The following is a 62,471-nucleotide window of genomic DNA, read 5'->3' on the forward strand; positions in this document are numbered from 1 at the left end:
TGAAGAGCCAGCTGCGAATTAATCTTTGCATAAGGCCATACGTGGCACCTCCTCCAAGTACACAACATTTAGCACATGATGCACTTTTGTACTGACATTTACTGTGCGTGTTGTGATCTTGCATAAAGAGCACAGCAGTGAGCCCAATGCTTGGAACAAAGGAGCTTTTTTTAGTTTTGCTATACTCAAGGCCCTGACTTCCTGGACTGACTGTTCAGTGGACAGCCAGTTGTGGTTTTCTGTGCCTATATACTTATGTTCCATCTGTGAAGGGAAATGACTGCTGTACTGATTATAGACCTGTTACGATCCACTCAGCAATGGATGAACTTCTCTTGGCTCCACTTTGCAACTAAGCTTTCCACTTTCTTTAAAAAGTATGAAAAGAGCTCCCACTTGTGGTGGAAACCTTGAGATGCAATCACTGGGGGTGCATTCCAGTATCTGTATTTCCATACTATATAGTATGTCAGAAAAAAAAAATGTTTCTCTTAATAGATAGTATGGCAAATCTATCCATCCATCCATCCATCCATTATCTATACGCCGCTTAATCCTCACTAGGGTCACAGGGGGCTGGAGTCTATCCCAGCTGACTCAGGGTGAAGGCAGGGGACACCCTGGACAGGTCACCAGTCTATCACAGGGCTACACTTAGAGACAGACAACCAAGCACACTCACATTCACACCTACGGACAATTTAGAATCACCAATTAATCTAAATTTTTTTTTTTTTTGGACTGTGGGAGGAAGCTGGAGAGAACCCACACTGCACGGGCAGAATATGCAAACTCTACGCGAACTGGCGACCTTCTAGCTGCGAGGCAACGGTGCACCAAGCCACCTTGCAGCCCATGGCAAATCTAGTATGCCAAAAATACCAGAATGTCCCACTACATCTGGTGCTATTTTGCAGTGTACAAGCCAGCATGCTTTTCTTGCTATTTTCACCCACAATCCTCTGTGCAATTAGGTCACAGTAAACAAGCTTAAGCTGCAAAGAGTGCACAGACAGATGGCCTGTCATTTCACACTATATGCTGCAGCAAATATATGAGGAAGGTGCAATATTATGGCAAAGTAGTATGTCCTGATTGTATGCATACTGCACGAAACAGTATGTACTTTGTAAAGGCAGTTGTAGTATATGCCTGAAGTAAAAAGACAAGTAGCGTATAATTTTCAACTAAAGGCTGTCATGCATTTCATAAACTTCTTACTTCAGGGTTGATTGCAGGTTAACTGGGCACCCTGCATGTGACTCGCACATACCCTACTGAATCCTGTCTTCACTTTAGCAACAGCCCGCCCAAGATAAGGATCTGTCTTCAATCTACATTTAGTCCACAATAAGCCCAGCCCAGAAGAATAACAAAGAGACCAGAATGAGAAAACATTCATAGTGTTCTGCTGACCACAACCATAAGCTAAAAACAATCTGTTGTGTATAATGTACCTTTGGCCTCCTGCAGTTTCTTCCTCTCTGCCTCACGCTGCTCCTTTGTCAGGTTGCTCTTTACACCGAGGGCACCGATCACTAGTTTCCGAGCCAGTGCTGCACTTGTCTGAGGTCGCTCTTTAGCAGGCAGGAGGTAGTCTGGGGATGAAAAGAAAAAAAGAACCAAGTGGAATTGATCATATTATTGTTTATACTTGAGAGAGACAGCAGTGTAGCTATTTAGGCGCTCTGAATATTAGGAATATAATGCTGTCATTTAATGCTATCAGAGTATTAAACTACCCCAAACCTACAACATGGGACACAAAAAAATAAAGTGAAAAGAAGATGAAGGATTCCTGTAACAAATAGTAGAGCGTCCACAGAGCCCTGATCTCAACATGACGGGATGGTGTGAGATTACATGAGAAGGCAAATGAGACAGCCTAAATGCTGAGAAAAGGTCAGGTGTTTCATCGTTTCCTGTTTACAGCACTTTTAATAAAGGCAACTGACCTAAAAAAATAGTCAAGGCATCCTTTTTGATACAGTACTGTGCAAAACACTGGAAACACAGGCAGGTGCATTGTACCTGAGCAGCTACGGGCTTTGGCCTTTGTGGCAGATGAAGATTTGGAGAGTGGTCGCAACTTCATCAGTGGATTTTTGGATCTTAGAGCTTCACGGGCTTAAAAGAGAAAATAAAAAGTCAATATTCTGTTTAATACCTGAATACAACTGCAAGATTTTATTTATTTTTTTAAAGAATTTCACATTTGTTTACTCATACAACTGACAAAATATCAGACACAAACCCTCCAAAAATGTCCTGGAGCAAACTTTTGGTAAAAGCAAACAGTGTCAGAGTTTATGCGTCAGGGTCTACTTATGTCCACAGATTTTCTTTATTACAACCGTGATATTTCCTGCAGAGGATAATGTACTGTAATTAACTTAAATAGGAAGTAGAGCTTCACTAACCTGCTATGGGGCTTGAGAAGAGGCCCAGGACGTGTGTGTCGTCAATCCACTTAATGTCAAAGCCCCTCTGTCTGGAAACACAGTCAAAAGTCACACATAGACAGTAAAGAGTAGATTATATAACATGACACCTGTGATTCACCATAACATGATTTCTACCAAAGATCCCACACTCACTAAGATATCAAAATAATTGACTCATTGTTTTAATTGCATTACAGGACTTCTTCACAGTTCTTAAAGTTTGTCCTGAAAAAAAAAGTGTATGGTGGCCAATATGAATGCTAAAATTTATTTTCTATCCACCCATTATCTATACACTGCTTAATCCTCACTAGGGTCACAGGGGGGCTGAAGCCTATCCCAGCTGACTCAGGGTGAAGGCAGGGGACACCCTGGACAGGTCACCAGTCTATCACAGGGCTACACTTAGAGACAGACAACCAAGCACACTCACATTCACACCTACGGACAATTTAGAATCACCAATTAACCTCAACATGTTTTTGGACTGTGTGGGAGGAAGCCGGAGAACCTGGAGAGAACCCACGCTGCACGGGGAGAACATACAAACTCCACTCAGAAAGATCCCGGGTGTCCTCACCGGGACGCAAACCGGCGATCTTCTTGCTGCGAGGCAACAATGCTAACCACCGTTCCAACTTGCAGCTAAAATAAATTTTGCTCACTTTAATTATTCGTCCTATTTGTGCTGGCTATTAAACCATCTCTTCTAAATGTGCTTTCAACTGAATCGATGAGGGGACAAGGAGTATCTCCTGCTTTTATGCAGAAATGTATGGCAAAGTTTACATGAAACAAGGAATTAGAAAAAATGCGTTTAAAACAATAATGCTGTTTTCGCAGGATTCATCATGATCTCACAATGAAGAGAAGACATTCAGTCTAAAGCATGTTGATAAATAGGACAGAAATGTGTTAAGGGTAGCAATGATTGTACCAGAGTATACATACTGGTAGCACTGAAATAACTTGAGGAGGTCTTCTGTCTTGAACTCTGCAGGGAAGTCGTAGATTTCTATGATGTGGGAAAGTTCATCATCTGTGAGGTCAATGTCATCATCATCGTCTCCGTCCATGTTGTAATAATCGAATCTGGCCCCCTGGATTGACTCCTTCTTTCTGCCTTCCTTGATAGCCAGCTGGAAGGATGAATAAGGGGTGCAAGGAGAAAGAAAGATGGGAAAAGAAGAAAACAGAAAGACAAGAGAAGGACAAGAGGCATTAGACATGGATTATACACTCACCGGCCACTTTATTAGGTACACCTGTCCAACTGCTCGTTAACGCAAATTTCTAATCAGCCAATCACATGGCAGCACCAAGCCTACCTGAGTATTGTTGCTGACCATGTCCATCTCTTTATGACCACAGTGTACCCATCTTCTGATGGCTACGTCCAGGAGGATAACGTGCCATGTCATAAAACGCAAATAATCTCAGACTGGTTTCTTGAACATGACAATGAGTTCACTGTACTCCAATGGCCTCCACAGTCACCAGATCTCAATCCAATAGAGCACCTTTGGGATGTGGTGGAACGGGAGATTCACATCATGGATGTGCAGCCGAGAAATCTGCAGCAACTGCATGTTGCTATAATGTCAATATGGAGCAAAATCACTGAGGAATGTTTCCAGTACCTTGTTGAATCTATGCCACGAAGGATTAAGGCAGTTCTGAAGGCAAAAGGGGGTCCAACCCGGTACTAGCAAGGTGTACCTAATAAAGTGGCCGGTGAGTGTAACTCTGCATTGTGTTTGTGCAATGTTGTAATAGGATGCATTTTTTTTTTAGCTACGCCTACAAATAAATTGGTAACAAACCGAATGTTCATATTGAGGAAGGTTTTCCGGTTATTGTGACTTTTTGTTTCTATGTCAACAAATTCCCTACCAAACACTCACCTCTTCAAGCAGATGTGGATCCAAACAGTCTCCATCGTCATTGAACAAGGTGTCCCAGCTCTCCTCTTCTCCCTTTTCTTCCTGAGGAGAAGCTGCTTCCAGCTGTGAGGTCTCCACACCGGTTGAGTCGGGATTCCCATTAATCACCACTTCTGCACCTTGCAAACGCTGCTCCTCCTCCACATCGGGCTTGTTGCTCTGCGTCTCACCTCCATCTCCATCTCCTCCTTCAGCAAGTGCTGCCCTCTGTGCTCCTCCAGCCTTGTCCTTCTTGTTCTTAGCGTTCTTTCGTGCCTTGTCTGTGTAGCGAGGTCTGGGTCTCGGCTTAACTTCTCCCTGAGTCTGAGCTTTGTCTTTGGAGGCGTGAAGTCGTTGTTTGGGGACGTACAGAGCCTGGCTGGGCTTCTTTGACTGAGAAGAAGGTGTAGAGGCTGGCTGGGTTGGAGCGCAGTCTTCTTTAGGCTGTTCCGCCTCCATGGTTAAATTATGTTACCAAAACATCTGGATGAATGAGAAACGGAAAGACTCAATTTCACAACAATTTGACACTGATTTATCAAACAGTTAAGTGATTATTACTTCTAATTAACCAAAGTTTAAATATATTTCTTTCAGCGATTTGATCTAGATAAGTCCACCGGGAGCACAGTTTCCAAATTAAACCGCACACTAGCTACATTAAGCTAACCGATTAAGCTAGTCGCTGCTAAACTTCCTCTCGTTGTGGCGGAAGTAATTGTTTATTTAGAACACAAATATAAAATTAATAAATACTCCCATTTACTGTAACTGCATTCATTTACGTTTATTCGCGCTTTTTAAACAGACTATTATAAGATAAATTATCGGCTTACCCGTGTTTGGTTTGTTTAACAACAGATTTTCGTCGCACGACTGTGAAGTCAGCGCAGGTCAACGAAAGGCATTGTGGGAGATGATGTTCTTGTTCGGCGCAGCGCTTCAATTAATGTAATCACTAATCACGTTTATTTCGAGATTAATTTGCTTTTCAGCACAAGGTGTATTGTTTTCTACGTAGAGATGTTTCTCTCAGTAGTAGAAATGACTATACTGTCGCTTTAATGTGTATTTTTTGTTCTGTTGATGGAAAGAGCTCATGTAAAAAGCAACTACAAACAGACCAAACCATGACGTCTCAGAGACACGCGCAAAGAAACACAGGCCAGCTATTGGTCAATCTCCTCATTATTCAGAAAGCTCTTGTCCGATTGGTCAGTTTTTCCTACATTACACAAGCTGTTTCATAAATTTTAAATACACGAGTTGTGTAAGGTGAAAAATCTGTATGTAATAACAGTGCAGACTGTCTCACTTCACTTCAGCGAAATCACATCATCCGCAGCTTTACGCACTGATACGGTAAGACGGTATTAAGATAATGACTAAATGAAATTCCTGCAGGCGACTCTGCTTAGTACAGGGCAGCTATGAGCAGTCATGCATGCTTTCATTAAAATAGATCTCATCACTTTGTGCAAAAGTGACTTACAGCAATTCAAATACTGTGTTGTGCATTATTTTAAATGTTTTATAAGGTAGTAATACACAATGCCATTAGGAATCCACTGTGTGCATTTGCTGCAGTTGCAAAAAATGCTGATTTCACAGGTGGTATGTAAAAGAAATACTCCAAACTTGAAATGTAATCTATGGAATGCTGCTCTTAAATTTGAATATTTGTGTTTTTGCACACTTTGGTAGTTCTAGTATCTCGCTATGGATTATAACTTGAACAATGAAGGAGTCAAATCACATAAAATTAATAATATAGCATGTTTTTTAAAAAAACCTGAGTAGACTGAAGTGTTGTGCATGTTATCAGATAGGTAGAAAAATGAAGAAAATATATAGACAACATTTTGTTTGTAAAACTCAATTAATGAAATGTAACAAAGTAGAACAGGCAACAAAAAAAAGCAGGATAGCAACTTGTAAGATCAAGTTCTGAAAAAAAAATATATGTATAAAAAGACCATAAAGAGCAGCCAAACGCTATTGAAAGGCAGTTCCAAAGCTTTGGAGCAACAACTGCAAAGCCTTGATCTCCCTAAACCACCAGTTTTCATCAGGGAACAGGTATTAAAAAAAAAATTTTTTTTTAAACTGTTGGTCTGGTGATCTAACAGGCCTTGAGGTAGAATCAGGACAAAGAAGTTCAGAAATGCATCCAGGTGCCAACTCATACATGGATTTATACAGAAAAAACAACTTTAAGGTCAATTCTGTATTTAACCAGTAACCAGTGTGAGTATGAAAGAGTATCCTAGCATTTTAGCTCAAGCACAAATAATCTTTCATATTAAATCTTTCATATAATGATCATCATTTCTTTAACAGAGATGCATTAACCAGGTTTAATATGTCATGCTGCAGCAATGTGGGGTTCACGTCTGCTGCTCCTCCTGGTCACACTGTGGCATCAGTCCCACGGCCAGGACTCTCAGCCAATGCTCCAGGTCGTCACACAGACGATGCTTCCTCCTGACAGTGTGCACAATCCCACACAGCTCAACTATGGGATGGCTGTGACAGATGTGGATGGGGACGGTGATCTGGAAGTGGTGGTGGCTGGGTGAGTGTGGAAATCATTAAAAACAGGCGAGCAGATGGGATGGTAACCCTATGTAAGATTTATTTACGTGAAACTGGGATATATGTGACGTTCCCTCTCAGGTACAATGGGCCCAACTTGGTGCTGAAGTACGACCGCGCTCAAAACAGGCTGGTTAATATTGCTATTGATGACAGTAGCTCTCCGTACCATGCACTGAGGGACCGGGCAGGGAATGCTATTGGAGTTACTGCCTGTGATGTGGACGGAGATGGACGTGAGGAGATCTATTTCCTCAATACCAACAATGCCTACTCTGGTAAATAGTGCATTCCCATGACCAGTCCTTACATTTCAAGCAAGTAATTCTAAATAGTGTAATGATATTTCCTCACATTATATGACTTTTCATGCAGGACGGGCAACATACACAGACAAGCTCTTCAAGTTTCGTAATGGTCGCTTTGAGGATCTGCTCAGTGACGAGCTCAACGTGCGTCGTGGCGTCGCTAATCGCATGGCGGGACGTTCAGTTGCATGTGTCGACAGAAAGGTCAGTAAACCTGTTTTACTGATATGAGGGTTGATCAAAAAGTTAACCCCCGTAAAAATCAAATGCCTCCTTGTACACTGATCCAACCCCCACTGCACATCTGTAATGCTTGTAATGCTCCCTGGAAATCCCATTATGTAAACGTTTCAAACACCATCTGCAACGACCGCTGAGTCTTTTAAACTGTGTCAAAACCCTTCAATTTGAATTTCATTTTTGCAGAGCAAGAAGTCATAGGTAGCCACATCTGGTGAGTAGAGCATTTCTGGAGCGGTGATTGTGTTGCTGTGGCCAAAAAACTTGTGCATAATCATCTTGCACATTGGAGCACTACTGCTGTTTCTTCTGTTGGTGGTAGCTGCAGACCCACCTCTCGACACCAGTGATGATCTTTGACACGAAGGCTGGCTGATACAGAATTTTAAGTTTTCTTCTAGGCTCCAGTTTGAGGTGCATGGAGAAAATGCAAAGGCACAAAAACATGTTGATCGCACACCGTTACTGCTCACATGCTGCACACCTGTGACCATGCACACGCTTCTTTCAAGCTCGCCATGAACAGTCTTGGAACTTTTTGATCAACCCTCGTAAAGTCCCACAATTTCACTGTACACACTGCAGCTTCTTTCTTTCTCTTTTAGTGAATTTAACACAGTTTCATCCAAAAAAAACCCAACAACAACCTGTTATTGCTTTGCAGGGAACAGGTCGCTACTCGATCTACGTGGCCAACTATGCTAGCGGCAACGTCGGCCCTCACGCTCTTTTAGAAATGGATGAAGCCGCAAGCAACGTCGCAGAAGGCATCATCGCTCTGTCTGACGTCGCTGCTGAGGCCGGAGTCAACAGGTTCACAGGTCAGGAGTCACGCTGGATGGGAAGCATGTGTTGTTTTGAAGTTGGCAGAGACAACTGAGGCCTTCATGGTTGTCTTTTTGTGCAGGGGGTCGCGGTGTGGTGGTCGGACCGATCCTGAGCCAGTCAAGGTCTGATGTGTTTTGCGACAATGAAAACGGACCCAACTTTCTGTTCAAGAACAATGGAGATGGGACATTTGTTGACATGGCCCGTAAGGCAGGTGAGAATAAAATACACAAGGGAAAAGGGGGAAAAATATGTGACATGTGTACAAAAAACCTTTTAATTGAGCTTAAAATTGTAGTAGTAGTAGTAGTAGTAGTAGTGTGTCTTTGAACATTTAGTTTTACACTATATATTCTGCTTTTTACCCTTCTGTTTTCAGTACCTACTGGTACAAGTTAACTTTTAAAAGGATTTTAATTATTTGCATTATTGCTGAGACTGAAAACAAAGAGACCACTGTTGTGTAATCCGCCTGTTAGCTTAACTTATTTTACTGTGTGTGATGGTTGTCTGAAACCAGTCCGACTGCAAACTTGTGTCCTTAGAGCTCCTGCTTCTGTGATCCAGTAGGGTATAGGCTGCATGAAAAACCATCCATAATGTCGAACATGGGTTTCGTGAGGAGCAGTTTTGCAGCTCAATGTGACGGCTCCAGTCATCACTATCTTGTCCATGCCTTACTCCTCCTAACTCCTGGCTGTTTCAAAAATAAGCAAAGTAGAGCTGGAGGCAGGCAATGGAAACATCTCTGGGTTGTGGACTGTTGTGGACAGGGAATCTCACACCCAAAATTATGCCTAATTTTTAACCTTCATACAATCAAAATGTGTGAATTATTTTAAAAAAAAACCCTGTGCAGTTGTCATGGACAGAGAGAGAATTGCTATAAAGATCAAAAGGTTTTTTGTACCACCCTGGAAACATGTTTAATTCTGCTGTACAGTTGGACATTTTAGCATGAGGGTCAATAGGAAGGGACTTGCTTTTGGGACCAGCCTCAAGTGGCCATTTGAGGAACTGCACCTTTTGACATTTCTTTGTTTGCTTAATTTTACTAAAGTTACTGCTTAGAAAAGACCCAGGATTGTCGACTCCTAGTCTTTATGCTAAGCTAAGCTGCAGGATTTAGCTTTAAATTTAACAGACATGTAAGAAGGGTTTCTCTTAATTTTTGTCATTTTTCTACAGAGTTATATGCAAACACAGTGTTGTTTTTTTTAAATGTTTTTAACACCTTTAATGTTGTGTTCATATATAAAGGTGTGGAGGACCGATACCAACATGGCAGAGGAGTGGCGCTAGCTGACTTCAACGGCGATGGAAAGACAGACATTGTCTATGGCAACTGGAACGGTCCACACAGACTTTACCTGCAGAGCAGCGACTCTAAGTTCCGGGTAAGAGGATAAAAGTTGGTAAAATATAAAGTTTTAATAAAGCGCAACTTGACAGTTATGTGTTGTCCTGCGCAGAATATTGCTACCGAAAGATTTGCGTCACCATCACCTATTCGCACCGTCATCGCTGCCGACTTCGACAATGACAAGGAGCTGGAGGTGTTCTTTAACAACATTGCCTACAGAGGCGTCTCCCCTAACAGGCTCTTCAGGTTACATCTCAATTATTGTATGGACTCAAGTCCCCATGAGACGTTTTTGTCAATTAAGGAATGACTGATAGTAGCCTCAGTTATTGTTCAGGCATTTTTTACAAGCTTGTGTTTGTTTGCAGGGTGTCAAGACGAGCTAATGCAGACCCTTTGATCCAGGAGCTTAATGTGGGAGACGCTGCAGAGCCACAGGGGAGAGGAACAGGTCAGATATCTGAAAAGTCAGTTTTATTCTCAATATTGTGAGACATGTTACCGCGGCTACCTCTGTGCTTGGATGAGACTCACAGCTGTCAGATGACACAACAGTGAGGTTGTTACATAAGTGTGCACAGTGAAAGCAGTCTGTGTGTTTGGACAGGTGGCACTGTGACAGACTTGGACGGCGACGGACAGCTGGACCTGCTGCTGGCACACGGAGAGAGCGCTCAGCAGCCAATCTCTGTCTTCAAGGTCACACAGGTGAGAGTATTTGCTCGTGCGTCTGTATGTCTGTGCTTGTTTATTATAGCACAACACGGGATTAACATGTTAGATACGTTGAGTCTAAAATCAGAGCTTGCAGTGTCACGAAGATGGCTCTATTTTAACCAGCTACATCACCATGGTAACTGATGCTACACAGGTAACCTGCTCTGGTGGAGATTCTGTTCAGAGTTTGGGGTTTAAATTGGCTGGAAAAAGTGCCACCTTTTCACCAACTCTTTCCGGATGATTTAGTTTGAGCGATACAGATCCTGGGCTAAGGTTAAATCTGCAAACCTATTGAGCCATATGTTCATAATGCCATTAAATGAATATACACAGTTACCGTCGTGCAACTGGTATGCGTTGCACTGACACGGTAGCCTTCGTGTATTTAGCTGGTGATGCTAAAAATGCATGAATATGTTTTCATGCTTCGTCTTGATTCCGTTTTAATCCGTTTTAAACTGCGAGTATTGAAGCTAATAAAACCTAGATTAGACAACTGATTGGTCTGTTGGTGTTTGTCACATACAATATTCAATTAATGTAAACAATTTCACTTTGGATTGGGCAAGAACTAAACATATCCTTTATTATGGGACAGTGTCAGACCTAAACATATTTCTTGAGTAAAGTTTAAGAGCTGTAATCTGTCACATTAGAACTAAGCAGCGTGGATTAAGTGCACTTAGTGGTAAAATAAATATAGAAACTTATATGATTAACGGTTTTCTACCACCATTTTTCTCTTGCATTATTCGTAGTAACAGTGCTTTAATCATAGTAAAAAGTTTGTACCCTTTAGAGCTCTCCTTTATAATGGCCTGTTCCTCTGACTGAAGTAGGCGGCACACGATTGGTACATTTGGTGCGGAAGAGAATCAAATTATGTGTGAAACGTCTCCTTTCATGTGAGAGCACAGAGGATGATGAAGAAAACCTGGTTAATGAAGACACTTGATAACTACCGTTGTGATACTCTCTGACTGGGGTTTTAGGTTTTGTTAAGCCAGATATCTCAAAGAAAGCCTGGCTTTGTTGAACTTGCTTCGTGGTTCTCTGACTACCTACAAACTAACCCATCTTCCTTGTTGTCAGGGCTCATCCAATAACTGGCTGCGGGTGATTCCTCGCACCCAGTTTGGCGCTTTTGCTCGAGGTGCCAAGGTAACGGCCTTCACCAATCAGAGTGGAGCTCAAACACGCATCATTGATGGAGGCTCTGGTTACCTGTGTGAGATGGAGCCAGTCGCCCACTTTGGTTTAGGTAAACTCGTTTACACACTGTAGACACTGAAAGAAGATGACATTTAGCAAGTAAACAACACTGTATACTGATATTATTTTTTACTGTCAGCCAAATATGCACATTGTGTTGATGAATATAGTCTGATTTGAAAGGAATAGTTCAACATTTTTGGCTGTAGCCTTGTTTTCTTCTTTTGATGAGAAGGCTGATACCACTCTAATGTTGATGCGTTAAGTTTGTTTGATGCAGTTAGCTTAGCTTAGCTTAGCCTATTGACTGGAACCAGAGGGAAACAGCATCACTTTAAGTGAAGTTAAAAAAAAATCAAACCTCTAAAGCTTATTAATGCACATGTAACAAATCTTTAACCCATAGACAAACAGAAACAACAGTATGTGGATGTAGCGGGAGTCATATATTTTAACTACGTCTTGACAAACAACAGTCACAATCTGTCAAGTTTAACACTTCTGTCATTCCTCCTTTTTATTTGTGTTGTCTAATATACTGTAGTTTTGTTTGTATACGGATTAAACAAAAATTACACAACGTTTTATTCAATAATGTGTTTTTTAACATTGGATAGAGCCGGGCTAGCTAGTTCCCATATGCTAAGCTAAGCTAACTGCGTCTTAGCTCAAGCTTCTGAAGAATATGAATATATAAATGTATTTTGTAAAATGCAGAACTATTCCCTCAACATCTAATATCATGTGCTGTCTTTAACTTAAAAAGATTAAGTCTTTTTAAAAATTTGTTTTACTTTTAATTTGTCAGAATCAGAATAAGAAATACTTTATTGATCCTTGAGGGGAAACTGCATATGTTACATTCAAAGTCTCAAAATTTAAGCAGCAAAAAAAATATAAGACATGAATAGAAAAATATGTCAGAAAAATGTAAACATTCGTAGACGAGTGTAAGCATAAAATGTAGAAATGTACACTGTACAAGGAAAATGTAACTATAAATATACAGTGTACTAAATAATAATAGTCATAATTGTGTTATTGCACAGAGAAGTGGTTGTTGCAAATTTTTGAGTTTCAACTCAAGATGTGAATTTGGTGAAGGTAAAACAAACTGAGAAATTGACTAAATTGTGTGATGCTCAGTGATTTTTCTCCTCACGTCTACCAGGTACCGACCAGGTGAAGGTGCTGGAGGTCTCCTGGCCAGACGGCACAACCATCACTCGAACTCTTCAGGCCGGTGAAATGAACTCGGTGGTGGAAGTCTCCTATCCAAAAGAAGGGGAAATGTCTGTGCTTGCCAATGACACGCAGGTACACAGTACGGATTCACGGCATGAATTATGAACATGTGTATTAGTAAGTAAGTGGCTTTATAAACTGAACCAACACATCACTGTCTTTCTCTGTTAATTGCAGTTTATTAAGAAGCTATTTGACAACAAAATGTAACACAAAACTCTCCATTTTGATCATTTGTAGGCTTTTGTCTGTAAAATCTAAAAGAATCAACGTACTTGAATTAACACGACCGTCTTTTTTTCTTCCTTGTTCTCAGTGTGGAAATGGCTTCACCGTTAAGAATGGCCGCTGTGCAGGTAAGCTTTTTTTTTTAAAATTTGTATTATTACTATTCTTATTTTCAAGTATTTTGTTTGTGTGATTTACTTTAACGTTTATGTTTCTGCAGGTCTGTGAGGATGAAATGCAATAAAGAAGTGCTGTGTTTGTGAGCGATATTGTTACAGAGAACATGGTTTTAATAATCTTTTCTTTTTGTCTTTGTTTTAAGAAAGGAGCCTTGTTTTCTTTACTCTATGAGTAGTTTGATTATTTGTATTTTTAGTTTTTTAGTGCATTTCTTTTGTATTTTACTCAAACATTTCATTTCTACTGCTGTACTTTGATTAAATAAACTGCATCACATCAATCAGCGGCGTGAGTCAGATTATCATTTCATATCTGTCTGGTGACACGTTCGTCTTCAGTCCCACATACATTGACACTGACTTTGACTCACAGCAGCAGTGAATGCAGCAAGTGCTTCCTACATGTTTTCGGACATGCTGAGTTTGCACTAAAACCTGCTGAAACCAAACTATTGCAGGAAGAGTGAGACATGAACTCAGTGGCTGACACAGACTCACTGAAATAATCTGAAAGGATTTAGTTTCTTTCATGTCTTCATCTTCGTTCCACGTGGACGTCAGTTCATTTTGTTGTGTCTCGATCTGATGTCTGCCTTTCTTTGTCTCCGCCATTTTTATTGTCCCCTCCCTATTCTCTTCCTCCATCCATGCAGCGTTGGCTCCATTTTACGACGGTGTTCGTTCTGCAGTCTCCCCGTTTGAAGCCTCCTGTTTTAGCACAGCTTTACTACAGTGTGTCATAGTGCTGTCTGCTCTGGCAGATCTGAGGTGAGAGTAGTCTTCAGTGAAATGACGACGGCTTTTATCCAGCGCTGCACGCCTGGACTAAACCTGCCATAAGGACTCACTGTGGCATGCAGTGTCCATTTGTTCTGTCTGGATGCACTATTTATACACATCCTAGCATCTGGGCATCCTGCGGTGTGGATCCTTCCTGTTTGTTTTGATGAGCTCGTTGCATGAGGAAGTCCGTCTGTGTTGTAAGTGAAGACTGAGAAACTGGGATCAGTGTCGTGCCCTTTACCCAGCTGCAGTGTCATATGACGAGGCAGGCATGCATGCAAACATGAGGGCATTTGATTCACCAAAGTTGTTCACCACACTTTGACTTGTCAGAGGAATCCTAAGCTACGAATAACCTTATTGTTGACTCTGATTTATGTAAGGGTTCCATTCAGTCTTGACAGGAAGATACTGAGTGCATGCACAGAGGAAATGGAATCTATCCATAATTAATTTTGTTTACAACTGTACTGTTGTGACAACATAATCCTTTAATGAACAGGGTGTTTTGCATAGAAATAAACATTCTCGTGACACTTTTAAGGTAGTAAATTTCTCATAGTGATGTGGAACTGTGTTTATATACAGCTGTAAAGACAATCTATATGACAGCTTAATTTTCTGTGATGGGTTGATTGAAGCACATGTGTCTTTTTCACAAAAGAACCATTCTTTTTGGTCCTTTGTATATTTATTATAGGTGTTCTGGATATATGTTAAAATCTGCTGGGTCAAAAATATACATGCAGCAAATTCAATTATCGGTTTTAGGGAGTGATTACAATTGACTACAACTGATGACTTCTCTGAGCCAATTAAAATAGAGATCATTTGATACACTCATTAGACTCTGCCACAATTGAATTGCCTGCTGATTGCATGAACAAAGAAAAGGCTTTTTAGAGGAAGGTTCAGTAGTCAGATAAAAAGAAAACTGAGCTTTTTGGCCACAATTAATATGTTTGGAGAGGGGCTGCAAGGTGGATCGGTTTTACATTGCAGCAAGAAGGTCACCGGTTCATGTCCCGGTGAGGACACCCGGGATCTTTCTGCATGGAGTTTTCATGTTCTCCCCGTGCAGCGTGGGTTCTCTCCGGGTTCTCCGGCTTCCTCCCACACAGTCCAAAAACATGTTGAGGTTAATTGGTGATTCTAAATTGTCTGTAGGTGTGAATGTGAGTGTGCTTGGTTGTCTGTCTCTAAGTGTAGCCCTGTGATAGACTGGTGACCTGTCCAGGGTGTCCCCTGCCTTCACCCTGAGTCAGACAGACTCCAGCCCCCCCAGGACCCTTGTGAGGATTAAGCGGTGTATAGATAATGGATGGATGGATGTTTGGAGAGACGGTGCGACCTTTAACCCCAAGAACACCAAAACTACCGCCAAGCATGGTGATGGCAGTATTATGCTCTTGGGCTGTTTTGATGCCAGTGGAACTGGTCTTCCCCAAAGTATTGACTTAATCGAATTGAGAATCTGTTTGTTTCAGAAAGCCAACAAATTTAGTTAAACCGCACAAATTCTGTCAAGAGGAAGCCTGGAAGATAGAAGACTTGCCAAAAGCTTGTGGACAGCTACCAAAATGAACTTTTAAGACATTTACCCAAATTTTAGCATTGCTGTATTATATTTTTGACCCAGCAGGTTTTGTCATGTCAAGACCTATAATAAATTTATGAAAAAACAAAATGCATGACTGTTTTGTGTTGTTTTTTTTGGATGAAGCATGCGTTTTAATGAATGCAGCTGTAAATCTCTGCTGATGAGAGCCGCGACACGGAACAAAACCCTAAAGTTACAGATAAAAAATATGATTAAACACAATGATAACTGAAGCGTTCAGAGGAATTACACAGCCGGTACATTATTGTGTGGAGGTTCATTGCTATGAGCAATCCTTTTCACATTATACACAGTCATTATTATTGCAAAAATGTTGGCCTGGGCAGCTTTTATTTGGGCTGCATTTAGCAGCTCCTATGCATGCAGAGGAACTGTTTTGGCCTACCAGCATATTTAAATGGAACAAGGCTATAATTTTTTACTACAAATGGTCCAGTTAAATTAAAAAATAAGTATTTGTACCTGATCCAAAAGGCCACAGTTTAAACAACAGCATACATCTTCAGACACTCTCCTACAAGGCATTCATAGCGTTGTACTTTAAAGTCAAATGAAAAGTGACAAATAGCTGCGTAACATAAAAAAAAGGAACTTGAGACAGAAGTCAAATAGCTTGCCATAAGAAAAAAACTTTTTTTATATTTAAATATTAATAACAGATAATAACAGAAACGTGAGCTCTGTGCAGTTGTGATGAAACTGTTTATTTGACACCAGTCATAAATACCTCATCGCCATGTGTATCAAACAACAAGCAGTACGAAAAGTTGTTTCTTGCACAAAATGTCACCAAAACAAAAAGACACATTCACATTTGTGAGCCAGTTTTTTTTTGTTGTTGGTTTATTTTTTTGGCAGTTATTGTTCTTTGGAAGTTTGTTCATAAATCAAGGAGGGGTTGGTGTATATTTTAAAACACTACACTTAAGATTCAGGAAGACTTCTCTTTTTTTTTGACCCATCCTTTCTCTACTTACTGCTGCATCTATTGCACAGTAAGTCTTTGCATAATCGAAATTTAGGAAGAGTTGGTCTCGCTCAGTGACACCAAGAGGTTAGTGCTTGGATTTGTGCACGTGTCTGTGTGTGACTAACAAGTGAAATTCAGGCTTCGAGTGAGAAATGTGGAAGATCTGCTACATTATATACATGGACGGGTTTGAATGACATTCATCTGCTACCAGACAGCATGATTTACAGCTGAGGTGAAAGAGGAGGAGGAGGAGGAGGAGGAGGAGGAGGAGGTGCTTCGTACTGATTATGTGGGCGAAACTTTGCTTTACTCAAACACTTGTGCGTCCTTTGCTAAAATCTGAAAACTCTGAGAGACAGATAATTTTAAAAAAGCCAGGGTTTGGTGTGAGGGTTGATGGGAATGAAATCAGTCTCCTGGTTGGTCCAGTGTGGTGCAGCTGTGGCGGCTGAGGTATGAGATTTGATGAGGTTTGTGGTCCTCTCAGCGATCCTCCCTTTTTAAAAAAAATAAAAAATAAAAAACTTCAAGGACCACAGGAAGGAAAGAAATAGCACGATCACACAAAGTATTACTAGCTGCGTGATTTGATTTCCTTTTTGTTCTGATATTGCATCCTGGGGCTTGAAAACTTCTTTGCAACAAGCTAATAAAGTTCACGTTTTAAGCGTTTACTGTGAAAAAAAAGCCTCAACAATTTGCGATGGAAGAAAAACAAAAGCTAGTTAATCCTTTGTGTGAGCGTAGCTTAGGAGTGTACAGGCTAAGTGTTGGAACATGATCTTTGCCGTCGTCTCTTCCGGGGATGTGAGTGATCGGGGTAGGGGACGCGGTTTTAGGAAGCACCCAGTCATCGAGCAGTGCTGCCGGATACAGAGCTGCTGCCTGAGCTGGAGCCACTGGAGCCCCGGTCCTCATAGATGGAAATCTCTATCTGATGACAGTAGTTAGGGTCCAAGAATTTTCCTGTAGAGTGCAGTTAAATACATGGAAAAGATATTTTTCTAAAATTTATATGCATTCAAAAAGACTGAGGAAGGATACAACACGCATTCCCCTTTCTATGGGATCTGTGATGAGCAGACCTCTGGGAGCGTAGATCTTCTCATTCTGCTCCTGAATGTACTTGGCTATCTTCTTCAACACCTGCAATACACACAAACAGAGCAAGAAAAAAAAATGAAAAACCATGTTGAACACAAGTTGTGTGAATGTGAAGAAGACCAGACCGACCTTCTCATAGCGCGTCTCCATGCAGAGGAAGATGAGGTACGCTGTAGCGCAGGCCAGACAGCCCTCCAGGTACGACTGTCCTCCAATCTTTTCTGCCTCTGCGTAGTAATTGTTCAGCGTCTTCACGGTGTCCTCGAACAGCGTCCGCTCAATCTGCAGCCACATGAAGGAACAAGAGGAATAAACTCAGGTAAGCTGGTGAGTTGAACACAACATACTGCAATCCTTAAGTTACAGGTTCAGTTTCCAAAGCTTCATTATGAACTACATTACCAGTTCCTCTTTGGTTTCTGCTATTAAAAACCCACTAAAAACAGCATCTACTTTCTGCACAGTGGCAAGATGAAGTAAAGGTGGAAACAAGTTTTCTCACAAATGACAACTACAACATAAATGAACTGAGGCTGCAGCCAACTTTTAGTGTTTGTTTTCTCAATTAGAAGCACTCTTAAATCATTAATTGACCCTCTGAAACCCCCAAACCGCTGGCAGGTTTGAAAGGCAGGTTATCTTCCAAAAATAAATCGTCAGAAAGACACTATTTATCAGAATCAGATTGTCAGCCTTCCTGGAACTACTCATCTGTGATGTACGGTTCTGTGAAGCCTGAATTCATGATGTTTAAACAAAATTTCTTTATCCTACATGTGTTCCCTAAAAAATATCCCAAATAAAACCTTTGCTCGACCAGATTCTGCAAAAAAAAAAAAGAAAAATTCTGTGTTCCTGAGCACAACTGAGAAGCCAATAAGCACATTAAAAAATGTCAAAGGCTCTTCGGCTGAACTGGGTTAAACAGAGCAGAGAGGAGGCCAGTATGTAAACAAATTAAAGATTAAATGTTAAAATATCTGTCATCTTGAAACCTGAGTTCTCTCTACTTCTACCAATGGTTGTCCTGTTTCTATAGAGGTGCAGGATTTTATATTGCAGTGAAAAATGAGCCCACAGTGAGAGAAAACATGACAGGAGTGAAAAAAATAAAATAAATACACCCACAAACTGCTTACAGTTCAGATGGTTGAACCTCTAGAAATTCCTCTCTGTGTATCAAAGTCACATATTTAGACAGCGGAATGTAAGAAATCTATAAAAGTCCCTGCAGCTCTCTACACCCACTTCTCCTCCTCCACTCGGTGCAACTCAAGCACTCCAGCTCACCTACGACTCTGCTCAAACACTGTAAAACTACTCATCGCTTCACAATAGCAAGTGGCAACACTGGAGTAATTCAGCCAAACGTTAGAACTGGTAAATGATTCCTAAATAGTAGTTTACAATCCCACTGAACAAAACGGTGCAACTAGGAAAGCGTAAGCAAGTAATCTTCAGCATTTCATTTAGAGAAATAACAGAGACAACCTACTGTTCCTTAATCCAAAATGGAGAAAATATAGTCTGTCTTAATAGTTCATTCTATTTCTCCAACTTATCATTTTAATATAAGCATTTTTTTTTCGTGATGCACGATATCAAAATTTCTGGCCGATACCGATATCCAGTATTAACATTTCTGATATCGCCGATAACCGATATTACCTATGTCGATGTTCGCTTTTTGTTCACACCGAAAAATGAGGATAAGTAAGCACTGTGAGAACGTGAAAACTATTCAGAAGAAGCCCGTACCAAATTAGACCACATAATCCTCTTTATTATGTAACAAAAGTAAAACATATTTAAACATATTTAATATTCAAGTCCAGGACAATTTAAGTAAAAACATCAGTGAAATAGCAGCAACAGCAAATGTAGAGACGACGGCGCTAATGTTAGACTATCATCATTTTTTCACACTGGCTGTTCCGTGGATCGATACCGATATATGGGAACAAACACTAATATCAGCCGATACCGATGTGCTCGCTGATATATCGTGCATCCCTAATTCTTTTCTCTTCATACTGTAAATCACACAGTGCATTTATGTGCATGCATGCTTAGTTGCGTACATTAAAGCAACACAAAACCCTACTGTAAAAGCAAAATTAAACTGAACACGCTCCTCACCCTGCTCTCCAGCTCAGAGGGAAACTTGGTCTGGAACTTGCAGGTGGTCCCTTCGCTGTAGTCCCTCTGGATGAACACTTTATTGGCCAGGGATGCGCTGTGCCTCAACTCCTGCAGGTTATGGAACTGCAAAACCACACAGCAGAATGAGAGTTAATACAGTATCTCATTAACGAGTCCCCAGAGTGAGCCGCGTCCCTCTCAGAGCACCTGTTTCACTTTGCATTGTGTACAAACAGAGGCTGCTTCGGAAGTGTAGGATGATGGAGCAGGAGCAGACAGAATGTGATCAATCACTCTGTGGCTCGGTGTCTGCACTCATTTCTGCCTTGTTAACTGCTGGAGCAGAGCCCAGCGATGGACATACTATCTGTTACAACACACACACTTTGATTCTTTTCCCTCCTTTCTCTCTGGTCTGACAAGAGGGAAGCTCATCCTGCAGGAGATGGGACAACAGATCGATGAGCTGGAGATGGAAGCTATGCAAATATTTATGCTGTATCCTGCAGTGTGCATTGATGTTCTTATAATTATTATTATTATGATAGTGCATGCATAAAAGCACCCAAGACGCATGGAGGAAGGTCAGGGCGGCTTCTGTCCATGGTGCTGAACGCTTTATTCCTTCATCTGGGAGTGCGCGCGTGTGCGTGTGCGTGTGTGTGTGTGTGGTCAAACACAGTGGCTTGTCACCGGATTAACGTGATTTCTCAACAGACAAAAACAGATCTGCTTTCACCAAAACAGCTTAACATCGCGGTGGTTGTTGGTTGGGTGGGTGGAAGGGTTTTTTTTTTTTTTTTTTTGCGCGCTGATCCGCTGTTTCTGAGCAATTTCTGTCTGCATGTAGCCCAGCTGACTTTCAAAATTGCACCCTCTTTTTGTTGGGTTTTCCTCTTTAATAATACATACAGTAATAATAAAAACACCAGAACACGTTTACAGGGGGAGTGGAGGATAAACCGACCTCGGACGAAATGCAAAAAAAAAAAAAATGTAGGACACAGTCTTTGATTCAGGTGGCACAGTTTAACCGTGCGCAGCCTCGATGCCCTCGCTGACCGCCGGTTTCATTTCAACGTAAAGACACTGTTGATGCAGCCGATCGTGAGAGGAAAAGAAAGGAAAAAATAAAGCTGAGCAAGAAGAATAAAACCGCCAGTGTGCCAGGCGCTTACCTCTGTCGCCATGTTGCCATCCGTGGCCGTAGGGACGAGTCCCTGCATGCGCTGAAAATCGCTTTAGTGGGACACGGAGGGGAGGAGGAGGAGAGGAGGAGGGGATGGGTGAGCCGGAGGGGCGGTGCTTACGGTAGTACGGCTCCTCCACGGCCTCGGTGTGCGTTTGCATCACAGCAAAACATTTTAACTCATAGTAGAGAGAGCACACGTGTTAGTGATGACAGCAGCTCCTCAGTCAGGACGCACGATCTGAAACTGGAGCAGCAAAGGTTTCATTTCTTACCATCCACACCTGGAGGCTGCTCCATAACGTCAGTTCAAACAAATGAGCCAGGCTTATTTCAGTCAGGTTTGTTTAATTCCATAAAGGAAGTGTATGATGGAAACTTAGGTTAGGAGACAAACCTAGGGCCTGTTTCAAGCATACCAAGTGGGAATTTACACCTGACTTGAATGAACCTAACAAACGATTCAGAGTTAAGCCTGTTCCATCTGTTATATAAAGCAAATTCATACTGGAATCTTGAGCTGGGAAACTAATACCTGTCCTGTTTCATAAAGTGCACAAAGAAATGTAGGAATTCCTACATGATTTGAATGAATCTAACAAATCAGTCAAGGTTAAACTTGTTCCATAAAGCAGGTTTAACAAATATCCAGGCTTATTTGAGTCAGTGGGTCTTACTGTCAGGTTATTGCAGTTCCATAAAGCATATAAAATAAATAAATAAAATAAACAAATCCTACTAGAAACACGTGCTGCATGGGAAACTAACCAGGGGCCTCCTTGATCAAATGAGTTTAACAAATGATCCAGGCTTGTTTCAGTTAGTCTGACTTATTAAAATGCTGTTTCTGCTCTATAAAGCACATTCTTACTTGAATCTTGAGCTGGGAAACTAACATGGGTCCTGTTTCATAAGGTGCACAAAGAAATGTAGGAATTACTACATAATTTGAATGAATGTAACAAATCAGTCAAAGTTAAACTTGTTCCATAAAGCAGGTTTAACAAATACCCCGGCTTATTTCACTTAGTGGGACTTATTGTCAGGGTATTTCAGTTCAAAAAACCATATAAAATGAAAAAATAAATAAAAATCATACTAGCAACTTGTGTGGGGCCTCCTTGATCAAATGAGTTTAACAAATGATCCAGGCTTGTTTCAGTTAGTCTGACTTATTGAAAGGTTGTTTCTGTTCTATAAAGCAAATTCATACTGGAATCTTGAGCTGGGAAATTAACATTGGTAGTGTTTCATGAAGTGTGCATAGAAATGTGGGCATTATGACACGATTTGAATGAATTAACAATTCAGTCAAGGTTAAACTCATTCCATATAGCGGGTTTAACAAACAAATCAGGCTTGTTTTAGTTAGTCTGACTTACTGTCTGGTAATTTTAGCTTCATAAAGCGAAAACTTCACACTGAAAACTAACCCAAGGCATGCTTTATAAAGTGCGCTATGAATAGTGAGAATTACTACCTGACTTGAATGAACCGAACAATTCAGTCAGGGGTTCACCTGTCCCATAAAGTCAATTTAACAAATAATCCAGGCTTATTTCAGTTAGTCTGACTTACTGTTGGGTTATTTCAGTTCAGAGTACCTGAGCTCTGCTATGCTGAATTTGTTTTATGGAACCAAAATAATCCAAAAGTAAGTCAGACTAACTGAAATAAACCTGGCTTATTTGATAAATTTGGTTTATGAAACAGGCCTCAGGTTCAGATCAAGTTAACTGTCAGGTCAACTCTGAGTTGTTGCTTTACCAGAGTTCCTGCAACACTGACATGTACCTTATTAAACAGTTTTGATCCAAAAATTGAACTTTACAGAAAATCAACTTAGATAACCTACACAATAAATGACAAAATGTAGACCTACAAACCTGTTCAGCTATATAGAATGTGATATCAAACATTAAGGTTTATGCAACACAAAATAAATCTAAATAAACAGCTAACAATATAACTGCACAAATCAGGGTATGTTGACCAGAAATATATTCTAAATCCATCTACCTTACCTTACCTTACCCTACCTTGAATCCTCCCAGGGGAGTGATTGAAGTATCTATCCATCTGCCTCTAAAAGCTTTTCAGGCAGTGTGGGACATTATTCCACAAGCCAGCATCAACAACCTCATTAACTCTCTGCGTCACAGATGTGTGACTCATTTCTTATTTCTGATCTGTCGCCCCACTCTCAATCAGCCAACAATCATTTCCAATATAGTGTGCAAATGGTTGTTTCATAAGTTCCATTGTGTACAGCAGAATGTAAAGACGCAGAGTGTTTGATCACCAAAAACATGTTCCATCCATCCATTATCTATACACTGCTTAATCCTCACGAGGGTCGCGTTGGGGGCTGGAGTGTATCCCAGCTGACTTAGGGTGAAGGCAGGGGACACCCTGGACAGGTCACCAGTCTATCGCAGGGCTACACTTAGAGACAGACAACCAAGCACACTCACATTCACAGCTACGGACAATTTAGAATCACCAGTTAACCTCAACATGTTTTTGGTCCTTGTGGGAGGAAGCCCGAACCCGGAGAGAACCCACGCTGCGGAGAACTTGCAAACTCCATGCAGAAAGATTCCGGTGCCCCCACCGGGACGCGAACCGGCAACAGTCTTGCTGCGAGGCAACAGTAAAAACATGTTCCCCTACTTCAAAAATATTGGATAGAATGTAATATAATGCTACATGTTCTTTCTCTTTTTTTTCAGCATAAATACAGTAGTTTTGGAATTGAAATATTGAAACTGCTGTAAGTTTTACAAATTCAGGCCACAAATGTCTAAAAATGTAACACTTAACAGTCAGGTTGCTTATTGAAATGATGAAAACCAGACACCAAAATTCAAAATAAAGAATTCAAACGTGCACATCAGACCTACCAGAGATGTGTAATCAAGCTTGAAGCTCTTTAGAAAAACAGAACTTAAGATAATTACTGATATGTGGTTTTCACACTTAAGTACGTCCAATGCTACAAATTGGGGGTATTAGTATTGAAAATGTCTACATTAAACATCCAGCAGTGGTCACAATTGCTGCATATAAAATTCTTATGTGAAAAAGAAACATGCTTACAACTTGTCGCTTTAATTAAATCTTCACAGAGTTTATTTTAGTAATGGCATATTCCAACTTTTAAAATAAGGGGGCAATATATACAGAAGTAATCATTGATTCAAATGATAACTTGCACTTTCTGGAGTTTTAAATTAAATATATTAGATATAGAACAAGTAACGGTAACGTTTTTTTTTTTTTTTAATATATACGATTACAATAAAAGCAAAGCAAACAGTTACAATCATCTGTGTCTGAATCGTGATTAAAACGACTGCCTCCAGGATTTACCTCCTGGGTTTCGGCGCCTCCACATCAATTCTTCTTCGTGTCAAGTCCCGCTTGCAAACAGTGTGAGGCTCCGACGGCGGTTTCAGCTGGTTTCACAGTCCATTCAGATTACTTTAATCCAGTTGGGTTGACTTTGATCCAGTTAGAGGAAAAGCATGGGCTTCAGGGACCTCTAGACTTTTAGGCTGCTCATATACTCCAAAAAAATAAAAAAAAATAAAGGTTCATGACACGTCCACAAAGGAATGAAACGTGGGATGAGCAACAATTTGAATAATACAAGAGGAGCGAGCTGTTCTGCGAAAAAGAAATTAAAAAATTAAATAAATCACAAAGCCTCAGTCCCCACCATCTACACGCCACCATTTATCATGTGATTTACAGCAGGCCATGCATTTTCCGTTTACTGCATTAGAGTTATGGGTTTTTCAGTATTTCATATCTGCTCTTGTCTGCGTCTTATGAGCTCCTTCAGCAGGCGGGAACCTCAAGTCAAAGTGAGCATTCCTCTCGCAGGATCGCAACAAAAGTAAAATGCACAGAATGCTCTTGGATATGGCATCGTGAGCAAATATCGACCTACTTACCGACTCGAGGTCAGACACTTGGACGAACGTACAACTGATCACGTGAAATTGCTGACAGCTGCGGGTCAAAGTGTTTCAGTGAACAAGCCTGTGCAAATGTTTTGACTGGTTTGGCTGGCCAACGCAGAACCTCTTTGGGTTGTACATCCATTATTTTGTTCAGTTTTGTGTGGCACAAACGTCTCATTCATCCCCAATCTAAACGTACGTCAAATTTACAGTGCAGCCTCAGTTTTTGTTCATACGGAAAAGTCCTCTCACTGTTACAGTACAGTTAGTCTGCTACACAGGGCTAAAGATATCAACATTCAAGTGGAATCAACTTTGCGGAGAAGCAAAGTTTGACATCCTTTTATGTCTATTTGTATCATCCAACACCGCTAGCTCAGTCCTGGCTCCGACGTGCATGCTTTGTACTTATATCTGCTCGGAAAGAGGGGGAAAAAATAGGTCCTATAAATTTTAGAGCCATCTGTGCTCTGTTGTAAGTCTCTTTGATTCATAAGGTCCAGTCCTTCACTGACAGTTGAAACGGGGAATATTTAACATATTCAGTCCCATAAGCAATAAAAGATGCTAAGGAGGGGTGCAAAGACAGGGGGGTCTTTGAGGTCCACGTGGGAGGCATCTTCACGGATGTAACTTGAAAACCAAGGCATGTAGGTCAGGGTTTCAGTGAAGGGCTCAGGGGTGAACAGTGAATGAACTCCTGCTGCCCACCAGGAGAACAAAAACTAACATGCCATCTCATTGTAACTTGATAAGAGAGGAATTACAGGCAGCACAAACAAACACGGTCTCTCTCTGCGCCTCCGGAGCTGAAGAGGAAACAACAATAAGAGAAGGGAACTCAGGATTGTGTGACAGTGATGTGATGCAACTGTCATGCAATTTCAGTAATCTGTCTAAAAACAAAAATCTCTTTTTTTTTTTTCCCTTCTCACCTGTTGCTCCCATGTAAGATCTCAGCACCTTATAGGAACAACATCGGGAGCAGAAGCTGTTGCCACAGTTACTGCAGTTCCTCTGCAATAAAAAGAAACATCAGGTTGAAACGGGTGCCAATAGCAAACAAAGACAAAATTAAATGCGATAATGACGCAGTGGCTAAAAATATCCCCAATTCTTGTCACAAGTTTTCACTCTTACCCTCTTCTTCAGGACTGAGAAGACAGCATTGCAGCTAGAACAGTTGCCTTTGGAGACAGAAAGAAACAGCCATCAGGGAGACAGAAAATAAGATGTGAGACTTGCTGAAAGACTCTTCTTTCCTCACAGAGGTAGGATAAGAGGGATGAAGTTAGCGGATGAGTCAGAGCAGACTGACCTGTGCTGGCTGTGGGATAGCGTTTCCGCAGTTTCTCTGTCAGTTTCGACACTTTGCTGCGAATTGGTTCGTTGCGGCTCAGAAGACCATTTTCAGAGATGGTGTCATACTCTGGAGCTCCCAGAGGCCCGTCGTCATCCTCCTGAGGGAGAGGAGGAGGAGGAGGAGGGGGGCAGACAAAGAAAAAAATGGTTACATACTGTACAAGTAACCGGAGATGGTCTTATGGGGTTTGAAAACCTGGCCAGGAAACAGATCAAACAGCAGTAGGCCTGATCTGGCTGACATTCAGCCAGTGTGAGTGACAGATGTTTGGCAAACAAATCAAGCATGGTGATGGCAGATACTACGACTGCTAGGGCGATGACCGAGGTGGGAAATACATGCATTCGCAGGAAAAATACATGCACGCAGACAGCTGAACTTGATCTATCTGCCAAACATAAGGAAAACCACCACAAATAGGACTCTACTGATTAAAGTCTAAGGAAACTGGGTTAATACAACCTAAGCCACCGCACTGAATGGCACATCTAACACTACATGTGACAGCAAGAAGATGGTGGAAGAGGCCCAGAGAGAAAGAGGACGCACAAGGAGAAGAGATGAGTTTTTTTCAGAGAACAGAAGAATTATATTATTCAATATTAGGAAATTTCAAACCGTCCACCCTCGGCTTGAGATACAGACAGTCCGACCAGTACTGGATTTTTTGCATCAGTGCCGACTTGTAGAGATGTTGATACATCCCCTGATGTTGAGAAGATCATTATTTAACAACTTTCAGCAATTTACCATTAAGACACCACTCGACTCGGCACCACCGTCTGCTCAGCTCTGATAAACACTCTGCTACATGTGCTGCAGACAGTGCTGAGAGTCGGAGCTGGTCTCCTGAGCAAACTATGTGACACGATTTCTAAATTACCGCAAAAATCTTTTTCTCTATTATGAATAAAAAGGACCTGCTTTTATATCAGCGAACATTTGACAATACGATGCCTCTGTGACGGGCCAATATCAGTCAATATATTGATCACAATCAATATATATGTGTTGTTTTATTGCTGTTATTTTATTGTTTTACTGTTTATTTTACTGCTGTTTCTGTTTTAAGTTATTTTATAGTCTTTAAGTTATTCTCTTGTTTTCACTGTGAAGCACTTTGGTCACCCTTTGGGCTGTTGTGAAGGGCTACACAAGTAAACTTTGATTGATTGATTGATAGATATCTGTCAGGCTCTAGAGAACAGAACAGTTTGCTTCTGCCTGCTGTATTTATCTTGCCAATAAATAGATGAGAATGTTAATGCAACTCTCACGTCTTGTTAAATGTGAACTTTCAGGCAGCAGATGGTGATGTTAACTTAACAGATGGGCTTCACTGGCTGCTTCCAGTCAAGCAATACCTGCGCTGAAAGGAAAGTCGGCCAATGTAAACTCAAAAAATATATCTTATCGTGTACCAGTTCATCTATGCACATGCTATTTTAAAAAACAACAACAACTATATGCCTCCGTGCAAACCACGCTTTCAGTCAAACACTGAAAAGCAGGAAAAGCTCAGTTTACTGATGTAATATGGTGCATGAACAATGCCAGTCATGCAGACCAGAGATGAACAAACACCCTGATGGGATTATTGAAGTCCACAAATATGGGCCTGTTAATTTTTAGCCGTGTCTCAATACAGGGGCCGCATCCTTTGAAGGGAACGCCTCCGTAGACCGTGAAGCGTTGTTAAATGATATGGTCTGCTCGACGGAGAACTTCCTATTTGTGTCACCAGCTGTTCCTGCCTTCACCCAATGCGTCACCAAACGCTGCTGCTGTCACCCAGCAGCCTTGACAGCTGCACGGACGCATTTTTAACATTCGTGCCATCGACTTCACTGATTTTAAAACCTGGCACTAAGATTTGAAAGTTTACTTCTCGGCTGCTGCCTCATTTTGAGGCATTTAAGTTAATGTTTAAACCATTAGAATACAATATTTTAAGTTCATAGTAAAACAAAGATAATTTACATTTATTTAAGAGGAATTAAAACAAATATTTGCAGTATGTACAAGAGGATGCTCATTTTTACAGTGATACAATAAGTTGATAATTTTTTTTGCACTTACAGTGTCTAGGTAATTTAAAAATTAAAAAATGAATTTATATAACCTTTGTAATATATGGGAATAGGTGGCTGTAATATTTGCTTAACATTCACAGTGTACCTTTATTTGTCTTTAATCCAGGGGAATAGGGAGACACGCTGTTTTTTGGCCTCTATTTTTAATCATCTTTTACAAAGTATTCCTGTGGTGCGTGAGTAAAAGTAAACAGTTCAGCTTTATCGAGCAGTTTTGGGGATATTTTGTATTAATGTGGATTACTAAGAGATGAATTGTCAAAGCGACACGCTGACAGCCTAATTAACTGGAAACCTACAGCTATATTTCAGAAAAAGTCCAATTACTATTGACGCGCAATGAATCTTGGGATATGCTGGCTGCAAAAAATCCAAAGGGTGGCTCCTTCATCCTGCATTTCTTTACCACATTTGCAGGAGCCTTCAAAACCTTTTTGCACCTCTGTGACGCATTCAGTCTTGAAATTCAGCCCCTGGATTGAGACCCAACTGTAGCATTGCCTATTATGGTCACATGCCGAGGGACAAACAAATGAATGGACTGACGGACGGATGGATGGAAAGGAGGTGCTGGGAAATCCACTTACCACTAACACCAAAGGGGTTTCCTTGTCAGGAAACAGAACACACAACATTTAGTGTGACTAACCTTGAACATACCCAACACCATGCTTTTAAACACAGAGCAAGTACACCACAAGGTTTCCTCACACAAAAATTAAACGCATGAACTTCATGTGTTTAAGCAGTTGTACAGTGTGAATTTACTGGGTGATGGTGCAGTAGCCTCTTCTAAACAGAAGGGGGCAACACTCACCTGTATTGAACCTGAATGTTCCTGAGTTTTGAGGACAGCAAAGGAAAAAAAACAAACGAAAAAAAAAACAACAGGAGGTTTGTCATCAACAGGAAGAGGTTAGTTCTTCACACACTGGCTCAATCCCAATCTCCACCCTCTAGGCCTAATCTCTAAATCCTCACAGATTCAACCAACATCACCTGTGTGCACAGCTGTAGTGCTGTAGTGTAGTTGGGTGTTTAAATTTAGTACAGCTTAAAATGGTATAAAAAGGAGGGTAGGACACACCATTGTAAAAGCATTTCAACAAAAGTTATATTGGACTTGTGCTCTATTTGCTGTTTGATTAATGTGTGTTTACATTCTAACAAACTACCAAAAGGCAGGAAAGCAAAAGGTAAATAAAAATGCAAACAACGCTATAAAGGTGCAATAAATAACCACAACAGTGAGGAATCAGACTCTGTCACTTAGAATTAAACTGTAGCTTAGTTTGTGTATATTTTGGAGTTTATGTATGTATGTACAGAAAGGGTGCACAATGTAAGGAAAAAGTCCACATAGGAGCCCTTATTAACTTGAAGATTTGACAGTGAGATCGCCCTGAGTCCCGAAACACTTAGCGGGAACATGCCTCAAAGTTTGGAGATCCTACAATGACGTCTCAAATATGGACATAAAGATCATTTACAAAATTCATCTTTCAGGTTCGTTTTACTTATAACCTTATCTGCTTTCTCTACGATAATAAGATGAAAGGATTGATACCACTCACATGTCTGAGCACTTCTTTCTTTAATCAAAAGCCAAAGTAGCCAAAATACTTGTCATCCATTAAACAACTATTTCTCTTACTGGCACTGTGAACGCAGTGCCACACTGTGAATATCACCTTTGGGCGTGGCTGCATGTGCTGGATCAGGTATGAACGCCTGGACGGCAGACATGAGAGGTGTGTACCAGCAAAGGGCTGCTGTAATCCTCCTTTCTACTCTGACGTGTCATTTATCACAAATTTAATAAGCAGTATATCTGTAATCTCACCTGACATTCTGAGAAACAAGTTATGGTAGCCAGAAATGTAAATAAAGACTCTCCATAGCAAAACAAGGCACTTCAGTCTTGGTTAAAAAAAACACCTGTGGCACAAAAAATGTAACTGAAAAGGGCTTAATAAAATATTTAGGGATGTGTTTACCTCAATGGCATCCTTAAATTCATCATCAGGCTCAGCCTCCTCAGCTTCCTCCACACTGCCAGGAGACAGGTCCTGTCATCGAATACACACAAACACAGAAGTACTTTTATAACTTATATTCTATCGTGATCCCAGTCATGTTTCAATCTGTGGGATGGCCAAGAGATCATCTTAAACCATGATTTTAAATGAATGTTAAAGGTTTAGTTTTCAGTTCACTTTTGTCTGGTTGTGACCCTGACATAGTCAAATTAATCTGAGCACTTGTTTCTACTGCTGCTGGAGAAGAAATGATAGCAGAGAAAGTGGTGCTTTGGTTAGAAACAACAAATCCATGCATGGATTTCCATTGTGGTTAATACACTGAGAACATGGGATAACCAGGCTAAGAAGCTTACAGCTGTGGTTGGTTTTAAAGTAAACCTCAACAACAGTCAGTATTTAACCGCACATACATGTATTTCTCCTCCACCATGCTCTTTGCTCTCACCTCCACACTGGTTGGCGTGGGAGTCCTGTCCAACAAGTTGCTGTGTTCGTGGTCTTCACACATCCCCTCTGACGTCGGCGTCTGACCCAAGTAGAACAGCTTCCTGAGGTCCAACAAAACTAGAACAGGACAACACATTAATAAAACCACCACTTTAGTTTTGTAAACAAGTGTCATCTTAAACTTCTTTGAGAGAGGATGAACTAACCTCTGCAGAAGTCTCTGTTCCATAAGAAGATGGCGCTGTTGAGCCCAGCAAGCACCCAGCCCAAAGGAGCAACATAGAGCAGACACACCACTATCAACAGCACTCCGTAGAACCTGCAGGGGAAACATTGGAAATGTCCCATTCAAAGCTGTGCATAATTGATCAGACACGACATTCCCACAGTGAGTGTGTTTACATTTAAAGCAGTGGAGCTGTAACTACTGACCTCGGCCTCAAATGAGGCTAAAACATGCTATTGCTATTTGTAACAGAGTGTCTGCAGTCACAAGCAGTGTTTACGTCAACTCAGCTGTGATTATTCTTTCTGGTTCAAGACAACCTTATAGCCAAACAGAACTAAATCAACATGTAGCGTCACTGAAGGGCACACACTGTTGGCTTGTTGCAGAAATTTGCGCCAGAGTGTCTCCCTGGCTTCCGTATGTTTGAATTCTCATAAGTCTTCATTCTGCGTAGGCTCAGAGCTAAATCCAGAATCGTAGTATTTTAATTACTAGTTCTGATTACGTGATAAAGAGCACAGCACAACAAAGGCGTGAGGTCATCAGAAATTGCTACAAAATGTACATTTATTCATTTACATTCATGAGCTAAACAGATGTAATGATCAGTGACTCTGTTTTGAAGCAATAATGACTTAGCTACATGTTAAGTTCATGTATGGATGTTCATGTATGGTTGTGTGTGTGCAGATGCAGACCTTGATGACTTGGTGTGATTATCCCAGTACAGGACTTTGTAAATAGCTTCTGCTGACTGACAAGCAGAGGACAGCATGTCATCCAGATGCTTCAACCTGGTGAAGATAGAAAACACCCACAAATACAATAAGACGCTATAAGAACAAAGATAAACTTTAACTCATACATGAACAAATAGCACGTGCAAATGTCATGCATACCCGGGAAGCCATAGTTTTGTATACTGTTTTTTTTTTTCAGTTAAATAATCTAAGGTTTCTTTATCTTTAAACTTTATAATGGTACAAAACAAAAAGAATAAGTAGATTTAAAGTCAACTTGTGGAGTCTGTGACCACTGGCAGAACTGTAAGACATTGCATTCATGATCAGGGAGCACAGACGGTGGTGTTTTGTCTGAGTTTTTACGTCAAGATCGGGCATGAATCAAAAAACACTCAAAAGACAAGTGCACACATGTAGACAAGCTCCACATATATAAATAGAGCACATTACAGCTGAAGCAATTAGTCTATAAATGTAATAGTTGATTGAATGGTTTTGGACTGTTGGGCAGGCCGGACATTTGAGGATGTCCCTGGCATTCTTCACAATTTATTAACTTATTCAGAAATGATCAATAAATCATGAAAATTATCAGCAAATTAATTATTAATGGCAATAAACATTAGCTGCAGTGAACTTCTTACAGGTCTTTCACTTCCAGCATGGCCTCCTGCTTGGTGAGGTGCACTGTCTGCAGGTCTCTCCGGTGCACAGCATGATAGCGCCTCTTCTGGAGCTCAGCTTCAGAAGCTCTGCCCCCACACCTGTCCTGCAGGTAACCCAGGGCAGCAGGCGCCGATACCGCCACCACAGTCACGGTGAACCAACCAACTGATACCGGAGAGGTAGACAGAAGAACAAGTTAATGAATTATTCAGGTGTCTTATAAAGCACCACAATAAAGCAGGATCAATATTAATGCCTAATGTCACACCTTACCTTCATTAACTGTGCAGAAGAAAACATTAAGGAATATACAAACAAGCAGAGAGCACAGTGGCATCTTCCATCTGAAAGATAAAAAAAGGAGATGATACTTAAATGCTCTAATATAAATATGGCTTTCCACTTAAGGCCAAAAGCAACTATATTATATGATGCTGATACAGGCCACAAACACATATACACACCCGAGCAGGTAGCGGCTGAGCTCCACTGCATCTGCAACAGGTTCAAGAAACAAAGCCATCCTCTTATAGGACACAACCATGTTGACGAGGTCAAAGTTTGGTGTGCAGCGAGGGCTCCCTAACTCAGAGGCGTCTGGAGACCCGGCGGTCTCTTTAGATAATGAGTGTACCAGCTCGCCCCGCTCCCCTGCACCCTGCGAGGGCTCCTGGAACGCTCCGGTACTGTGCATCGTCATTCCTGGTCAGAGTAAGGAAAAAGAAAGCAGACAGGAATCAGTAAGGGAAATTACTTCAAAAGACAAAAAAGAAACATGACCCCCGAAAGACACAGGTTCTGGGTCACACAAACTTTCCAACAGAGAGGGCAGCCTTTACAGTGTAATGCTAAAGTAGTCTTTAATGTGTTATTAGGAGTAAATAGTGTCTAATAAAAAAAAACACTCTATGTAGTATAAACTAAGCAGTTTAAATGGGCGTTCCTGATGCAAAGGCAACATTTACAGTAACTAATGTGTGTGAGCTACAACGAGGAGTGTCGTCGACTTAAACAAATGTGTAAGACATACAGCGCACACAACAGAAGAGAGAACGCCTGTGGATTACACCTCTGCATCATGGCTCTGCAACAAAAAGCACTGTAAGAGGAATTTGAAAATCTGACTGTGAGACTTCACAAAGATGGAAAGGGACAACAGACGAGCTATGATCAACTAAAAAGTAAGTGAAATGCAGTTGAGGTATTAAATGCAGCGGTCATCCTTTCTAAAATTACTCCGTAGACAATGCGCTACGTGCACAATCTAGTTTTACATAAACCGACAGGCAAAGTGCTTCAGACCTGGCACAGGAGTTATCACTGGAAATCTAACTTTCTGTTCCAGTGTGAAGGACGATGCAAAACATCCACCTCTGTGGGCAATGTCAAAGAACAAAACCCTGCTTGCTCTTCAGCACAAAACTGCAGGATGAAACTTTGCTTGAGAACATAAAAATAAACCTGGTGAATATTGGCAGCACATAAATTTGTTCAGGGTCCAGCATTTTTGGTGTGAGCCCGGCCAGAACTACCACAGTAAATGCATAGTCCTAACAGTGAAGCAAAAAGGTGGCAGCAAGATGATAGGGAGCTGCACGGTTGCAAAAATTGTTGGACAACTACATTTATAGATGGCACCATGTCTTCCTGTGCATATACCAAGATACTGGCTGACAAGATGACTCCCGGTGTGCAGAAACTTGGCAGAAGGGAAATATTTCAGCATGACAACAATCCAAAACACTCTGCCAAAATCACACAAGCGTGTCTAAAGGAGAAAAAAAAAAAAGTAATAACTACAAGCTGGCCAAGTGTGTCGTCTGACTTGAATCCAATAAAACACATTGGGGGCATTTTTTGTTGTTGTTGCAAAAAAAGGCAAAGCAAGATTCCTTCAGAAATGTGGTATCCTACATGTCTAAGAAAACTGAGTGTCATCAAAAATAAGGGTGAAAAACTAAAAGACATGAATCTTAGTGATGAAATATGTAGTGATGTTTGTTGCACTGACTATCCTACTGTCTGACTATTAGCTTTTAATTACACATAACAGCAAATACGCTGCTGTTCAACTTAGAAGTGAAGCAATTTGGAATTATTTCACATTTGATATTGCACAGGCTTGTACTCACTTCTGTTGTATGTTGGAAGAACTAATGAACGCATGACTGAGTTAGGTTGGGCTCATTAGGGTGGATTCATTTTCACTGTTATGGTGCCTAATTTACCCTTCAAAATAAATGTCTACATACTACTTCTACTTTAGTACTTTTTAAATTTATCAGTAAATATACTCAGCTAATGCTCCCCACGCCCCATTGCTGTCGTGTTTTAGAAAAGTGTGAAATTTAACAATTTTTAGTGACCGTAAATCTCCAAAGAAACCACACGAAGCAGCATCTCAATAAATCAGCGCTAGCCGCTGTGGCCTGCGAGATGCTGTCAAACTGGAAAGTTAAGTCATGTCGTGTTGGCAGGACAGCAGCACTGTGAACACTGTATGTCACCGACGCTTCAGTTTTGATAATATTAGCTGCTGGGTATAACGGAGATAATTTACCCCGAGCCGAGTGTCCAACAACAACCAACTTGTGAAGCAGCAGCAGCGGCGGCGGCGGCGGCTGAGAGGAGCTCAGGCGAAACTAGCGAGTCCTTCCGACATCATGAGCCCGGAGGAAGGAAGAGCCTCCAAATCCAAGCAGCTCCGTCAACATGACAGCAGCCAGCTGTCCTGCAGGAGCAGCGACCCGTCAAAACCAGGCGATTTATAAGACTGCCCTGCTGTCTTGGGGGGTAGAACCGCAGGGCGAAGCGGTAATGTTGTTAATGGACGAGCTATCTTTGTTAGCTTCGTCTCGATCTCAGTACGTCCGCTTCCTCGTTTAATCCAGGCCGAGTAGTGGATGGCAGAGACAGCGGGGCGATGCAGTCGATCACAGAGCAGGATGATCGTTCATCACAATTGAATGTGTTGAAGTGATTGTGGCTATTTTATAAACTCTTTTTCTTGTGTGTAAAAAATAAATTAATCTAGCATGGTATCTAATAGTCTTGCGAACATCTGCTTAAAAATGGAATTTATTCCAATTTAATGACAATTAAGACAAATAATTTGCTTTCAGTGTAATTTTGCCTCAAATTATTCTTTTGCAGCTTTCATATCAAGTTGCAAGTTGTGATATATGATCATGTTAATAGTTTAAATTATATTTATTGTGAGTGCAGAGGAACTTACCTTCTTAAACAGATGAATGTGAAAACAGAGAGCCCAATTCCTCAAAAGTCATCTGATCAGATTTCAGCTATCAGATCTCATCAAAGCTTTAAAGTGGGGCTATTCAGAAGACAAAGGGGGGTGGTTCTGGAATCTGATTAGATCATGTAATCTGGTCTTGGGTTTAATCAAACCTTCAGTAGGTATTGTTTTCAGTAGAATAGAAATACCTGAAATTAAAAAAATAAAAAAATCTCCTGAACTCAGCAGAAGCCTTGATTCAGAGCTGATATCAGAAACAAACATAGTAAAACTCAAAACCTTGTCAAATATCATAACATTTGTATCATGTAGGATACATACATTCATTTATGTTTTCCACTTGATCTCTATAATCATTACAGTGATGAGATAAAGTGGACACGAGGCTAGCTAATAAACCTTTACATACCGTAAAACGAAAGAAGATCATTTTTTCCTCATAAAATAATCCCAACAAACAGCTGTGAGTATCAAACAAGAACTATATTTATAATTTTATCTGTTCTTCTTTTGCCTCCTAAAAGGCAATCTCTCCACAAGTGAACAAAAACTGAATAGTATTATTTTTTCAACTGCTGTACATTTAACCATTTTACGTTTCAAAACAAATGTTTAAAATCCACAGTGAATTTGTTAATAACATATATTTCTTTGTTTCTATTTGTTGTGGGTCAGATGAGGAGGATGACTTCACTGTGCTGTTTTCTGTTTCTTTAAATTAAACCACTTAATGTGAGCCCATGCTGACCGTTCTACCTGTTGATCTGTATGTAGCTTTTAGCCAACATTGTGAATTGTTGGACATAATTCTGCACAGTGAAGCTCAAACATCCAGGAGACGTAACAATAAGAGAAAAAACACTGATGGGTAGAGGGGGACTTTAGTAATAACCTCATTACTAAGCAAAAATGAGGAAAAGAAGAAGCGAACTTCAAGCTAACCACAGCCGCTGCAGTTCATAAAGAGGAAACTGTCTCATGTGTCATCTGTTACATGTACTCTGCTGAGAGGATAAAGAGCTGAAAGTCAATGTCTCTGAGATATTTAAACTAAAACCCAGCAGCTGTGAAAGAGCTGTTTGAGTCAGCCTGTCTTCACATTTGTACTCTGCAGCTGTTTGTTGAGAAACAACAATGATAAGAACTGACATAACCTGCACACACAATTACCCACATTGCCTCTATTTCATTGTTAAAGCATCCAGTCAACAGACAGGTAGGCCGTTTTGGTAGGCCGACTATCTCTTGGGACACTGGGGAGATTCAATTAGGCCTGAATGCAAAGCAGCTACAGCAAGAACCTCATCAATTATAACTTCATCACAGAGCAGCAGCTGGCTCTTCAACATGAGCACATGTAAGTAGATGTGATGTGTGAGATGCAAACTTTTAGTGGGTGTGTGTCTGAGACAAAGGGTGATGGTGGGGAGGGGTGTTGTTTTTACCAAAGTCTATATAGAATGTCTTGCTGGTTATTGTACGGACAGGAGTACAAATTTCAGAAACGTGTTGACTGATAATAACCTCTTGATAACTGCAATCGCACCACAACTCAAGAAAGCTCAACTTCCTGCTGTTGAAATGACCTGTTTGAAAATACAGTTCGATGCATTTTGTCACTAAATACTAATCAGCTTTCTGAGCACATATGCTGGTAATGTGAACATTAACTTTGTCCTTAACTTTGTTGTAGCGATGTGATCTTTGCCGCCCTCTGTTGGCAACCTGATCGTCTTCCAGTTATCTTTCTTATGCTGTTTGATGTCATGTCAGTTGAAAAGATGAGCTTTCACATATTCTGTGTAAATCTGCATTTGATAGCTCCTTTTAAAATGACTAGTATGATGATCTGAACCAGGAACTTAACTTACTTTGTTACTTTACCATTTTGATATTAAATACTTAATCAGTGAATAGGCTTAGGATGTCCATTTTCTAATCAATTTATTAAGCCAATAACATTATTTTCCATAGTATAGTCACAATATAATTCATATTTAGAAAGCACAAAAACAAATAATTACAAAAACATGACTAATTAGGAAACACAAACTGGCCCAGCCAGTGACTTCCTTTAATAAAAATCAGAAAGCAAGTAAGAAAAATGGCACTTTGAAAAACACTAAAAGGCTTCAGATTACAGCTGAACAGTCACATACAAAATGGTAACCTCGGTGATCATATAGGTACTGAATGAAATGAAATGAAAAATACTTTATTTATCCCAGAAGGGAAATTCAGAATCTGGATCATTTCTACTGACATAAAGCTAATTACACTGAAAAAATATAGACGCAGCATGCAAATAGTGTTTGTTTCTAACTGTGTGAAAAACATTACACTGGTTATACTGTTGTGGTTGGAAAAGGGTTAAATTTAGCCAATTCTGAAAAATAAATAAAAAGTTAGTTGTCTTTTTTCTTAACACAAATTCTTGACCACTGAGTTAATCCACATCCTCGTCAGGCCGGGGCTATCAAGGACAATGATCAGATAGTGCGACCAGGACAAAAACACTTTGTTGACCAGTGACTATGAAAGACCACCTTAAAATGGAGCTTTATTTGAATGACACAATGCCACAGATGACAAAAGAAAGACATGAAGAGTAGCCAGGCACTTGAATATCCACAACTCCACCATTTTTCACTTAAGAAATTCTTTCAGACAATAACCAACAATCTCTGGATTGACGCGTCCGACAATATGATCCTGTTCCTCAAAAATGTTTGTCAGCTTCAGAGAGCCCTTCGGGAATATTTCACAAGCAGCATCGAAAGCATCAGTTAGTGTTTGTGTTGGAGATGTGTGGCTGGATAATGACTTGTGATTTCTGGTCTATCACCCCACTCTTGATCGGCCCATTACCATTTCCACAACAGTCATACTTGGTTGCTTCATGAAGTCCATTCTGTTGTAGGGATGCCGAGTGTTGGAGCAACAAATTCTTATTCCCCAAGGGTACAAAAACTAATAGACTGAGTTTAATAAAGTAATACATGCTGCGTTTATATTTTGGTTCAGTACAAATTTATTCAAACCAAAGAATGTGTCATTTTTGACAGTTGTTGCCTCAATATGATACACTTAAGTTCTTAGAATTAGTTAAAAGGCTGCTTTGTGGGTGAGTCACTGTAAATCAATACTGTCTCAAAGGGAATTAGGATAGGAGTTGAAATTAGTCCCGGAGAGACTCCAATATGATGATCCACCGTAGAAACTCATGATGCATCCTTGTACTTGGGAATGTTGTTTTCTGCATTGCTATTCTTTTACACTGGATTCCTGAAGCTGTATATCAAGCAAAATTATCAGATATCTGTCCAGCTTCACAAATGCAGACTGTAAAACTCTCCAAAATAGATTTTGTACAGAAAAATATCAAATTTAAACATAGTGAGCATTGCATAAATCAGCTGTTTACACCTTGAATAAAGAAGTCCCACTCTACTGTAGCTGCTTGCTGTGAGAACGCTGGTGGAATTTAAGCCCCCCGCAGTTTCTGAAAGACTTCCCACACTGTCCACAGATGTAAGGCTTCTCTCCAGTGTGGATGCGGAAGTGTCTGGTTAACGCCCCAGAGTGCCGGAAACACTTGGAGCACACCGAGCAGGTATACGGCCTCTCACCGGTGTGGATGCGAAGGTGTGTCTTGAGGTTCTCCATGCGGTTGAACTCTCGGTCGCACTCCGTGCAGCGGAAAGGGCTGCAGCCCGGCGGGTAAAGCTGCAGTCTGGTCCTCTTGTTTCCCGTCACGGGTTGCGGACATCGCTGCTGGATCCTCTGCTGGCACTGGCTGTGGTGCCGCCGCAGCAGGCTGGGCAGGTGGAAGGTCTGACCGCAGGACTTACAGGCGTAGAGGGCGGCGACAGCGTGGCTGAGGCTGCGGCCGGTTCGGACATGGACTCCGTAAACCTGCGGAGGAGCTTCTGATATGGGAGCTTGTTCTGCCAGCTGGAGGATGTTCGGGAAGTCTGAGGAAAGAGATGGAAGATCTGAGGGTGGCGGGAGGTCGGTGGTCAGGTTTGGAGGGTGAGCTGTTGAAATAAACCAGATGTGGAGTTAAAGTGGAGGAAATGTGGAGGAACAATCCACCATATATACAAAAAATATGCAGTATATACATGCAGTAAATTCATATATCTGCACACTGGCCATCATCCATCCATCCACTGTCTATACAACATTTAATCCTCACTAGGGTAGCAGGGGGCTGGAGTCTATCCCAGCCGACTTAGGGCGAAGGTAGGGGACACCCTGGACAGGCGTCCCCTGTCTTCTCCCTGAGTCAGCTGGGATAGACTCCAGCACCCCCCGTGACCCTAGTGAGGATTAAGCGGTGTATAGATAATGGATGGATGGATGATTGGTTCAAATTCGAGATAGAAGCCTCTGTAATGTGTTAACAGTAATCACAGCCCTGCTTTATTGTTTTTATCATCTTGGATCTCAAACAGTGCAGCCCTCCTCCAGCCTAAATGCTGTTTCCAAACATTTTCCCACCTCAACATGAAATATCACTCATTCGAACAGTTATCTTCAACTCATATTAAAAGTTGGCGCTCACTGTTTTCCCTCCTACCCTGATCCAGTCCAGCGCTGCACAGCCGAGCGTTTGGGTCTTGGATATCCGGCACTTCTGGATTCCACTCCTCCAGCATTTTGGACTGGGCTGCAGACATACACTCTAAACTAAAATCCTCCACTTTAATGGAGTCCAAGCAGCACGATGAACCATCCCTCTCGTCCTCTGGCTTCTCCTGCTTTACAGTAACCTGCTCCAACGTGGACTTGTTGTCAACGCTGGGAAGCGGTGGCGAGTTGCAGTCTTGAGCTTGTGGGTGTTGACACGGCAGAGTCATGCTTTCTACCTTCACTGCACATGTGTGCAAAATGTCTTCAGTGACCTCTGTAAAAAAACAACAAAAAAACAATAGATACAAGCACTGAGCGAAGGAAAATGTTTCTTTAAAAGATGTAATTCATAAATACTGAAACAAAAAAACAGAACTTTTTTACATTTCAAAGTGCACATTCTTATGAGTTACAGATACTCAGTGTTCATGTGAGAGCCCTTTAAGTGAACAAGATAAGTACATTGCTGAGTTTGGCCGATCCACTAAAACACCTCTTAAGTTATTTATTAACTTAAAGGAGGGAAATATGAAGAATTTGACCCAAGCCTAATAGACCAACAGCAATTCTAAAATGCTTCATTTGTGTCTCAGTCTGTTTTTAGATTAAGTATTTTAATCAGGGAAGGTATATGAGACAGCGATGAGTTTTAAACGAAAGAAAAATGCCACCGTATCGGAGGAGATGTAATAAGGGACTTTGACGCTTAAAGTTGACGTTTTTATGCAATATTATTTAGTGGATTTTATTAAAAATGTCATTTTTTTTGATGAGACGATTGCTCAAATCTGTGCCGTAGCCACTGATTGTATTACAGACCACAACCTTTTGCTTATTAATGACAAAGACAGAAAGACAGAGGTGATTGTTTGGGGGACCAAAATACTTCAGTGACCATCACCAGCCACCAATAGCCGACCTACAAGCTCATGACAGATATTCTGATGTTTCTTTTGACTCAACTCTGAGTTTTGATGAAGAGATTAACTCTCCTTCAACTGAAAAACACTGACAAACTGACATCAATCCTCCATCAATGCTTTCACTTCCTCTAGGCTGGATTACTGTAACTCCTCTCTGTTTTATCTGCAGCTGCTGCAAGGCTGGTACTGAAATATTAGAAAGCATCAGTACTGTATTATCTTCCCTGCACTACCTGCCTGCTATATTGATTTGTTTATGGACACATGCACGGGTCGGCACCCGGATACATTTCAGAACTTCCATGATCGAGGCTTGTGGGGGAAATAAGGTCGGGCCTGTGCAGCAGCAGCTCTAAAGCTTTGGAATAGCCTTGCTCTTAAATCAAATGTTCCTCCTGCATTTAAAAAAATCTCATGACTTGCATGTTTTTGCTTTTTCTTCGTGGTCTTAATATTCTAGATTAATGACTTTCTACATCGAGCACCCAAACGTTTGCAAAGTGCCAAAAAATAAATAAAAGGAAGATAATATTACAGAGAACAGAGAGAACCAGTCAGGCCAAACAGAGAAACAAGAACAGGAGAAACAGAGTTGAACACAGTCAAAGATACAAAATGAAAAACAGAATTTCAATACAAAAAATCCATTTAAAAAAAACTCAAACTCATAAAAAAAAAAATAAATAAATAAAGGAATAAAAGCACCAAAAATGCCAATGCACTTTAAAGGAAAGAAAAAATATGGATAAAATGGAAAAGATGGATTTTTTTCTAAAAGAGAAAATGGACAACAGGTTTTACAAAACTATTTCAAGAGTTTACTGATTCCCCAGCTTTATCTTCTCACGGAGGTCGTTCCAAAACAACTGATGGCAAAAGCACAGTCACCTTGGATTCAAGCCTCGTTTATTTTAGTGTCATTTTGTTTTACAAAATCATTAAGTCTCTATGCTGACTTTCTTTTTGCACATAAATTGCTGCCTCTCTGATAACATGTACAGCACTACAATGTCCTATTATGTAAATAACCTTGATTAAATACAATGTAAAGAAGGGGACCAGTGTTTGCACACCAGCAAACCAGTTAATAAAGCGTATCAGGGCAACAAGTAACAGGTGTCCATGTCTAAAATTTCACACGTGTATTTACACAATGTGTGAACAGTTGAGCTGTTTCAGTGCTTTACCTTCATAAATGTACTGTAAAGTGACCTAGACAGCACTAAACAGATCAAAGACAGTACAGGGGCTGCTACATACCATTAGTATATCCATTATTTCGTTCCCTCTCTGCATCTGCATCATTGACACATTGTCTCTTCACATCACTGCTTGATGTCTGTTCATTTCTGCCCATGTGTCTCTGTTGGGAGTTCAGAGGCTGATGTGCAGGAGGAGATTCACCTCTGACCCCCGTACAGCTGTGAGCAGGATTTGGGCTTTTCTGGCTACAATTAGGGTAAAGCGGTGGGTCTGCGCGCTTTGTGCCATTAAAGAGTTTCTTTGCAGGAGGAGGGCTGCTACATCTCCCCTCTGTACGCACAGAGTCCAACAGAGCCTCGGCTCTCTGCAGCCTTTGTTTCAGGGACTCGTTCTCTCGGCGCAGCTCTCCGTACATGTCGCTGGTGGCCTGAACAACGAGCTGTTTCACCTCCCGAACTGCGACCTCCACGGCGACTTCAAATGCGCCGTGTATGGCAGCAACCAGCTCCTCCTGAAAAGACGCAGAGTCCGTTACGCACGGCCACGTTTTGGTGCCAATCGGCTGCGGCTTCATGGCGCATTGGCTTTAAAATTTAAAACTCCCTGCGGATAAAGGTTTTTTTCTCTCTCTTTTTCTCACGGATGTCTGGTGGTGATGCTGCCTGTTTTTAAGTCAAGTGAAAGGTTTCACTTCCGCTGACAGCATGCGACACCTGCTGGTGCGAAACCTGAACTACACCAAGTTGTGTGGGAAAAAAAAAGAAGACGAACTGGAATTAAAGTTTATTTTATTGACAAAACATATTTGATGGTCCACATGGCACATTTAACAGCAGTGTAAATGATGCGTCTTCCACCAGTCAAGGCCTGCGGGTTTTATATTCATCTACGTGGGAAAGAATCCAACCAGAAGGTCCGAGGACGGTCAGAGTCATCACAGTCAGGACGAAGGCAGACTCCTGCAGGACAGCATGGCACTACTTTACCAACATGCTTAGGAAAAACAGTTCAAAAGCTTGATAATTCTCAATTCCTGACAAAAAAAACAACAACAAAAAAAAAAACCTCAAATACATGGCTCATCTTTAACTTACCATAACACCGATTTTATCTTTAGGTGGTTTGTCATGAATGTAAGTTGCTCGCTGTTGGACACCTGTCCTGAGAGCCAGAGCCCGTGGAGCCTTCAGCAGGCCAGCAAAGAGTCCACACATGTTGGCTTTTAAAGTAAAAAGAGCCATAATAGCTCAGAGAGTCTGAAACAAGAGAAACAACCGTTTAATGAGGAGCAGGATGTTTATAAGTGGTGGTTTCTTACGCACCTGTCCACTGGTCTTAATTAGCCATGTTGCCTTCAGGTGCCACAGGAAACAAAATAAAACTTGAATGGAGGTCAGTTTCTGAAGCACTGTCAGCCAGTGTTGATTCAAGAAGATTATCAGCCTGCCAATGGCGATGATTACTGCTGCCGACTTATGACTGAAATTAGGGATATTGTGCAATACACATGGAGAAGTAGGATGGTCTGTTGGCCTGCTGGAATCTACCATGTGAGTTAAGGTCGTAGCCAGGCACCCAAATATCCAAAACTCAAGTATTTGTGGTCTAAGAAATCACTTCAGAGAGCATGGAAGGACAGGTAATCTGCCACATGATGCTCTGGATGGACATGTCTGGCAACGGGATTCTGTTCCCCGCAATATCTGCCAACTTCACAGAGTCCTGGAGGAAGAGCGGGACAATGTTCAACAGGTCTCACATGTGTGACTTGTTAATGACTTGTGATTTCTGATCTACGACTTCAGTCTCCATCTGGCCATTATTATTTCTTGGATATGTTGTATGTTGAAATAACAAATTCTTACTTCCCTATGTTGAATAGAATGGATAGAAGTTAATAAAACATTATATGCTCTATCTATTTGTTCAGTATAAGTTTTATTTTCAAACATTCTGAGTACTTTCTTACCACTAAACAAGCACCACTATATTTACCACCACTACACATAAAAACAGTCTGTTCAGGTGGGAAAATGGGTGACTAATCATCATCATCATGCTGAATCATCCATTCATGCTTCAATAAACATTTCTAAAGTCCCCTGATAGCAGCTCTCTATGTGACCTACAAAGCAGCCATCCTCTGTATTACTTCAGCTTTACTAACGTTGGGCCTTTTGGTTAAAAGACACACTCACTCTTTGAGAGCTGCTTAGTGTACCTGAATGACTTCACTCCATTAATCTCATTTCTAACAGACAGTGTTGGAAGACACAGATTAACAGGCTGTCACAGTTAATGGAACACTATACAAATGAGGCCTGGCTTCATATACCTCGGATCAATCTGACCTATGAAATATTTGTCAGCAGACCCCTGCTTGCTCCATGTACTGTAGAACAAACTTTTAAAAGGTAATATTCCAGCTGGGGCACCAAAAAATACTGTAATATAATGGAAAACTGTCTCCTAAAATCCTGTGATTCCCCATAATTTAAGAAAAAGCTTGTAGATTTAATTTTGCATGAAACCGTGTGTGTTTTTTTGGCTTTTTGTTGTTTAATGTGGACTATAAACAATACATGTACGTACAAATACAGACGAATAATGTTATATTATCAATTATACGGTGTAATCCTGCAGAACGGTGGCGTTATTGGTTGGGTTTTATTATATAGTTTTATTAAAAACTACACTTTTTTACAGTGTAGCTTCTATTTGTTCTTCTATTCAGACTGCTTTTCCTCTTTCTCTGTCTTATTTACAGCCTGACTTGTTTTGAGCACCTTGGCACTCACATCATAAGCCTGATTACACTTTGATTACTGCTTTATACGCGGCTCCGTGCGCCACTGACGCGTCAGTCGGAAGTGGGTCGGCTCAGCATTAGTGGGTTAGTGGGAAGGTAGTCTGGATGCCGGTTCAATAATCAGGCTGTCTGCCTGTAGTGCATGCTTAGTTTTTGTCACATTCAGACCACAGAGGTAAGAAACTCCCATTATTCTACCTGGAATACTTGTTAGTGTAGAGTAAACTTACCTTTTTACTGAAGTGTATCAGTGGAGATGCTACATGAGACAAAGTTGGTGCTACTGGAGATTTAAATGTGACCTAAAACTAAAAAATGAGTGGACTATAGCAACAACAGCTAATTAATATGGTAAAGGAAGATTTTTAAAGCATGCAACATCACAGAATAACAGTCTGCTTCTTATCTATTCTATAGCAGTGATCAATTAAAAAATCCTCTCCAAAGTATTAGTTTGTAATGAAACAGTAAAAGAAGCTAACCACTACAAACACGGCTTGTTTAAACACTTTTGGATTCTTAAGAGAAGTATGTGTGCGACAATTTATTGATAGGTTTAAACTAAATTTTAGAAATAAGCATCTTCAGGTGTGGATCGTCATGACAACAACTGAAATCACAAGCAGATTAACCGATTTGTTTGTGGATTTGTCATCTTTAAAGCAAAAAGTACACAAAGTCAACCTGCTTCAGCTTCTCAAATGTAAAGATTTTTTCTCATTTTCTGATCTAAAATTCAATATATTGAGGTTTTCAACAGCAAGTTGGACAAATATTCACTATGATGAGATTTTAATACAATTCAAAGTCTTAATAATGAAAACTGTTTGTTACAGTCTGTGTTTGCACATGCACGAGTGTTACCTTTTCCCTACATTCTTAACCATCAACACTCAAAAATAATGAGATAAGACTTTAGCAAACAGGAAAGGCTGTCTGAGGTAACTAGGTTTTCTGGCTGCAGCCGTGGAAATATGTGTGTGCTGGACACAGGATTTGCGTCTGGGTGTGATCTCTTTATCTTTGTTTTGACTGGTTTGGAATCTTTCCTTTAATTCTCCTCCTCTTTCAGCAGATCTTACCTACCAGTCAGTGCTCCTGCCTTCGCTTCACATCAGTCTCCTGTCCTCATACCAACCGGCAACCTCTCCATCCGGGTAACATGGCAGAGGCCCTGGAATCTGGCTCCACTGAGGATGGTCAGACTATGCAGTGGAAATTTTCCATGCGACGAAGCAGGAAGTCTGGCTGCTCCAACATCTTCACAGGGGTGAACCTGCACCAGCTGCACAGGCTGTTCAGAACAGCGGGGGACAGAAACGCTGAACATCGGGCGAAGCTGGTGTGGCGAGGAATGGATGCAGATATGGAGGGAGCAGAGGAGGAGAAGGAGGAGAGTGAGATGGCGAGAGAGGAAGAAGCGGGGCTGGCTCAGGCCTTGGTGGGGCTGAGAGTCCGAGCCAGAAATAAGGCAGGCATCAGAGTGGAGGGACATCGAGACCACAAGTGGCTCAGGGCATCAGGATATCTCAGGTACGTGGCATTATGAGCAAAACAAACTCAAGAAAGGTTGTAGAAAGTGCGGCTACATGCAGATGAAGAGCTTGGAGTGTGTCCTTTTATTTGCACCAAAATCTGCTCTCAGTCATGAAGAATTCCATCATCAGTTGACTTAACTTTGGGTCGAGAGTCTGCGTCTTGAAATGCAGTGTGTAAACTGTCATGTGCATAACAAATTCACCTCACGAGACTGTGTCCTCCTCTCTCTGCATACCACCACAGACACACACACACACACAGCTGTCACGCTTGGCTTTCCACATTCCTCACTGAGATGAAATTAGATTTGCTGGAGTAGTAATGAAGTGCCACAGAATGGTGAAATGTTGGTGTGAGTCCACATTGCAGTGCAGTATCAGCAAAACAGTGTACAGCCACATTTTTTAGCCTTTCCAGCAGCATCATTTTGGAGAGATGTGCAGTGTGGGATGATCAGTCTGCTAGTTGGTCCAGTAGTTTGGTTTAGATTGATTTATCTCTACAACTATTGTGTCTATTGTGAAATTTTGTACATTGTCATTCACATACTGTGTTTTTAATGTAGCAACATCATCGGGTAAAATTATTACAGGATGATGCCCCCAAAACCAACAATATTTCCATCAGCCTCAGCTGTAAACCATGATGCTGACTTAAATAATTAGGTGTAGCCTCACAGATCTGCAACAGCTGTGAACTCTTGTCTGATATCATGGTCTTATTTTTTATTGACACAATGCTGTGAGTTAAAGATCTATTTAAATGTATAGTTGGACAGTTTCCAATGTCTAAATTGCTACTTATTGGTATCCTACACACAAAACATTCATTTCACTGTCTGGGTGGTTCCTATTTTACTTTTAATTCCAGAAAAAGGGCTGCAAGGTGAATCAGTGGTTAGCACCGTTGCCTCGCAGCAAGAATGTCACTGGTTCACGTCCCGGTGAGGACACCCGGGATCTTTGTGCGTGGAGTTTGTGTGTTCTCCCTGTGCAGCGTGGGTTCTCTCCGGGTTCTCCGGCTTCCTCCCACACAGTCCAAAAACATGTTGAGGTTAATTGGTGATTCTAAATTGTCCGTAGGTGTGAATGTGAGTGTGCTTGGTTGTCTGTCTCTAAGTGTAGTCCTGTGATAGACTGCTGATCTGTCCAGGGTGTCCCCTGCCTTCACCCTAAGTCAGCTGGGATAGACTCCAGCCCCCCGCGCCCCTAGTGAGGATTAAGCGGTGTATAGATAATGGATGGATGGATGGATGGATTCCAGAAAAAGAAAGAAATACGCTGCCTTCTTAAAATTCTGCCATCCCAGAGTAGCAGTAAAGCTTGTGCAAGGTATCAGTCAATAATGCAGATTGTGTCCATGTGTTGTCATTTGCTCTGTATAGCTGCTGAGTCACAGCTACCATGAGTTCCTTTTTAATGCTTTGTTAAGTAATGGATGCCAGACACATCACTCGCTGACCCCAGAGAATTAGAAATATAAAGAAATTTGTGTCATTCCATCTAAAATCATTAAACTTTTAGAGCCATTTCTTCCCAATCATCTCTGATTTTCCAGATTTTTTTAAAAAAGAATTCTAAATTGGGATGTGTCTATTTGTGAAATTTGAGCTTGATATATCAGATACTTTGCAAGAAAACATTTTTTTTTTACAAACTGTCTGTCGACCTACTTTCGCCACATTTTTTTTTTTTTTTGCACATTGAAATTTGAGATGTTTGAACCACAATATCTCAGAAACTATTGAAAATAAAAGCCTGAAATGTTCACATTATTCCTCATTGCAAATTATCTATATCAATAGCTGACTTCTGTGTTTTATTAGTTATTTTGTTGATGGGACTTTTTGTGACAGCTTTTTTAAAATCTATATATTTTAACTCACCCATAATGAGAGACTATTTGAGCTACTTATCCAATATGGAAGATTTTCAAATCAATGGCATGATGAGAAATATCAGCGAACATCCATCCATTATCTATACACCGCTTAATCCTCACTAGGGTTGCGGGGGGGGTTGGAGCCTATCCCAGCCAATGAATGTTTTTGGACTGTATGGTGTGGGAGGAAGCCGGAGAACCGGGACAGAACCATGCTGCACGGGGAGAACATGCAAACTCCACGCAGAAAGATTCCGGTGCCCCCACTGGGACGCGAACCGGCAACCTTTTTGCTGCGAGGCAACAGTGCTACCAACTGTGCTACCAACTGCGCCACCCTGCAGCCCATCAGCAAACATTTCAGGCTTTTATTTTTAATAGTTCCTGACATATTGCTGTTCAAACTTGGCCTCAAATTTCAATGTTCAAAAAAATGTGACAAAACTGGGTCGAGGGGCTGTTTAAAAAAAAACAAGTTATTTCAGAAAGTATTGGATACATCAGGCTAGAATGTTACAGATACTATTTCTAACGTCCATACTTTATGATAGAAAAAAAAAACTCGAACATGGTTGAGCAGAAGGCCTGATTTTAGATTAAATGACCCATTTGTGACTTTGTTGTATTCCCTTTGTGAACTTTTTCATGCGGGAAATTATATGCTAATATGACCCAATTATAATTTATGGGCCTTTCATAGTTTATCTCAACGAGTGTCGTTTCTTGTCTTCCAGGATCGAGGAGTCACTAACTGGCTGCACTGTTGAAGACGAGGAGGCCGACAAAGTGCCAAGTTCGGGAGAATTTCTGTTGCCAAGTGAGGAGGGCATCTCAGAGAACCAAAATCCCTTCAAACCCTCATCGTGGAGGTTAGGCATGGCGAGGCTGGAGGGCGCCAGAGACTCTGAACGCTACCTTCACCACATTCTTCATTAAAGACTAACAGGAGTTTGGAATAACACACAGCGGTGGAAGATGCAAGGAAAGTGAAGTCATGAAATATAAGACTGCTTTTGGATGAAGAGACATTCTGCAGCTTTTACTATCATGTATTACATGTTAGACCTCGGCACAACCTACTGAACTCTGGTAAACCTGCTTGAGAGATTAGTCCACCAACTACTGAAGGACATTCAACTGTGTATGTGTGTAGGCTGTAGGCCATAGATTAACAAAATGGAGTCAAACGAGTAGTGTTTAAAAGGAACAGACTGTTGTGTAAAAGTGAAATTAAATTACTCATGTACAAATTGAATACAATATTTTGAATGTAGACCTACAGCAGGTAGGAGTTACCTGGATAGTTTTTATGCTAAATGGGACCATATACCATAAAGGCAAACTCATGCTTTCTGTGTGCCCACAAGGATACGTGTAATGTAAATCTCACCATCTAACCAAAGTCCCAAAGGGCTCAAACTTCTGACCAAATGGTGCTTAAAACAAATACTTTCAGAAGAAACTGTCAAAGAGATCCTCCATCATCCACAACTTTATAAGTCACCATTAAAAGAGCTGCAGTTGAAGTAGTAGCTGTCGGACTTTGGAGTTGTTTAATTTGTATCTGCTCTCTGCTGATGCTGCCCAGACACAGTAGAACATTCGAAATTCTCCAGAAATTCTGTGCGGTTTCAACCTCTGTTCTCCAAATACCTCAGGAATCACATTATCATGGTGCTACAGCACAATCTGTAGAAAGTGCAAAGTCACAGCCAGCTTTTTAGAAACATCCACAGGAGGCCTTTGTGTTCTTCTGTGTTCAGTACGAGGGGCAACAACAATCTGCGGACTGACACAGACCTTTGCTGGTATGAATAGAAACATATGCGTGTCCACTGTCTGCTTTCAAAGTCCGCATTGGTCACCCGGAAACCATGACTTGGTCTTTACACTAAATTAAAAGGTTTAAGAGCATGTTAAAAGCATTTTTAGCTGAGATGTTTGTTTTTTTTTTACTTAGCAGTGAAATGCACCAATAGTGATGCCGTCAATCACATTCTTTTTAAATCTCCATCCCTTTCACAGCCACTATTTTATCTTTTTTTTTTTTTACCCTTTGAAGAGTGGAAGAACCAGCTGACAAACTGTCACCTTTTGAGTTGATATGGTGAAGTTATTGTGTTGCCTATTTACCCCTCTAGTAGATACGGAACATTACCATTCATTTGCAGTTTTGTCTATCTGGCAAATGCAAATCCAATATTCTCTGTCTTTTATCACTGTTTTTGGTCTCCACCAACTCCTGTAAACTATCAGAGAGGTTCTCTCCAGTGTTTATCGTTTAGTTCCTAACTGTGTCTGCTGTTTGTTGTGTTCTGTTGGTTTGTCAGAGCTTTTTTTTCTGCAAGCAGCCAGAAATAAGTCTGACAAAAGCAATAACAGTGAACCAAAACAATAAAGTTGTAGGAAATAAAACTAAAACGATGAACAATCTATTAGCAGGAGGGAACTCCAGGGTTGGGTGATCATCATCTGTAGGTTTGCAACTATATGTGATTCCTGTCATTCCAAACATTAATAGAAAAAATAATTGATTGTAGCAGCTTTAAAGACATGATTCGATTGACCAGTGGGATGCTATTCTTTGACTAAATTACCTGAAGTAATTATAAACATTGAAAATCAACAGAATCCAGTCATCCAACGCACAGATCATCTGTATTAATGGAATATGTTTTAATTATAATCTATCATTAAATATTACATACAAATTATACAGTGCATTGTCACAATACATTTCATGTCAGTTCAGGACAGCAGGAAGTTACTTCTTTGTTTACTTAAGTCCACCCACGAGCCAGAAAACGAACAGAAATCAACATGGCCAAGACAAGCAGCAGCTGGCGGACTGAGAATCACCAAACGTTCTCCGCTTAGTTGCAGATGCAATAATTTTGTCTTCTTCACTGATGATTAACTCATCAGTGGGAGAAGACAAATCAGGCGAAACCAGTCATACTTTTCTCAGTATGACAGTTTACTTCTTTAACCAAAAGTACCTCTGCTTTCCAACATCACCCCACATGACTCGCAGAACCTAATCTTAGGGGCGGCAATGAGCAACGTGAAACCAGTTCACATGGTTTGTGTTCACTGTGTGAAGACACACACACCACTGTCACAGTGTCCAGTTCCTAAATCCATAAGACTTAACCAGAATGAACACTTCTCGTATTTGTTAAAAAAATAAAATGCTGATCTAGTGGCACCACTGCTTTCACCAGCCCAGGGCTTGTAACTGCATGGGAGGGAATATGCATGTGAGTATTAAAAGGCAGAGAGGTAAGAAGAAAAAAGCAAAAACAAAAAAAAAAAAACATGGAATGCAACGCCTCCCATCCACAAACAAACGTATGAGAGGTTTCTGACTGGCGTGCATGTGAGTGTGAGCAAACGTTACATGCACGCAGGAGTCCAACAGAAATGTCATCTGACTGAAATATCTCTCAGGAGGATACAGAATCTTCATCATTTAAATTTTTAGTTGACAACCACAAAAGGCACAAAAGCAAACAGGGAAGAGACTTCCTCTTTTGGCCTCATCTTTACACCCACTGACTCGTGCTCTGTTACCAAAACATCCGCCAGGAGAGGAGTGGGGGTGAGGATTGTTTCCATTTCCAAGACAAAAACCTGTGTTCTCAGGCTCTGACTTCGCCTCCATCCGAACACGGATCCTCCTGACTCCTTTCCTGGCTCCAGCTTCCTGCTGCTACTCCTCCTCCTTCTCCTCCTTCGCTTCGCTGCTCTTTTCCTACCACCAGGTGAAGAAGGGTCTTCTGCTCTGGAAACTCTGCGTGTAGGACTCACTGTTTGCTCTCTGAGGTGCTCTGGCTGTTTCGACGATTACTGGAGGCATCTGGACCAACTGGAGGGGCGTTTTACCGTCCTTCAGGGCTTGGCACAGGTTCAGGATCTTAAGATGGAAAGGGGAAAGTGTGTCGGAACGAAAACACTTAGTGAGGTGCAATGCTCTGAACAATCGATCGACCGATGTGGGTGTTTTTTTAAGGGCCAATAATGATGCCAATTATCGGTCATCGAGAAAGTCCGATAACCGATATTGGAACCAATGTGCATCGAATGTAATGTTTTAACAACACGTGACAGCTGAGAACCTGTCATTCATAACTAGCCTTCTTCATTAGTATGGGTGGCTGTAACTGAATATGTAAAATAGAAATAGGAGTGATTAAATCAGGACTCTCTCCTCTGTTTATGTGGGATCAACTGAGATTGATCAATTTGTCTACTTCAGTTACGTCTGATGTTCCTCTCTTTTTTCTAAATCTTTCACTGTTCCATCACTTTTATTGCCAACTAAGGTCGAGATCTTAAGTCAAAATTAAATATTGTTTTTAAGACTCTGTTTCAGGGTAATCTGTGGCAGCCATCTAACTGAGCCGCCAGCTGTTAGCCGTTAGTGTAGCCTTAGACATTGTGAGAGTAGCTCCTGGTTTGTGGAAACAGCTTTTGTTTCTTGTTCAGTTTTTGCAGTCTCGGCTTGAAACACTGCTGAGACCACAGAGTGACTACAGGCAGAGAGAGGTGTCTTCATCAGACCTGAAGTAGCGCATTTAGCAATATTCGGCTGATAAAAATACAGACACCAATAATCGGAAAAACGCAAAATATCGGCCACAACATTTGCTAGGCTGATAATCAGTCTATCTCTGCTTTGAACCAAAGAGACTGGTTGCGTGTCAAGCTGCTGAAAAACAGCCGACTTCCTCAATTTGGCTTCAGCCTCTGGTTTTGCGATCTAGATAGATGACTTTAGAAAAGACAAAGGAAAACTCACCTGCCCCCTCATAACAGCTACTTGTTTGTGAAACTGTCCTCTGTCGAAGCCGGGATCTTTCTGTGAGACAGAACAGACAATACATTATAATTATATACACTAGAATGTATTACATTATAATAGATAGAATGTTTACAGACATTAATCATCCTCTTCTCTATCCTGCGTTTTCCTTTCTTTCAACCTCTGACACTCAAATCCCTCTCACTCATATCATTCCACACACAAACAGTCTTCACATGTATATAAATGATGAATCTGTCCTTGCCTTAAATAGTTCGTAGAGGTCCTCTTCTAGGTCTTTGATGAAGTTTGGGTCCGAGAGTTTGGGAAGCACTAGCTCTCTGATTTCCTGGGAGAAAGGAACTTTGGCCTGGGAAAGCCATGCCCAGTAGAAGGGGTCTGGTGATTGGACAGAGAAACAGTGTCACACAATCAGACACATCACTTGATAAGAGACAGACAGAAGAAGTACAATGTAAGTCAAAAAAAGTAATGAAATAGGAATAAATACACAAAGAAAAAAAGCAATAGGCATCCTTACTAAAAACAAACATAACCTGTGTTAGGAAATAATACAAAATATTCACTATTTTGTTCCCAACAATGTAAAATGTAACTGTCACTGCATGCAAAATGTCCCTCTGTGTGGGTACAAAGTGCCTCAAAGATGATACTGGCACATTAAGGTACAAATACTGAGGCTTTAAATAGTCAAGTGATAAAGGCGGTTCCACAATCAACATGTAATCCTATTGCTGTTCATGCAGCTTGTAATTACTTGTTAGTCAAACTTGTACTTTGATATTTTTTTATTACTAACAACCCTGCACTACAAGGTTTTTCCCCGTGGATGACGAAACCAGATGATATAACAGCATATAAAAATACAGGTTGACAGGCGTGACTGAGTTGCTGCAGCAGTTTTCATTCGACATGCTGATGAAAAAAAAGAAGCCGCTTCTTCTCTGTAAAGTCAGAACTGCTTTGTGCTCAGAGTAAACAGAGTCCGGTTCGAACAATATCAGTGCAAGTGCTTACAAGCTCTCCAGGAGTCGGGGTGTTTGAGGGGGAAGGCAAGGCCGTTGTCTATGGCTGCTAACTTGATGATGGGATCCTTTACTACCACCCAGTCTGTGTCCTGCACAGATAACGACACAGGTTTAACATAAACACATATTTAGCTATAGAGCTTTTCACAGTAGGCATTTTGAAAGCATGAAAAGCAACAATGGAATATGAATGATAACTCGGTCCAGTTAACCATGAACCAGCATGTACAATTGTCATGATGTGTCAAAATAGATATATAAAAAAAGATCTATGAGGATCAGCATTTTCTATAAAATGAAAACCACAAATATGATTGTTCCTGTGTATGTACGAGTATGTGTGTGTCTCCTTACCCTGTTGCCAACTGGGTCCATGGGACAGTCGTACTTCAGCAACCAGTTGTCATTTCCCCTGTCTACAATGTAAAGAGATTGTAATTCAGATAATCACAATCAAATCAGAGCAGCAGTCTGTGATAATTATCAAAACTCTATTCAGTAGTGATGCCAGCTGACAAGGAAGACTTTATAACAAGATAATAATAACAACACATTTCAACAAATGAGCTGACTTTAAGAAGCAGCGCGACTACATGCCTGTGTTCCTGATGATATAATCGAGGACTACGAGCCGCTCAAACTGCAACTGGAGCTGACGGTTGGTATTTTCCGGCAAAGACTCGGCTTCGAACCTCCGCAGCCAGAAGTCTGCATCTTTGTATCCATCAACAAAAAGCTGGAAGGAGCCAACCTGGAGGAATTGGAACAGAAATCACAACAGATGTACAATCTGGATTTTGGTAATTTTTTACATCATAATAAAGATGTAAATATTCTATCGAGTTCTGAGTTAACAGAAAAATCCCCCATTAAACTCTGTTCTGAGACAAATAATGTTACATCTCCAGCTGCGATTTTAATGCTCCAAAACCATGAAGGCACCACGAGAAACACAATTTGATTATATCCTATTTTGTGGTGAGAAAAACACCGTGATGTGCTTTTAGATTCAATGCAGGGTTGCAGACTTTGATGATTTACTTGCCCTCACATGCTGTTGAAATTTGACATCACTTCCGAAGAGGACAAATCCATAATTTTGACATCTTTCTATTATGCAAATCCAGTGTGAACAGACTACAATAGTTTCGACTTTGCCTGACAATAATATGTGACAAATGGTGCATAAAGTGGGAAAAGGCCTTAAAACTCTTTACATAAAATCATGTGGTCTTCTTGTTTTCTTAGCAGAGTAAATTTTACTTGACAAAAAAATGTGCTGGAAAAAACAGCTACAAAATGAACCTTGTGAACTTTGTGTTTTTGATATTCATGTGGATCATGAGCCAAACATAGACACTGTGACAGCAGATCTGTGTTTTCCCACTGCAGCGAAAATGCAGTTTGATGCCAGAAGGTAATTATTAGCAATACAAAACTGAATTTATTCCATTTACTGGCAACATGTTTGGAATACTTCACAATGGTTATTGAGAATTTCGGGAAAATTGAAGAAATAACTCAGAGAATATAACAAACATCAACAAACAAGATCTTGCAAAATTTGTTTCACCAGTTAGTGGATAAATTGTATATATTTAGTGACTAACATACACACGTTAATAACTGAAGAAAATGACTTGTACAAGTTTCAGTTTACCTTCGGGGGCAGTCCGATCCTATGGAAGCGCTGGCCCACTTTAGGCACCTTCTCCAGGGCGAGTCTTTTTCCTCGAGACTTGACTCTGTCTATGGCACTGTAGTTGAATGTCTCACTTGCCAAATACACCACCTGAAGTGGGAAAGTTGATTTAGAAAGAGGGAATATTTGCCAAATGGCCAGTAACTTCTGTAGCATGGAGGCAGCACTGTTTTCGTCCATACCTTGGTCCTGGGAACAATGTTGAGCTCCAGTTTCTGATCGACCAGGCTGGCCCCGGCCTCTGAGAGGTAACCCTGGTTCAGGACCAAACAGTCACGGCCGAAACAGCAGGGACAGCACAGTTTCTGAAGCCACTTGGTCCACTTGGGATTCAGCTGGCCGTAAGGCTCTTCATTTTTAGGTTTAAACACTCCGATGATCTTCTGCAAAGGCAGACAGAGCAGAAGAAGGTGAGAACGACGGGCAGATGAAGAGGTTCATGGTGAAAGTTTGGTTCTTCATTGGATAACAAATATTTAACTTCAGAGACAATAGTTTCCATCACAAACTTGATAATACCACTGAAACGTAAAGTACAAATAGTAGCAAGTGGGTTTACGCTCCAAGGGAGATTTGATGCTACTTTTTATACAGAGAAAGCTGATTTAATGATGGCAACTGACATGAACTGAAGCTGTGCACAGCCATGGTGCTCTGTGAAACGAAGACATTCTTTAAAACCTAGACAGGATGAAAGTTTGATTAGAAAAAGACAGATTTTGGGTGTGGTGCTACTTTTAGAGCCGTATATAAAAATCACATGTTACGTTACAGTAGAATCTCCCTCACACACACACACACACACACACACACACACACACACCGATTGCAACATGAATCTTGGTCATAGAGGAGAATTATGTCCTCACAGGCAGCTAGCACATGACTACTAAGCACAGTGGTGACTGACTAAAGAAACTGGAGAGGTGGGGGTCGAGTTGAGTAGGTTAGTGAATGAAAAACCTCACACATCCAGCCTAGAAGACTACTTTATGTTCTGTAAGCCTGTACAGGAGGGGAAGAAAGCAGTACATAGAAGGCTTCTGGACTATTATGAACAGACTACAAGTGCAAGTGAAATTTGATAGGATCCGATCCTAAAGTCCACAGACACACTTCCTTTAATTGGCTTTTACATAACCCAACATGTACTGTCGACAGGGACAATCAAAGTTCACGATCAGCTACTTGGCTCGATTAGAATAAGGAAGAAGTTGTTGCAGAGAGAAATAAATTGAAAGAAATGCTCTTTAACTCTTCCCTGCGTTGATTCCTTCATTTACCTTGACTGTTCTTCTATTTGTACAACTGCAGCTGCAACAAATCAGACATGTGCTCAGCACCTCTTGTCTGATTAGATAGCTAGAAGTCTGTTCTTTGTCCAGACACGCAAACAGACAATGCAAAACAGAAACGCTGCCTAAAATGACAACTAACAGACACATTTTCTTTGAGTATGTGCTGTTGTTGACATTAGTGGAACAACTGGTCAGATCAATGTTGGCTGACAGACTGCCTACCTCAGCAGACCGATCTGCAATGATGAACACCTGTCAGCACACTCACGCTGGTGACAAAAGCATTTTAGAGGCAGCTAAGCAAATGGATCGAGGAGTTAAAAATACCATGATGATGTTTATGTTTAAAAGAAAGAAAGCTTTGCAAGTGACCTGCAGTGTATCTCTCATTTAAAGCGTTTCGCTGTGTAGTAAATGTTCAAATAAGCTGGCAAAAGCAATCAGCGCAGCCAGGAACATCTATTATCTAAACTATTATCTGATAAGTGCAACAGGATGCCTTTTACAACAAAGAATTAGAGTATATAAAAGGCCAGTTATACAAGCGGGAATTGCTCGTGTGATGGAGACTTTTTACTTCATACATTTTTATCTGTGATTTGTTGCATTTCAGCACTTTTCTTTAAACAGCCTCACTGTTGCTGCACCTGTAGGTTTTTATAAGCCGTCAGACTGTAGACAATTTTCCGCCATGATGGACAAAGTTGTGTCCCATTTAAATTTAAAACTGGAACTTCATGTTTGTTTATCTTGGTATTAGTTTATCTAGGTCAGCTTGGGTTTTGTTTACCTGTCTTACAATCTATTTGCCAAGTCATCACAGGCTAGTTAGACGAGGCCTCTCCGACAAATGACTAACACTTCTATCAAAACTGTCTTGAACTCGTCGCATCACTAACAACACTTTAGTCAGGGAACGGCCAAACCAAGCGGTGTGAAATCTATAAGCGTAAGTTAGCAGCAGCTTTTCTTACCCCCTGTGAGTCTTTGACAAAATAGCTTCCACTGGAGCCCTGGTAGATCCTCTCCGGGTAGATCCCTTCCTCTATGGCTCGTTCGGCCTTTCGGATGATCTCTCTGAACTCGGGATCTTCTGGGAATTCGTTCCTGTGCGGCTCCCGCGGTGAGTTTCCACGGTCCCGGTCCAGTAATGGCTGTCTCTCCCGGTTGCGCCCCGGGCTGCCGGCCGGGATGCGCACCACGGAGCCCGGAGTGCTTCCAAACGCGCCCCGGGGGCTGGTGGGCTCTGTGGGGCAGTAGCTGAAATCACCGGAGTCCCGGAGCGGAGAGACAAGCGGACTCGTCTCGTCCATAACTTCGGAGGAGGACGGAGAGTTGTTTAAACTCCCGCAGAAAGAAGAAGAAAGAGGACGAAATAGAAGAGGGACAGAAAGTGGGACGGTTGTTTTGTTGGCTAGCTGTGACGCTGGCTAACAAGGAAACACAGCAAAAAAGAAAATCAGATGACTGTCAGCTTCCGGGAAGAGGCGGGACCAAACGAGTGTTTTGATCTTTAACCAATCAGCGCTCACGTTGCTGATGTCAACAACCTGATCTCAATCGCTGATTGGACGTAAACATTCTGCCTACGGAAGGCACGTGACAGCATAGTTAACCCAATCAATTAACTGCACACAAAAGTCTTTCATAAACATTTTCAGTTTTTATCATGAATGTATGCAGGATATGGAACTGAGAAGGAATCGTTTGACTTGCAGATCTCAAACGGTTAAATCTAGTAAATAAATGCATTGGTCTTACAGGATTATTTAGAAAATATATTTAGCTTTAAATTATGTTAAACCCTATTATTTGAATTACAGCCAATTTAGTTAATGAAATTAACTCAGATTGGAACTAATGTTTTCTAATATGTGATTTTTTGCAAACACAATCCACATCCTGCACAATTTACAAGACCAATATTATGGGAATTTACAAGACCAATATTATGGGAATGATGTATAAAAAACAAAAAATCTGGATCAGCCTCCAAGTGAGCTACTGTTCTTAACAAATGCACATTGCTCGACATTTTGCAGTGAATAACAATCTATTTCATCCATATCCACAAATTGGAATAATCAGTTTTGTTCAATAATAGCAATGGGTTACCTGAGACATCAGACAACAAGCTTGTTTTTTTGTTTTTTTTTTTAATTTAAAACCCATATATATATATAAAGCATTGTGTCATTCATGTATTCATGGTCAAGAGCAAAATCTTTGTGATTATTTTTTAATGACATGTTGTTGCAAAAGTCATTCTGTAATATAATTATGTCACTCAAAGCAGTGTTGGAGGAAGTGCTTTGATGCAACACTTACATGCAGGGAGGTGAGACACTTTTAAATGCATAAATAACCAAACAAAACTAGCTGCGCTGCTTATTCAAAATATCATTATCCAAATTCATGGCAAATCTTGAAATTTTCAGTATGAATGTTGCTGCTTGGAAGTCGTTATTGTTTCCCAAAGTGACATGTAAATAGTGAAAGGAGAAGAGAAAGCCACGTGGAATGTATGGCCAGTAGCAGGCTTTTACCCGCAGTCTACTTCCAGTTATTCAGACTCGGTTCAATCATGTACTAAATAAAAAACATGGATGTAGCAACTGGCTTTAAAAAGTGAAGCCAAGGTGGAAGTGCACATTCCTACACAAAGTATGGAATTTATCAACTTGTACTTATACTTAGGGAATGTGCATAAATATAAGCACAGCTCTGACCATGTGTACGCACATAATCTAGTGGTAGAATAGTGAAACGACAAATAGAAAGCATTCAGGGATCTTGACCACCGGCACATTCCAGCGTGAGGTTGGAGATATGCGGCATTTCCAGTCACCACTGAGCAGGATCATGCTGGCAGTGTTGGATGCCATAATTCCCCTGACCCCAGCCTACATCCAGCTCCCTTACAGCCATCACCAATCAGCCCAAATCAAACGGGGACTTAACGTCATCCCTGGATTCCCAAACATAAGTGGAGCCATAGACTGCACCCACATTGCAATCAAAGCACCATCACTAATGAATTTAATTTTGTAAATGGACAAGGCTTTCATTCCATCAACTTACAAATAATGTGCGATGCACATTTGTCGCTATCCCACATTGTTGCCTGGTGGCCTGGAGGAACGCATGACTCGATCACTGAGCAGAACAGCTCTGTGGGTGTGTCTCCAAGCAGGAGCTGTTGAAGATGGCTGGCTTATTGGTGAGTGTTACAAAGTGTGGAAATGTTTTTTCTGGACTTAGTATGGTTATTAAAACATGTCATCTGTAGTGATCAGGTTTATCCACTGGGTGAATGTTCGGTAATAATTCGTCCTCCTCCAGTTGCAGTCATTTCTCTTTTATGGGCTGTGCGTTTTTTGGCACTGAGCTTAACGTCAAACCACTTTTTAAAAATTTTGCCGGCAATCTCGCCTTTGACCCAACAGAAATAACTGTGGTGGTTATCTCGTCCCATGCAGTATTTTTTCATTTGCTGCTTATCCCAACCATAGACTGTATCAGAAAGATGGACGCAGCAACCAGCCCTGAAAAATGAAGCCAACCCGGAAGGACGGTGTATAGATAATGGATGGATGGATGGACATCTGTAATGAGAAACCCCATACACTTCAATGGGGAAAGTGATGTCATTCGTCCTAGGAGGAATTACACTGTGGATATCTGTAGGCTATCTGATAAAACACTGTAGTAGAGAAAACTGTCTGCTGGGTATTTACATTAAACAACATAAAGTAACGATGACTGACCACTGAGGTTCACTGTGATGCTCATGTCATGGTGATCAGACCTCAGTAACTTCACTGTTTTCGAAAGAGAAGGAATCATTTCAGCAGGTGCTGTTAAAAACCAGAGAACAGAGACATGAACTGAACTGAGCTTCATTCACTGAACTGAGAGATTAACATTAATCAGTGTTCTGAGGTGTAACGTTAGCTTGGTTCAGTTTCTGCTGATCCTTCCTGTTTGCCATGTGATGACAGCAGTGTAATAACGTTATCGATCTGTAATGATTGATCAGCTGTGACTTACAGGAAAGTAGTCACAGAAAACAGGTAACTCATTTATGACACTGACAAACCTGATGTAGCATCAGTGTTAACTAGTCAGGAAACGTAACCTGAGATTTACAGAACAACTTTTAAACACAATGTTAGATCATGTTTTACCATCAGAGGCTCCAGTTTGATGTTAACTTACAGTAACTTCCGCTACAGTCACGCAGGTCGCTGCTTTATATGTAACATCGTCCAGATGTGGACAGAAAACAACCAGGAACTGAGACACTTCAACACTCACCTGTAGAGTTTAGCTCCACTTCTGGAGGCTAACGTTGTCAGCAGCAGCAGGTAAACACAGCAGAAGCCGGTAAATGTGGGCGGGGAAAGATGTCAACCAGGAAGTAGCAAAACTGCCTATTTTTTAAAATTGTATTTATTTTTTAATTGACAGAACTGCAGAGCACAACCAATACAATACAATTACGAACGCAAACACAGAAATAAAATTACGCCCCCTCCCCAACTGAACAACTGATTAGCTGAACAAAGAAGACCGTATCCTCATCCAAGTTTTGTTCAAAATAAGTCATAATGTCCTTTTCTTGTAAAGTAGTGCCTTGTCCTGTTATTGTCCTTAAATAATGCTGCACATCAGTACAGAATGCTTTTGAAAGTGAACATTGATAAAACAGATGAAGAATTGTTT

The 62,471-nt window shown here is 40.9% G+C and overlaps 6 protein-coding genes across 8 annotated transcripts in view; 1 reads left to right on the forward strand and 5 right to left on the reverse strand.

Moving 5' to 3' along the window:
• r3hcc1l (R3H domain and coiled-coil containing 1-like) overlaps positions 1-5,279 on the reverse strand; it is a 7,523-nt gene extending 2,244 nt beyond the window's left edge. Inside the window, exons 1-6 of the mRNA XM_008296246.1 lie at positions 5,203-5,279; positions 4,349-4,849; positions 3,396-3,583; positions 2,421-2,491; positions 2,032-2,127; positions 1,458-1,598 (exon numbers count right to left, since the gene is read on the reverse strand). Coding sequence (XP_008294468.1) covers positions 1,458-1,598; positions 2,032-2,127; positions 2,421-2,491; positions 3,396-3,583; positions 4,349-4,825 — 973 coding nt within the window. The 5' untranslated portion in view covers positions 4,826-4,849; positions 5,203-5,279. The remainder of the gene's footprint in view (positions 1-1,457; positions 1,599-2,031; positions 2,128-2,420; positions 2,492-3,395; positions 3,584-4,348; positions 4,850-5,202) is intronic.
• Positions 5,280-5,661: 382 nt separating this feature from the next.
• On the forward strand, positions 5,662-13,568 carry crtac1a (cartilage acidic protein 1a). Its single transcript, XM_008296247.1, has 14 exons — positions 5,662-5,728; positions 6,743-6,941; positions 7,043-7,239; positions 7,337-7,473; positions 8,174-8,330; positions 8,417-8,551; positions 9,598-9,734; positions 9,810-9,946; positions 10,069-10,151; positions 10,308-10,408; positions 11,513-11,681; positions 12,804-12,949; positions 13,194-13,233; positions 13,326-13,568. Exons 2-14 carry the CDS (start codon positions 6,745-6,747, stop codon positions 13,331-13,333), a joined length of 1,644 nt encoding a protein of 547 aa, XP_008294469.1. The 5' UTR covers positions 5,662-5,728; positions 6,743-6,744; the 3' UTR covers positions 13,334-13,568.
• A 2,903-nt stretch (positions 13,569-16,471) lies between these two features.
• Positions 16,472-21,155, reverse strand: golga7ba (golgin A7 family, member Ba). The gene is made up of 5 exons (XM_008296248.1): positions 21,086-21,155; positions 19,905-20,030; positions 17,895-18,047; positions 17,706-17,807; positions 16,472-17,595 (listed from the first exon to the last, which is right to left on the reverse strand). The coding sequence occupies exons 1-5, from the start codon at positions 21,131-21,133 to the stop codon at positions 17,512-17,514; spliced, it is 513 nt and encodes a 170-aa protein (XP_008294470.1). The 5' UTR covers positions 21,134-21,155; the 3' UTR covers positions 16,472-17,511.
• Positions 21,156-24,201: 3,046 nt separating this feature from the next.
• Positions 24,202-35,504, reverse strand: zfyve27 (zinc finger, FYVE domain containing 27). 3 transcript variants are annotated; one of them, XM_008296249.1, is made up of 14 exons: positions 35,208-35,504; positions 33,112-33,349; positions 32,921-32,991; positions 32,626-32,812; positions 31,937-32,032; positions 31,216-31,328; positions 31,008-31,126; positions 30,518-30,589; positions 29,338-29,358; positions 29,108-29,128; positions 26,383-26,524; positions 26,205-26,251; positions 26,000-26,081; positions 24,202-25,873 (listed from the first exon to the last, which is right to left on the reverse strand). In XM_008296249.1, the coding sequence occupies exons 2-14, from the start codon at positions 33,345-33,347 to the stop codon at positions 25,803-25,805; spliced, it is 1,278 nt and encodes a 425-aa protein (XP_008294471.1). In that variant the 5' UTR covers positions 33,348-33,349; positions 35,208-35,504; the 3' UTR covers positions 24,202-25,802. The 3 variants fall into 3 exon arrangements, with proteins under 3 accessions (XP_008294471.1, XP_008294472.1, XP_008294473.1); XM_008296250.1 differs by lacking the exon at positions 29,108-29,128; XM_008296251.1 differs by lacking the exons at positions 29,108-29,128; positions 29,338-29,358.
• A 2,328-nt stretch (positions 35,505-37,832) lies between these two features.
• LOC103368022 (zinc finger protein 2-like) lies at positions 37,833-43,240 on the reverse strand. The gene is made up of 3 exons (XM_008296252.1): positions 42,722-43,240; positions 40,486-40,812; positions 37,833-39,940 (listed from the first exon to the last, which is right to left on the reverse strand). Exons 1-3 carry the CDS (start codon positions 43,236-43,238, stop codon positions 39,351-39,353), a joined length of 1,434 nt encoding a protein of 477 aa, XP_008294474.1. The 5' UTR covers positions 43,239-43,240; the 3' UTR covers positions 37,833-39,350.
• An 8,305-nt stretch (positions 43,241-51,545) lies between these two features.
• Positions 51,546-59,209, reverse strand: pi4k2a (phosphatidylinositol 4-kinase type 2 alpha). The gene is made up of 9 exons (XM_008296253.1): positions 58,721-59,209; positions 56,631-56,831; positions 56,407-56,538; positions 55,344-55,497; positions 55,101-55,162; positions 54,736-54,835; positions 53,963-54,096; positions 53,695-53,754; positions 51,546-52,809 (listed from the first exon to the last, which is right to left on the reverse strand). Exons 1-9 carry the CDS (start codon positions 59,057-59,059, stop codon positions 52,648-52,650), a joined length of 1,344 nt encoding a protein of 447 aa, XP_008294475.1. The 5' UTR covers positions 59,060-59,209; the 3' UTR covers positions 51,546-52,647.
• Between the last annotated feature and the right edge of the window lie 3,262 nt (positions 59,210-62,471).

This window comes from Stegastes partitus, unplaced genomic scaffold, assembly GCF_000690725.1.
Source record: "Stegastes partitus isolate 25-593 unplaced genomic scaffold, Stegastes_partitus-1.0.2 Scaffold1114, whole genome shotgun sequence".
NCBI classification, from domain to species: domain Eukaryota; kingdom Metazoa; phylum Chordata; class Actinopteri; family Pomacentridae; genus Stegastes; species Stegastes partitus.

Bases quoted from the DNA above. Each gene is read 5' to 3' on its own strand.
- crtac1a (XM_008296247.1), top strand. From the start codon at position 6,745: ATGTGGGGTTCACGTCTGCTGCTCCTCCTGGTCACACTGTGGCATCAG. The intron at 10,152-10,307 runs GTCAGATATCTG...GTGTTTGGACAG, and splicing joins GCCACAGGGGAGAGGAACAG to GTGGCACTGTGACAGACTTG. The intron at 11,682-12,803 runs GTAAACTCGTTT...CACGTCTACCAG, and splicing joins AGTCGCCCACTTTGGTTTAG to GTACCGACCAGGTGAAGGTG.
- LOC103368022 (XM_008296252.1), bottom strand. From the start codon at position 43,238: ATGAAGCCGCAGCCGATTGGCACCAAAACGTGGCCGTGCGTAACGGAC. The intron at 40,813-42,721 runs GTATGTAGCAGC...GTTTTTTTACAG, and splicing joins AAATAATGGATATACTAATG to AGGTCACTGAAGACATTTTG. The intron at 39,941-40,485 runs GTAGGAGGGAAA...TTATTTCAACAG, and splicing joins CAGCGCTGGACTGGATCAGG to CTCACCCTCCAAACCTGACC.
- golga7ba (XM_008296248.1), bottom strand. From the start codon at position 21,133: ATGCAGGGACTCGTCCCTACGGCCACGGATGGCAACATGGCGACAGAG. The intron at 18,048-19,904 runs GTGAGGAGCGTG...ATGTGGCTGCAG, and splicing joins CCTCTGAGCTGGAGAGCAGG to ATTGAGCGGACGCTGTTCGA. The intron at 17,596-17,705 runs GTATCCTTCCTC...TACTGTCATCAG, and splicing joins TAGAAAGGGGAATGCGTGTT to ATAGAGATTTCCATCTATGA.
- zfyve27 (XM_008296249.1), bottom strand. From the start codon at position 33,347: ATGACGATGCACAGTACCGGAGCGTTCCAGGAGCCCTCGCAGGGTGCA. The intron at 26,252-26,382 runs GTCAGTCTGCTC...CTGTCTCCAAAG, and splicing joins CTATCCCACAGCCAGCACAG to GCAACTGTTCTAGCTGCAAT. The intron at 26,082-26,204 runs GTAAGAGTGAAA...TTTTTATTGCAG, and splicing joins TCTCAGTCCTGAAGAAGAGG to AGGAACTGCAGTAACTGTGG.
- pi4k2a (XM_008296253.1), bottom strand. From the start codon at position 59,059: ATGGACGAGACGAGTCCGCTTGTCTCTCCGCTCCGGGACTCCGGTGAT. The intron at 56,832-58,720 runs GTAAGAAAAGCT...CTGCCTTTGCAG, and splicing joins TTGTCAAAGACTCACAGGGG to AAGATCATCGGAGTGTTTAA. The intron at 53,755-53,962 runs GCAAGGACAGAT...TCTGTCTCACAG, and splicing joins ACCTCTACGAACTATTTAAG to AAAGATCCCGGCTTCGACAG.